Source organism: Phyllobates terribilis, unplaced genomic scaffold (genome assembly GCF_046119375.1).
Source record: "Phyllobates terribilis strain yellow unplaced genomic scaffold, ASM4611937v1 Scaffold_4__5_contigs__length_816908805, whole genome shotgun sequence".
NCBI lineage: Eukaryota > Metazoa > Chordata > Amphibia > Anura > Dendrobatidae > Phyllobates > Phyllobates terribilis.
Window position 1 is genome coordinate 240465983 of NW_027362764.1, and position 72089 is coordinate 240538071.

The following is a 72089-nucleotide window of genomic DNA, read 5'->3' on the forward strand; positions in this document are numbered from 1 at the left end:
CACACTGCTACAAGCCCAAGCCCAAATATTTTTTCAGAGCTAGATGCAGATAAAAATTATTTTGAATTTTCAACCTGGTGGAGGTTAATATAAATGGACTAATAGAACAAGTCCCACACACTGCTTTAAGCACAAGCCCAAATATTTTTTCAGAGTTAGATGCAGATAAAAATTATTTTGAATTTGCAACCTGGTGGAGGTTAGTATAGATGGACTAATAGAACAAGTTCCACACACTGCTAGAAGCCCAAGCCCAAATATTTTTTCAGAGCTAGATGCAGATAAAAATTATTTTGAATTTGCAACCTGGTGGAGGTTGGTATAGATGCACTAATAGAGCAAGTCCCACACACTGCTACAAGCCCAAGCCCAAATATTTTTTCAGAGCTAGATGCAGATAAAAATTATTTAGAATTTGCAACCTGGTGGAGGTTAGTATAGATGCACTAATAGAGCACGTCCCACACACTGCTACAAGCCCAAGCCCAAATATTTTTTCAGAGCTAGATGCAGATAAAAATTATTTTGAATTTGCAACTTGGTGGAGGTTAATATAGATGGACTAATAGAACAAGTCCCACACACTGCTACAAGCCCAAGCCCAAATATTTTTTGAGAGCAAGATGCAGATAAAAATTATTTTGAATTTGCAACCTGGTGGAGGTTAGTATAGATGGACTAATAGAACAAGTCCAACACACTGCTACAAGCCCAATCCCAAATATTTTTTCAGAGAAAGATGCAGATCAAAATTATTTTGAATTTGCAACCTGGTGGAGGTTAGTAAAGATTCACTAATAGAACAAGTCCCACACACTGCTACAAGCCAAAGCCCAAATATTTTTTCAGAGCTAGATGCAGATAAAAATTATTTTGAATTTGAAACCTGGTAGAGGTTAGTATAGATGGACTAGTAGAACAAGTCCCACACACTGCTACAAGCCCAAGCCCAAATATTTTTTCAGAGCTAGATGCAGAGAAAAAATATTTTGAATTTGCAACCTGGTGGAGGTTAGTATAGATGCACTAACAGAACACGTCCCACACACTGCTACAAGCCCAAGCCCAAATATTTTTCAGAGAGAGATGCAGATAAAAATTATTTTGAATTTGCAACCTGGTGGAGGTTAGTATAGATGGACTAATAGAACAAGTCCCACACACTGCTACAAGCCCAAGCCCAAATATTTTTTCAGAGCTAGATGCAGATAAAAATTATTTTGAATTTGCAACCTGGTGGAGGTTAGTATAGATGCACTAATAGAGCAAGTCCCACACACTGCTACAAGCCCAAGCCCAAATATTTTTTCAGAGCTAGATGCAGATAAAAATTATTTTGAATTTGCAACTTGGTGGAGGTTAATATAGATGGACTAATAGAACAAGTCCCACACACTGCTACAAGCCCAAGCCCAAATATTTTTTCAGAGCTAGATGCAGATAAAAATTATTTTGAATTTGCAACCTGGTGGAGGTTAGTATAGATGGACTAATAGAACAAGTCCCACACACTGCTACAAGCCCAATCCCAAATATTTTTTCAGAGCTAGATGCAGATAAAAATTATTTTGAATTTGCAACCTGGTGGAGGTTAGTAAAGATGCACTAATAGAACAAGTCCCACACACTGCTACAAGCCCAAGCCCAAATATTTTTTCAGAGCTAGATGCAGATAAAAATTATTTTGAATTTGCAACTTGGTTGAGGTTAATATAGATGGACTAATAGAACAAGTCCCACACCCTTCTATAAGCCGAAGCCCAAATATTTTTTCAGAGCTAGATGCAGATAAAAATTATTTTGAATTTGCAACCTGGTGGAGGTTAGTATAGATGGACTAATAGAAGAAGTCCCACACACTGCTACAAGCCCAAGCCCAAATATTTTTTCAGAGCTAGATGCAGATAAAAATTATTTTGAATTTGCAACCTGGTGGAGGTTAATATAAATGGACTAATAGAACAAGTTCCACACACTGCTAGAAGCCCAAGCCCAAATATTTTTTCAGAGCTAGATGCAGATAAAAATTATTTTGAATTTGCAACCTGGTGGAGGTTGGTATAGATGCACTAATAGAGCAAGTCCCACACACTGCTACAAGCCCAAGCCCAAATATTTTTTCAGAGCTAGATGCAGATAAAAATTATTTAGAATTTGCAACCTGGTGGAGGTTAGTATAGATGCACTAATAGAGCACGTCCCACACACTGCTACAAGCCCAAGCCCAAATATTTTTTCAGAGCTAGATGCAGATAAAAATTATTTTGAATTTGCAACTTTGTGGAGGTTAATATAGATGGACTAATAGAACAAGTCCCACACGCTGCTACAAGCCCAAGCCCAAATATTTTTTGAGAGCAAGATGCAGATAAAAATTATTTTGAATATGCAACCTGGTGGAGGTTAGTATAGATGGACTAATAGAACAAGTCCAACACACTGCTACAAGCCCAATCCCAAATATTTTTTCAGAGCTAGATGCAGATCAAAATTATTTTGAATTTGCAACCTGGTGGAGGTTAGTAAACATGCACTAATAGAACAAGTCCCACACACTGCTACAAGCCCAAGCCCAAATATTTTTTCAAAGCTAGATGCAGATAAAAATTATTTTGAATTTGCAACCTGGTGGAGGTTAGTATAGATCAAATAATAGAACAAGTTCCACACACTGCTACAAGCCAAAGCCCAAATATTTTTTCAGAGCTAGATGCAGATAAAAATTATTTTGAATTTGAAACCTGGTGGAGGTTAGTATAGATGGACTAGTAGAACAAGTCCCACACACTGCTACAAGCCCAAGCCCAAATATTTTTTCAGAGCTAGATGCAGAGAAAAAATATTTTGAATTTGCAACCTGGTGGAGGTTAGTATAGATGGACTAATAGAACAAGTCTGACACACTGCTACAAGCCCAAGCCCAAATATTTTTTCAGAGCTAGATGCAGATAAAAATTATTTTGAATTTGAAAACTGGTGGAGGTTAGTATAGATGAACTAATAGAACAAGTTCCAAACACTGCTACAAGCCCAAGCCCAAATATTTTTTCAGAGCAAGATGAAGATAAAAATTATTTTGAATTTGAAATATGGTGGAGGTTAGTATAGATAGACTAATAGAACAAGTCCCACACACTGCTACAAGCCCAAGCCCAAATATTTTTTCAGAGCTAGATGCAGATAAAAATTATTTAGAATTTGCAACCTGGTGGAGGTTAGTATAGATGGACTAATAGAACAAGTCCCACACACTGCTACAAGCCCAAGCCCAAATATTTTGTCAGAGCTATATGCAGATAAAAATAATTTTGAATTTGCAACCTGGTGGAGGTTAGTATAGATGGACTAATAGAACAAGTCCCACACACTGCTACAAGCCCAAGCCCAAATATTTTTTTAGAGATAGATGCAGATAAAAATTATTTTGAATTTGCAACCAGGCGGAGGTTAGTATAGATGCACTAACAGAACACGTCCCACACACTGCTACAAGCCCAAGCCCAATTATTTTTCAGAGAGAGATGCAGATAAAAATTATTTTGAATTTGCAACCTGGTGGAGGTTAGTATAGATGGACTAATAGAACAAGTCCCACACACTGCTACAAGCCCAAGCCCAAATATTTTTTCAGAGCTAGATGCAGATACAAATTATTTTGAATTTGCAACCTGGTGGAGGTTAGTATAGATGCACTAATAGAGCAAGTCCCACACACTGCTACAAGCCCAAGCCCAAATATTTTTTCAGAGCTAGATGCAGATAAAAATTATTTTGAATTTGCAACTTGGTGGAGGTTAATATAGATGGACTAATAGAACAAGTCCCACACACTGCTACAAGCCCAAGCCCAAATATTTTTTCAGAGCTAGATGCAGATAAAAATTATTTTGAATTTGCAACCTGGTGGAGGTTAGTATAGATGGACTAATAGAACAAGTCCCACACACTGCTACAAGCCCAATCCCAAATATTTTTTCAGAGCTAGATGCAGATAAAAATTATTTTGAATTTGCAACCTGGTGGAGGTTAGTAAAGATGCACTAACAGAACAAGTCCCACACACTGCTACAAGCCCAAGCCCAAATATTTTTTCAGAGCTAGATGCAGATAAAAATTATTTTGAATTTGCAACTTGGTTGAGGTTAATATAGATGGACTAATAGAACAAGTCCCACACCCTTCTATAAGCCGAAGCCCAAATATTTTTTCAGAGCTAGATGCAGATAAAAATTATTTTAAATTTGCAACCTGGTGGAGGTTAGTATAGATGGACTAATAGAAGAAGTCCCACACACTGCTACAAGCCCAAGCCCAAATATTTTTTCAGAGCTAGATGCAGATAAAAATTATTTTGAATTTGCAACCTGGTGGAGGTTAATATAAATGGACTAATAGAACAAGTCCCACACACTGCTTTAAGCACAAGCCCAAATATTTTTTCAGAGTTAGATGCAGATAAAAATTATTTTGAATTTGCAACCTGGTGGAGGTTAGTATAGATGGACTAATAGAACAAGTTCCACACACTGCTAGAAGCCCAAGCCCAAATATTTTTTCAGAGCTAGATGCAGATAAAAATTATTTTGAATTTGCAACCTGGTGGAGGTTAGTATAGATGCACTAATAGAGCAAGTCCCACACACTGCTACAAGCCCAAGCCCAAATATTTTTTCAGAGCTAGATGCAGATAAAAATTATTTAGAATTTGCAACCTGGTGGAGGTTAGTATAGATGCACTAATAGAGCACGTCCCACACACTGCTACAAGCCCAAGCCCAAATATTTTTTCAGAGCTAGATGCAGATAAAAATTATTTTGAATTTGCAACTTGGTGGAGGTTAATATAGATGGACTAATAGAACAAGTCCCACACACTGCTACAAGCCCAAGCCCAAATATTTTTTGAGAGCAAGATGCAGATAAAAATTATTTTGAATTTGCAACCTGGTGGAGGTTAGTATAGATGGACTAATAGAACAAGTCCAACACACTGCTACAAGCCCAATCCCAAATATTTTTTCAGAGCTAGAAGCAGATCAAAATTATTTTGAATTTGCAACCTGGTGGAGATTAGTAAAGATGCACTAATAGAACAAGTCCCACACACTGCTACAAGCCCAAGCCCAAATATTTTTTCAGAGCTAGATGCAGATAAAAATTATTTTGAATTTGCAACCTGGTGGAGGTTAGTATAGATCAAATAATAGAACAAGTTCCACACACTGCTACAAGCCAAAGCCCAAATATTTTTTCAGAGCTAGATGCAGATAAAAATTATTTTGAATTTGAAACCTGGTGGAGGTTAGTATAGATGAACTAATAGAACAAGTCCCACACACTGCTACAAGCCCAAGCCCAAATATTTTTTCAGAGCTAGATGCAGATAAAAATTAATTTGAATTTGCAACCTGGTGGAGATTAGTATAGATGGACTAATAGAACAATTCCCACACACTGCTACAAGCCCAAGCCCAAATATTTTTTCAGAGCTAGATGCAGATAAAAATTATTTTGAATTTGCAACCTGGTGGAGGTTAGTATAGATGTACTAACAGAACAAGTCCCACACACTGCTAAAAGCCCAAGCCCAAATATTTTTTCAGAGCTAGATGCAAATAAAAATTATTTTGAATTTGAAACCTGGTGGAGGTTAGTATAGATGGACTAATAGAACAAGTCCCACACACTGCTACAAGCCCAAACCCAAATATTTTTTCAGAGCTAGATGCAGTTAAAAATTATTTTGAATTTGCAACCTGGTGGAGGTTAGTATAGATGGACTAATAGAACAAGTCCCACACACTGCTACAAGCCCAAGCACAAATATTTTTTCAGAGCTAGATGCAGATAAAAAGTATTTTGAATTTGCAACCTGGTGGAGCTTAGTATAAATGGACTAATAGAACAAGTCCCACACACTGCTTCAAGCCCAAGCCCAAATATTTTTTCAGAGCTAGATGCAGATAAAAAATATTTTGAATTTGCAACCTGGTGGAGGTTAGTATAGATGGACTAATAGAGCGAGTACCACACACTGCTCCAAGCCCAAGCCCAAATATTTTTTCAGAGCTAGATGCAGATAAAAATTATTTTGAATTTGCAACCTGGTGGAGGTTAATATAGATGGACTAATAGAACAAGTCCCACACACTGCTTTAAGCACAAGCCCAAATATTTTTTCAGAGTTAGATGCAGATAAAAATTATTTTGAATTTGCAACCTGGTGGAGGTTAGTATAGATGGACTAATAGAACAAGTTCCACACTCTGCTAGAAGCCCAAGCCCAAATATTTTTTCAGAGCTAGATGCAGATAAAAATTATTTTGAATTTGCAACCTGGTGGAGGTTAGTATAGATGAACTAATAGAACAAGTACGACACACTGCTACAAGCCCAAGCACAAATATTTTTTCAGAGCTAGATGCAGATAAAAATTATTTTGAATTTGAAACCTGGTGGAGGTTAGTATAGATGGACTAATAGAACAAGTCCCACACACTGCTACAACCCCAAGCCCAAATATTTTTTCAGAGCTAGATGCAGATAAAAATTATTTTGAATTTGCAACCTGGTGGAGGTTAGTATAGATGGACTAATAGAACAAGTCCCACACACTGCTACAAGCCCAAGCCCAAATATTTTTTCAGAGCTAGATGCAGATAAAAATTATTTTGAATTTGCAACCTGGTGGAGGTTAACAGGGATGGACTAATAGAACAAGTCCCACACACTGCTATAAGCCCAAGCCCAAATATTTTTTCAGAGTAAGATGCAGATAAAAATTATTTTGAATTTGCATCCTGGTGGAGGTTAGTATAGATGGACTAATAGAACAATTTCCACACACTGCTACCAGCCCAAGCCCAAATATTTTTTCAGAGCTAGATGCAGATAAAAATTATTTTGAATTTGCAACCTGGTGGAGGTTAGTATAGATCAAATAATAGAACAAGTTCCACACACTGCTACAAGCCAAAGCCCAAATATTTTTTCAGAGCAAGATGCAGATAAAAATTATTTTGAATTTGAAATATGGTGGAAGTTAGTATAGATGGACTAATAGAACAAGTCCCACACACTGCTACAAGCCCAAGCCCAAATATTTTTTCAGAGCTAGATGCAGATAAAAATTATTTTGAATTTGCAACCTGGTGGAGGTTAGTATAGATGCACTTATAGAGCAAGTCCCACACACTGCTACAAGCCCAAGCCCAAACATTTTTTCAGAGCTAGATGCAGATAAAAATTATTCTGAATTTGCAACCTGGTGGAGGTTAGTATAGATGCACTAATAGAGCACGTCCCACACACTGCTACAAGCCCAAGCCCAAATATTTTTTCAGAGCTAGATGCAGATAAAAATTATTTTGAATTTGCAACTTGGTGGAGGTTAATATAGATGGACTAATAGAACAAGTCCCACACACTGCTACAAGCCCAAGCCCAAATATTTTTTGAGAGCAAGATGCAGATAAAAATTATTTTGAATTTGCAACCTGGTGGAGGTTAGTATAGATGGACTAATAGAACAAGTCCAACACACTGCTACAAGCCCAATCCCAAATATTTTTTCAGAGCTAGAAGCAGATCAAAATTATTTTGAATTTGCAACCTGGTGGAGATTAGTAAAGATGCACTAATAGAACAAGTCCCACACACTGCTACAAGCCCAAGCCCAAATATTTTTTCAGAGCTAGATGCAGATAAAAATTATTTTGAATTTGCAACCTGGTGGAGGTTAGTATAGATCAAATAATAGAGCAAGTTCCACACACTGCTACAAGCCAAAGCCCAAATATTTTTTCAGAGCTAGATGCAGATAAAAATTATTTTGAATTTGAAACCTGGTGGAGGTTAGTATAGATGAACTAATAGAACAAGTCCCACACACTGCTACAAGCCCAAGCCCAAATATTTTTTCAGAGCTAGATGCAGATAAAAATTAATTTGAATTTGCAACCTGGTGGAGATTAGTATAGATGGACTAATAGAACAATTCCCACACACTGCTACAAGCCCAAGCCCAAATATTTTTTCAGAGCTAGATGCAGATAAAAATTATTTTGAATTTGCAACCTGGTGGAGGTTAGTATAGATGTACTAACAGAACAAGTCCCACACACTGCTAAAAGCCCAAGCCCAAATATTTTTTCAGAGCTAGATGCAAATAAAAATTATTTTGAATTTGAAACCTGGTGGAGGTTAGTATAGATGGACTAATAGAACAAGTCCCACACACTGCTACAAGCCCAAGCCCAAATATTTTTTCAGAGCTAGATGCAGTTAAAAATTATTTTGAATTTGCAACCTGGTGGAGGTTAGTATAGATGGACTAATAGAACAAGTCCCACACACTGCTACAAGCCCAAGCACAAATATTTTTTCAGAGCTAGATGCAGATAAAAAGTATTTTGAATTTGCAACCTGGTGGAGCTTAGTATAAATGGACTAATAGAACAAGTCCCACACACTGCTTCAAGCCCAAGCCCAAATATTTTTTCAGAGCTAGATGCAGATAAAAAATATTTTGAATTTGCAACCTGGTGGAGGTTAGTATAGATGGACTAATAGAGCGAGTACCACACACTGCTCCAAGCCCAAGCCCAAATATTTTTTCAGAGCTAGATGCAGATAAAAATTATTTTGAATTTGCAACCTGGTGGAGGTTAATATAGATGGACTAATAGAACAAGTCCCACACACTGCTTTAAGCACAAGCCCAAATATTTTTTCAGAGTTAGATGCAGATAAAAATTATTTTGAATTTGCAACCTGGTGGAGGTTAGTATAGATGGACTAATAGAACAAGTTCCACACTCTGCTAGAAGCCCAAGCCCAAATATTTTTTCAGAGCTAGATGCAGATAAAAATTATTTTGAATTTGCAACCTGGTGGAGGTTAGTATAGATGAACTAATAGAACAAGTACGACACACTGCTACAAGCCCAAGCACAAATATTTTTTCAGAGCTAGATGCAGATAAAAATTATTTTGAATTTGAAACCTGGTGGAGGTTAGTATAGATGGACTAATAGAACAAGTCCCACACACTGCTACAACCCCAAGCCCAAATATTTTTTCAGAGCTAGATGCAGATAAAAATTATTTTGAATTTGCAACCTGGTGGAGGTTAGTATAGATGGACTAATAGAACAAGTCCCACACACTGCTACAAGCCCAAGCCCAAATATTTTTTCAGAGCTAGATGCAGATAAAAATTATTTTGAATTTGCAACCTGGTGGAGGTTAACAGGGATGGACTAATAGAACAAGTCCCACACACTGCTATAAGCCCAAGCCCAAATATTTTTTCAGAGTAAGATGCAGATAAAAATTATTTTGAATTTGCATCCTGGTGGAGGTTAGTATAGATGGACTAATAGAACAATTTCCACACACTGCTACCAGCCCAAGCCCAAATATTTTTTCAGAGCTAGATGCAGATAAAAATTATTTTGAATTTGCAACCTGGTGGAGGTTAGTATAGATCAAATAATAGAACAAGTTCCACACACTGCTACAAGCCAAAGCCCAAATATTTTTTCAGAGCAAGATGCAGATAAAAATTATTTTGAATTTGAAATATGGTGGAAGTTAGTATAGATGGACTAATAGAACAAGTCCCACACACTGCTACAAGCCCAAGCCCAAATATTTTTTCAGAGCTAGATGCAGATAAAAATTATTTTGAATTTGCAACCTGGTGGAGGTTAGTATAGATGCACTAATAGAGCAAGTCCCACACACTGCTACAAGCCCAAGCCCAAACATTTTTTCAGAGCTAGATGCAGATAAAAATTATTCTGAATTTGCAACCTGGTGGAGGTTAGTATAGATGCACTAATAGAGCAAGTCCCACACACTGCTACAAGCCCAAGCCCAAATATTTTTTCAGAGCTAGATGCAGATAAAAATTATTTTGAATTTGTAACTTGGTGGAGGTTAATATAAATGGACTAATAGAACAAGTCCCACACACTGCTACAAGCCCAAGCCCAAATATTTTTTCAGAGCTAGATGCAGATAAAAATTATTTTGAATTTGCAACCTGGTGGAGGTTAGTATAGATGAACTAATAGAACAAGTACGACACACTGCTACAAGCCCAAGCCCAAATATTTTTTCAGAGCTAGATGCAGATAAAAATTATTTTGAATTTGAAACCTGGTGGAGGTTAGTATAGATGGACGAATAGAACAAGTCCCACACACTGCTACAACCCCAAGCCCAAATATTTTTTCAGAGCTGGAAGCAAATACAAATTATTTTGAATTTGCAACCTGGTGGAGGTTAGTATAGATGGACTAATAGAACAAGTCCCACACACTGCTCTAAGCCCAAGCCCAAATATTTTTTCAGAGTAAGATGCAGATAAAAATTATTTTGAATTTGCATCCTGGTGCAGGTTAGTATAGATGGACTAATAGAACAATTTCCACACACTGCTACCAGCCCAAGCCCAAATATTTTTTCTGAGCTAGATGCAGATAAAAATCATTTTGAATTTGCAACTTGGTGGAGGTTAGTATATATGTACTAACAGAACAAGTCCCACGCACTGCTACAAGCCCAAACCCAAATATTTTTTCAGAGCTAGATGCAGATAAAAATTATTTTGAATTTGCATCCTGGTGGAGGTTAACAGAGATGGACTAATAGAACAAGTCCCACACACTGCTCTAAGCCCAAGCCCAAATATTTTTTCAGAGTAAGATGCAGATAAAAATTATTTTGAATTTGCAACCTGGTGGAGGTTAGTATAGATGGACAAATAGAACAAGTCCCACACACTGCTACAAGCCCAAGCCCAAATATTTTTTCAGAGTTAGAAGCAGATAAAAATTATTTTGAATTTGCAACCTGGTGGATTTTAGTATAGATGGACTAATAGAACAAGTCCCACACACTGCTACAAGCCCAAGCCCAAATATTTTTTCAGAGCTAGATGCAGAAAAAATTATTTTGAATTTGCAACCTGGTGGAGGTTAACACAGATGGACTAATAGAACAAGTCCCACACACTGCTATAAGCCCAAGCCCAAATATTTTTTCAGAGTAAGATGCAGATAAAAATTATTTTGAATTTGCATCCTGGTTCAGGTTAGTATAGATGGACTAATAGAACAATTTCCACACACTGCTAACAGCCCAAGCCCAAATATTTTTTCAGAGCTAGATGCAGATAAAAATTATTTTGAATTTGCAACCTGGTGGAGGTTAGTATATATGTACTAACAGAACAAGTCCCACACACTGCTACAAGCCCAAGCCCAAATATTTTTTCAGAGCTAGATGCAGATAAAAATTATTTTGAATTTGCAACCTGGTGGAGGTTAGTATAGATGGACTAATAGAACAAGTCCCACAAAATGCTACAAGCCCAAGCCCAAATATTTTTTCAGAGCTGGAAGCATATACAAATTATTTTGAATTTGCAACCTGGTGGAGGTTAGTATAGATGGACTAATAGAACAAGTCCCACACACTGCTACAAGCCCAAATATTTTTTCAGAGTTAGATACAGATAAAAACTATATTGAATTTGCAACCTGGGGAGGTTAGTATAGATGAACTAGTAGAACAATTTCCACACACTGCTACAAGCCCAAGATTAAATATTTTTTCCGAGCTAGATGCAGATAAAAATTACTTTGAATTTGCAACCTGGTGGAGGTTAGTATAGATAAACTAGTAGAACAAGTTCCACACACTGCTACAAGCCAAAGCCCAAATATTTTTTCAGAGCTAGATGCAGATAAAAATTATTTTGAATTTGCAACCTGGTGGATTTTAGTATAGATAGACTAATAGAACAAGTCCCAGACACTGATACAAGCCCAAGCCCAAATATTTTTTCAGAGCTAGATGCACATAAAAATTATTTTGAATTTGCAACCTAGTGGAGGTTAACAGAGATGGACTAATAGAACAAGTCCCACACACTGCTATAAGCCCAAGCACAAATATTTTTTCAGAGTAAGATGCAGATAAAAATTATTTTGAATTTGCATCCTGGTGGAGGTTAGTATAGATGGACTAATAGAACAATTTCCACACACTGCTACCAGCCCAAGCCCAAATATTTTTTCTGAGCTAGATGCAGATAAAAATTATTTTGAATTTGCAACCTGGTGGAGGTTAGTATATATGTACTAACAGAACAAGTCCCACGCACTGCTACAAGCCCAAGCCCAAATATTTTTTCAGAGCTAGATGCAGATAAAAATTATTTTGAATTTGCAACCTGGTGGAGGTTAGTATAGATGGACTAATAGAACAAGTCCCACACACTGCTACAAGCCCAAGCCCAAATATTTTTTCAGAGCTGGAAGCAAACACAAATTATTTTGAATTTGCAACCTGGTGGAGGTTAGTATAGATGGACTAATAGAACAAGTCCCACACACTGCTACAAGCCCAAATATTTTTTCAGAGCTAGATACAGATAAAAACTATATTGAATTTGCAACCTGGAGAGGTTAGTATAGATGGACTAATAGAACATGTCCCACACACTGCTACATCCCCAAGCCCAAATATTTTTTCAGAGCTAGATGCAGATAAAAATTATTTTGAATTTGCAACCTGGTGGAGGTTAGTATAGATGGACTTATAGAACAAGTCCCACACACTGCTACAAGCCCAAGCCCAAATATTTTTTCAGAGCTAGATGCAGATAAAAATTATTTTGAATTTGCAACCTGGTGGAGGTTAATATCGATGGACTAATAGAACAAGTACCACACACTGCTATAAGCCCAAGCCCAAATATTTTTTCAGAGATAGATGGACATAAAAATTATTTTGAATTTGCAACCTGGTGGAGGTTAGTATAGATGGACTAATAGAACAAGTTCCACACATTGCTACAAGCCCAAGCCCAAATATTTTTTCAGAGCTAGATGCAGATAAAAATTATTTTGAATGTGCAACCTGGTGGAGTTTAGTATAGATGAACTAATAGAACAATTCTCACACACTGCTACAAGCCCAAGCCCAAATATTTTTTCAGAGCATGATGCAGATAAAAATTATTTTGAATTTGCAACCTGGTGGAGGTTAGTATAGATGGACTAATAGAACAAGTTCCACACATTGCTACAAGCCCAAGCCCAAATATTTTTTCAGAGCTAGATGCAGATAAAAATTATTTTGAATGTGCAACCTGGTGGAGTTTAGTATAGATGAACTAATAGAACAATTCTCACACACTGCTACAAGCCCAAGCCCAAATATTTTTTCAGAGCTAGATGCAGATAAAAATTATTTTGAATTTGCAACCTGGTAGAGGTTAACAGAGATGGACTAATAGAACAAGTCCCACACACTGCTATAAGCCCAAGCCCAAATATTTTTTCAGAGTAAGATGCAGATAAAAATTATTTTGAATTTGCATCCTGGTGCAGGTTAGTATAGATGGACTAATAGAACAAGTTCCACACACTGCTACAAGCCCAAGCCCAAATATTTTTTCAGAGCTAGATGCAGATAAAAATTATTTTGAATTTGAAACATGGTGGAGGTTAGTATAGATGGACTAATAGAACAAGTCCCACACACTGCCACAAGCCCAAGCCGAAATATTTTTTCAGCGCTAGATGCAGAAAAAAATTATTTTGAATTTGCAACCTGGTGGAGGTTAGTATAGATGCACTAATAGAACAAGTCCCACACACTGCTACAAGCCCAAGCCCAAATATTTTTTCAGAGCTAGATGCAGAAAAAATTATTTTGAATTTGCAACCTGGTGGAGGTTAACAGAGATGGACTAATAGAACAAGTCCCACACACTGCTATAAGCCCAAGCCCAAATATTTTTTCAGAGCTGGAAGCATATACAAATTATTTTGAATTTGCAACCTGGTGGAGGTTAGTATAGATGGACTAATAGAACAAGTCCCACACACTGCTACAAGCCCAAATATTTTTTCAGAGTTAGATACAGATAAAAACTATATTGAATTTGCAACCTGGGGAGGTTAGTATAGATGAACTAGTAGAACAATTTCCACACACTGCTACAAGCCCAAGATTAAATATTTTTTCCGAGCTAGATGCAGATAAAAATTACTTTGAATTTGCAACCTGGTGGAGGTTAGTATAGATGAACTAGTAGAACAAGTTCCACACACTGCTACAAGCCAAAGCCCAAATATTTTTTCAGAGCTAGATGCAGATAAAAATTATTTTGAATTTGCAACCTGGTGGATTTTAGTATAGATAGACTAATACAACAAGTCCCACACACTGATACAAGCCCAAGCCCAAATATTTTTTCAGAGCTAGATGCACATAAAAATTATTTTGAATTTGCAACCTGGTGGAGGTTAACAGAGATGGACTAATAGAACAAGTCCCACACACTGCTATAAGCCCAAGCACAAATATTTTTTCAGAGTAAGATGCAGATAAAAATTATTTTGAATTTTCATCCTGGTGGAGGTTAGTATAGATGGACTAATAGAACAATTTCCACACACTGCTACCAGCCCAAGCCCAAATATTTTTTCTGAGCTAGATGCAGATAAAAATTATTTTGAATTTGCAACCTGGTGGAGGTTAGTATAGATGGACTAATAGAACAAGTCCCACGCACTGCTACAAGCCCAAGCCCAAACATTTTTTCAGAGCTGGAAGCAAATACAAATTATTTTGAATTTGCAACCTGGTGGAGGTTAGTATAGATGGACTAATAGAACAAGTCCCACACACTGCTACAAGCCCAAGCCCAAACATTTTTTCAGAGCTGGAAGCAAATACAAATTATTTTGAATTTGCAACCTGGTGGAGGTTAGTATAGATGGACTAATAGAACAAGTCCCACACACTGCTACAAGCCCAAATATTTTTTCAGAGCTAGATACAGATAAAAACTATATTGAATTTGCAACCTGGGGAGGTTAGTATAGATGGACTAATAGAACATGTCCCACACACTGCTACATCCCCAAGCCCAAATATTTTTTCAGAGCTAGATGCAGATAAAAATTATTTTGAATTTGCAACCTGGTGGAGGTTAGTATAGATGGACTTATAGAACAAGTCCCACACACTGCTACAAGCCCAAGCCCAAATATTTTTTCAGAGCTAGATGCAGATAAAAATTATTTTGAATTTGCAACCTGGTGGAGGTTAATATCGATGGACTAATAGAACAAGTACCACACACTGCTATAAGCCCAAGCCCAAATATTTTTTCAGAGATAGATGGACATAAAAATTATTTTGAATTTGCAACCTGGTGGAGGTTAGTATAGATGGACTAATAGAACAAGTTCCACACATTGCTACAAGCCCAAGCCCAAATATTTTTTCAGAGCTAGATGCAGATAAAAATTATTTTGAATGTGCAACCTGGTGGAGTTTAGTATAGATGAACTAATAGAACAATTCTCACACACTGCTACAAGCCCAAGCCCAAATATTTTTTCAGAGCATGATGCAGATAAAAATTATTTTGAATTTGCAACCTGGTGGAGGTTAGCATAAATGAACTGATAGAACAAGTTCCACACACTGCTACAAGCCCAAGCCCAAATATTTTTTCAGAGCTAGATGCAGATAAAAATTATTTTGAATTTGCAACCTGGTGGAGGTTAACAGAGATGGACTAATAGAACAAGTCCCACACACTGCTATAAGCCCAAGCCCAAATATTTTTTCAGAGTAAGATGCAGATAAAAATTATTTTGAATTTGCATCCTGGTGCAGGTTAGTATAGATGGACTAATAGAACAAGTTCCACACACTGCTACAAGCCCAAGCCCAAATATTTTTTCAGAGCTAGATGCAGATAAAAATTATTTTGAATTTGAAACATGGTGGAGGTTAGTATAGATGGACTAATAGAACAAGTCCCACACACTGCCACAAGCCCAAGCCGAAATATTTTTTCAGCGCTAGATGCAGAAAAAAATTATTTTGAATTTGCAACCTGGTGGAGGTTAGTATAGATGCACTAATAGAACAAGTCCCACACACTGCTACAAGCCCAAGCCCAAATATTTTTTCAGAGCTAGATGCAGAAAAAATTATTTTGAATTTGCAACCTGGTGGAGGTTAACAGAGATGGACTAATAGAACAAGTCCCACACACTGCTATAAGCCCAAGCCCAAATATTTTTTCAGAGTAAGATGCAGATAAAAATTATTTTGAATTTGCAACCTGGTGGAGGTTAGTATAGATGGACTAATAGAACAAGTCCCACACACTGCTACAAGCCCAAGCCCAAATATTTTTTCAGAGCTAGATGCAGAAAAAATTATTTTGAATTTGCAACCTGGTGGAGGTTAACACAGATGGACTAATAGAACAAGTCCCACACACTGCTATAAGCCCAAGCCCAAATATTTTTTCAGAGTAAGATGCAGATAAAAATTATTTTGAATTTGCATCCTGGTGGAGGTTAGTATAGATGGACTAATAGAACAATTTCCACACACTGCTACCAGCCCAAGCCCAAATATTTTTTCAGAGCTAGATGCAGATAAAAATTATTTTGAATTTGCAACCTGGTGGAGGTTAGTATATATGTACTAACAGAACAAGTCCCACACACTGCTACAAGCCCAAGCCCAAATATTTTTTCAGAGCTAGATGCAGATAAAAATTATTTTGAATTTGCAACCTGGTGGAGGTTAGTATAGATGGACTAATAGAACAAGTCCCACAAAATGCTACAAGCCCAAGCCCAAATATTTTTTCAGAGCTGGAAGCATATACAAATTATTTTGAATTTGCAACCTGGTGGAGGTTAGTATAGATGGACTAATAGAACAAGTCCCACACACTGCTACAAGCCCAAATATTTTTTCAGAGTTAGATACAGATAAAAACTATATTGAATTTGCAACCTGGGGAGGTTAGTATAGATGAACTAGTAGAACAATTTCCACACACTGCTACAAGCCCAAGCCTAAATATTTTTTCCGAGCTAGATGCAGATAAAAATTACTTTGAATTTGCAACCTGGTGGAGGTTAGTATAGATGAACTAGTAGAACAAGTTCCACACACTGCTACAAGCCAAAGCCCAAATATTTTTTCAGAGCTAGATGCAGAAAAAAATTATTTTGAATTTGAAACCTGGTGGAGGTTAGTATAGATGGACTAATAGAACAAGTCCCCCACACTGCTACAAGCCCAAGCCCAAATATTTTTTCAGAGCTAGATGCAGATAAAAATTATTTTGAATTTGCAACCTGGTGGAGGTTAGTATAGATGGACTAATAGAACAAGTCCCACACACTGCTACAAGCCCATGCCCAAATATTTTTTCAGAGCTAGATGCAGATAAAAATTATTTTGAATTTGCAACCTGGTGGACGTTAGTATAGATGTACTAATAGAACAAGTCCCACACACTGCTACAAGCCCAAGCCCAAATATTTTTTCAGAGCTAGATGCAGATAAAAAATATTTTGAATTTGAAACCTGGTGGAGGTTAGTATAGATGGACTAATAGAACAAGTCCCACACACTGCTACAAGCCCAAGCCCAAATATTTTTTCAGAGCTAGATGCAGATAAAAATTATTTTGAATTTGCAACCTGGTGGAGGTTAGTATAGATGAACTAATAGAACAAGTTCCACACACTGCTACAAGCCCAAGCCCAAATATTTTTTCTGAGCTAGATGCAGATAAAAATTATTTTGAATTTGCAACCTGGTGGAGGTTAGTATAGATGGACTAATAGAACAAGTCCCACACACTGCTACAAGCCCAAGCCCAAATATTTTTTCAGAGCTAGATGCAGATAAAAATTATTTTGAATTTGCAATTTGGTGGAGGTTAGTATAGATGTACTAAGAGAACAAGTCCCACACACTGCTACAAACCCAAGCCCAAATATTTTTTCAGAGCTAAATGCAGATAAAAATTATTTTGAATTTTAAACATGGTGGAGGTTAGTATAGATGAACTAATAGAACAAGTCCCACACACTGCTACAAGCCCAAGCCCAAATATTTTTTCAGAGCTAGATGCAGATAAAAATTATTTTGAATTTGCAACCTGGTGGAGGTTAATATAGATGGACTAATAGAACAAGTCCCACACACTGCTATAAGCCCAAGCCCAAATATTTTTTCATAGTTAGATGCAGATAAAAATTATTTTGAATTCGCAACCTGGAGGAGGTTAGTATAGATGGACTAATAGAACAAGATTCACACACTGCTACAAGCCCAAGCCCAAATATTTTTTCAGCGCTAGATACACATAAAAATTATATTGAATTTGCAACCTGGTGTAGGTTAGTATAGATGGACTAATAGAACAAGATCCACACACTGCTACAAGCCCAAGCCCAAATATTTTTTCAGAGCTAGATGCAGATAAAAATTATTTTGAATTTGCAACCTGGTGGAGGTTAGTATAGATGGACTAATAGAACAAGTCCCACACACTGCTACAAGCCCAAGCCCAAATATTTTTTCAGAGCTAGATGCAGATAAAAATTATTTTGAATTTGCAACCTGGTGGAGGTTAGTATAGATGCACTAATAGAACAAGTCCCACACACTGCTACAAGCCCAAGCCCAAATATTTTTTCAGAGCTAGATGCAGATAAAAATTAATTTTGAATTTGCAACCTGGTGGAGGTTAGTATAGATGGACTACTAGAACAAGTCCCACACACTGCTTTAAGCACAAGCCCAAATATTTTTTCAGAGTTAGATGCAGATAAAACTTATTTTGAATTTGCATCCTGGTGGAGGTTAGTATAGATGGACTAATAGAACAAGTTCCACACACTGCTAGAAGCCGAAGCCCAAATATTTTTTCAGAGCTAGATGCAGATAAAAATTATTTTGAATTTGCAACCTGGTGGAGGTTAATATAGATGGACTAATAGAACAAGTTCCACATAATGCTACAAGCCAAAGCCCAAATATTTTTTCAGAGCTAGATGCAGATAAAAATTATTTTGAATTTGAAACCTGGTGGAGGTTAGTATAGATGGACTAATAGAACAAGTCCCACACATTGCTACAAGCCCAAGCCCAAATATTTTTTCAGAGCTAGATGCAGATAAAAATTATTTTGAATTTGCAACCTGGTGGAGGTTAGTATAGATGGACTAATAGAACAAGTTCCACACACTGCTACAAGCCAAAGCCCAAATGTTTTTTCAGAGCTAGATGCAGATAAAAATTATTTTGAATTTGAAACCTGGTGTAGGTTAGTATAGATGGACTAATAGAACAAGTCCCACACACTGCTACAAGCCCAAGCCCAAATATTTTTTCAGAGCTAGATGAAGATAAAAATTATTTTGAATTTGCAACCTGGTTCAGGTTAGTATAGATGGGCTAATAGACCAAGTCCCACACACTGCTACAAGCCCAAGCCCAAATATTTTTCAGAGCTAGAAGCATATACAAATTATTTTGAATTTGCAACCTGGTGGAGGTTAGTATAGATGGACTAATAGAACAAGATCCACACACTGCTACAAGCCCAAGCCAAATATTTTTTCAGAGCTAGATGCAGATACAAATTATATGAATTTGCAACCTGGTGGAGGTTAGTATAGATGGACTAATAGAACAAGTCCCACACACTGCTACAACCCCAAGCCCAAATATTTTTTCAGAGCTAGATGCAGATAAAAATTATTTTGAATTTGCAACCTGGTGGAGGTTAGTATAGATGGACTAATAGAACAAGTCCCACACACTGCTACAAGCCCAAGCCCAAATATTTTTTCAGAACTAGATGCAGATAAAAAATATTTTGAATTTGCAACCAGGTGGAGGTTAGTATAGATGTACTAATAGAACAAGTCCCACACACTGCTACAAGCCCAATCCCAAATATTTTTTCAGAGCTAGATGCAGATAAAAATTATTTTGAATTTGAAACCTGGTGGAGGTTAGTATAGATGGACTAATTGAACAAGTCCCACACACTGCTACAAGCCCAAGCCCAAATTTTTTTTCAGAGCTGGAAGCATATAGAAATTATTTTGAATTTGCAACCTGGTGGAGGTTAGTATATATGTACTAACAGAAGAAGTCCCACACACTGCTACAAGCCCAAGCCCAAATATTTTTTCAGAGCTAGATGCAGATAAAAATTATTTTGAATTTGCAACCTGGTGGAGGTTAGTATAGATGGACTAATAGAACAAGCCCCACAAAATGCTACAAGCCCAAGCCCAAATATTTTTTCAGAGCTGGAAGCATATACAAATTATTTTGAATTTGCAACCTGGTGGAGGTTAGTATAGATGAACTAATAGAACAAGTCCCACACACTGCTACAAGCCCAAATATTTTTTCAGAGTTAGATACAGATAAAAACTATATTGAATTTGCAACCTGGGGAGGTTAGTATAGATGAACTAGTAGAACAATTTCCACACACTGCTACAAGCCCAAGCCTAAATATTTTTTCCGAGCTAGATGCAGATAAAAATTACTTTGAATTTGCAACCTGGTGGAGGTTAGTATAGATGAACTAGTAGAACAAGTTCCACACACTGCTACAAGCCAAAGCCCAAATATTTTTTCAGAGCTAGATGCAGATAAAAATTATTTTGAATTTGCAACCTGGTGGATTTTAGTATAGATGGACTAATAGAACAAGTCCCACACACTGCTACAAGCCCAAGCCCAAATATTTTTTCAGAGCTAGATGCACATAAAAATTATTTTGAATTTGCAACCTGGTGGAGGTTAACAGAGATGGACTAATAGAACAAGTCCCACACACTGCTATAAGCCCAAGCACAAATATTTTTTCAGAGTAAGATGCAGATAAAAATTATTTTGAATTTGCATCCTGGTGGAGGTTAGTATAGATGGACTAATAGAACAATTTCCACACACTGCTACAAGCCCAAGCCCAAATATTTTTTCTGAGCTAGATGCAGATAAAAATTATTTTGAATTTGCAACCTGGTGGAGGTTAGTATATATGTACGAACAGAACAAGTCCCACGCACTGCTACAAGCCCAAGCCCAAATATTTTTTCAGAGCTAGATGCAGATAAAAATTATTTTGAATTTGCAACCTGGTGGAGGTTAGTATAGATGGACTAATAGAACAAGTCCCACACACTGCTACAAGCCCAAGCCCAAATATTTTTTCAGAGCTGGAAGCAAATACAAATTATTTTGAATTTGCAACCTGGTGGAGGTTAGTATAGATGGACTAATAGAACAAGTCCCACACACTGCTACAAGCCCAAATATTTTTTCAGAGCTAGATACAGATAAAAACTCTATTGAATTTGCAACCTGGGGAGGTTAGTATAGATGGACTAATAGAACATGTCCCACACACTGCTACATCCCCAAGCCCAAATATTTTTTCAGAGCTAGATGCAGACAAAAATTATTTTGAATTTGCAACCTGGTGGAGGTTAGTATAGATGGACTTATAGAACAAGTCCCACACACTGCTACAAGCCTAAGCCCAAATATTTTTTCAGAGCTAGATGCAGATAAAAATTATTTTGAATTTGCAACCTGGTGGAGGTTAATATCGATGGACTAATAGAACAAGTACCACACACTGCTATAAGCCCAAGCCCAAATATTTTTTCAGAGATAGATGGACATAAAAATTATTTTGAATTTGCAACCTGGTGGAGGTTAGTATAGATGGACTAATAGAACAAGTTCCACACATTGCTACAAGCCCAAGCCCAAATATTTTTTCAGAGCTAGATGCAGATAAAAATTATTTTGAACGTGGAACCTGGTGGAGTTTAGTATAGATGAACTAATAGAACAATTCTCACACACTGCTACAAGCCCAAGCCCAAATATTTTTTCAGAGCGTGATGCAGATAAAAATTATTTTGAATTTGCAACCTGGTGGAGGTTAGTATAAATGAACTGATAGAACAAGTTCCACACACTGCTACAAGCCCAAGCCCAAATATTTTTTCAGAGCTAGATGCAGATAAAAATTATTTTGAATTTGCAACCTGGTGGAGGTTAACAGAGATGGACTAATAGAACAAGTCCCACACACTGCTATAAGCCCAAGCCCAAATATTTTTTCAGAGTAAGATGCAGATAAAAATTATTTTGAATTTGCATCCTGGTGCAGGTTAGTATGGATGGACTAATAGAACAATTTCCACACACTGCTACCAGCCCAAGCCCAAATATTTTTTCAGAGCTAGATGCAGATAAAAATTATTTTGAATGTGGAACCTGGTGGAGTTTAGTATAGATGAACTAATAGAACAATTCTCACACACTGCTACAAGCCCAAGCCCAAATATTTTTTCAGAGCGTGATGCAGATAAAAATTATTTTGAATTTGCAACTTGGTGGAGGTTAGTATATATGTACTAACAGAACAAGTCCCACGCACTGCTACAAGCCCAAACCCAAATATTTTTTCAGAGCTAGATGCAGATAAAAATTATTTTGAATTTGCAACCTGGTGTAGGTTAGTATAGATGGACTAATAGAACAAGTCCCACACACTGCTACAAGCCCAAGCCCAAATATTTTTTCAGAGCTGGAAGCATATACAAATTATTTTGAATTTGCAACCTGGTGGAGGTTAGTATAGATGGACTAATAGAACAAGTCCCACACACTGCTACAAGCCCAAATATTTTTTCAGAGCTAGATACAGATAAAAACTATATTAAATTTGCAACCTGGGGAGGTTAGTATAGATGGACTAATAGAACATGTCCCACACACTGCTACATCCCCAAGCCCAAATATTTTTTCAGAGCTAGATGCAGATAAAAATTATTTTGAATTTGCAACCTGGTGGAGGTTAGTATAGATGGACTTATAGAACAAGTCCCATACACTGCTACAAGCCCAAGCCCAAATATTTTTTCAGAGCTAGATGCAGATAAAAATTATTTTGAATTTGCAACCTGGTGGAGGTTAATATAGATGGACTAATAGAACAAGTACCACACACTGCTATAAGCCCAAGCCCAAGTATTTTTTCAGAGATAGATGGACATAAAAATTATTTTGAATTTGCAACCTGGTGGAGGTTAGTATAGATGGACTAATAGAACAAGTTCCACACATTGCTACAAGCCCAAGCCCAAATATTTTTTCAGAGCTAGATGCAGATAAAAATTATTTTGAATGTGCAACCTGGTGGAGTTTAGTATAGATGAACTAATAGAACAATTCTCACACACTGCTGCAAGCCCAAGCCCAAATATTTTTTCAGAGCATGATGCAGATAAAAATTATTTTGAATTTGCAACCTGGTGGAGGTTAGTATAAATGAACTGATATAACAAGTTCCACACACTGCTACAAGCCCAAGCCCAAATATTTTTTCAGAGCTAGATGCAGATAAAAATTATTTTGAATTTGAAACATGGTGGAGGTTAGTATAGATGGACTAATAGAACAAGTCCCACACACTGCCACAAGCCCAAGCCGAAATATTTTTTCAGCGCTAGATGCAGAAAAAAATTATTTTGAATTTGCAACCTGGTGGAGGTTAGTATAGATGCACTAATAGAACAAGTCCCACACACTGCTACAAGCCCAAGCCCAAATATTTTTTCAGAGCTAGATGCAGAAAAAATTATTTTGAATTTGCAACCTGGTGGAGGTTAACAGAGATGGACTAATAGAACAAGTCCCACACACTGATATAAGCCCAAGCCCAAATATTTTTTCAGAGTAAGATGCAGATAAAAATTATTTTGAATTTGCAACCTGGTGGAGGTTAGTATAGATGGACTAATAGAACAAGACCCACACACTGCTACAAGCCCAAGCCTAAATATTTTTTCAGAGCTAGAAGCAGATAAAAATTATTTTGAATTTTAAACCTGGTGGATTTTAGTATAGATGGACTAATAGAACAAGTCCCACACACTGATATAAGCCCAAGCCCAAATATTTTTTCAGAGTAAGATGCAGATAAAAATTATTTTGAATTTGCAACCTGGTGGAGGTTAGTATAGATGGACTAATAGAACAAGACCCACACACTGCTACAAGCCCAAGCCCAAATATTTTTTCAGAGTAAGATGCAGATAAAAATTATTTTGAATTTGCAACCTGGTGGAGGTTAGTATAGATGGACTAATAGAACAAGTCCCACAAAATGCTACAAGCCCAAGCCCAAATATTTTTTCAGAGCTGGAAGCATATACAAATTATTTTGAATTTGCAACCTGGTGGAGGTTAGTATAGATGGACTAATAGAACAAGTCCCACACACTGCTACAAGCCCAAATATTTTTTCAGAGTTAGATACAGATAAAAACTATATTGAATTTGCAACCTGGGGAGGTTAGTATAGATGAACTAGTAGAACAATTTCCACACACTGCTACAAGCCCAAGCCTAAATATTTTTTCCGAGCTAGATGCAGATAAAAATTACTTTGAATTTGCAACCTGGTGGAGGTTAGTATAGATGGACTAATAGAACAAGTCCCACACACTGCTACAAGCCCATGCCCAAATATTTTTTCAGAGCTAGATGCAGATAAAAATTATTTTGAATTTGAAACCTGGTGGACGTTAGTATAGATGTACTAATAGAACAAGTCCCACACACTGCTACAAGCCCAAGCCCAAATATTTTTTCAGAGCTAGATGCAGATAAAAAATATTTTGAATTTGAAACCTGGTGGAGGTTAGTATAGATGGACTAATAGAACAAGTCCCACACACTGCTACAAGCCCAAGCCCAAATATTTTTTCAGAGCTAGATGCAGATAAAAATTATTTTGAATTTGCAACCTGGTGGAGGTTAGTATAGATGAACTAATAGAACAAGTTCCACACACTGCTACAAGCCCAAGCCCAAATATTTTTTCTGAGCTAGATGCAGATAAAAATTATTTTGAATTTGAAACCTGGTGGAGGTTAGTATAGATGGACTAATAGAACAAGTCCCACACACTGCTACAAGCCCAAGCCCAAATATTTTTTCAGAGCTAGATGCAGATAAAAATTATTTTGAATTTGCAACCTGGTGGAGGTTAGTATAGATGGACTAATAGAACAAGTTCCACACACTGCTACAAGCCAAAGCCCAAATGTTTTTTCAGAGCTAGATGCAGATAAAAATTATTTTGAATTTGCAACCTGGTTCAGGTTAGTATAGATGGGCTAATAGAACAAGTCCCACACACTGCTACAAGCCCAAGCCCAAATATTTTTCAGAGCTAGAAGCATATACAAATTATTTTGAATTTGCAACCTGGTGGAGGTTAGTATAGAAGGACTAATAGAACAAGATCCACACACTGCTACAAGCCCAAGCCAAATATTTTTTCAGAGCTAGATGCAGATACAAATTATATGAATTTGCAACCTGGTGGAGGTTAGTATAGATGGACTAATAGAACAAGTCCCACACACTGCTACAACCCCAAGCCCAAATATTTTTTCAGAGCTAGATGCAGATAAAAATTATTTTGAATTTGCAACCTGGTGGAGGTTAGTATAGATGGATTAATAGAACAAGTCCCACACACTGCTACAAGCCCAAGCCCAAATATTTTTTCAGAACTAGATGCAGATAAAAAATATTTTGAATTTGCAACCAGGTGGAGGTTAGTATAGATGTACTAATAGAACAAGTCCCACACACTGCTACAAGCCCAAGCCCAAATATTTTTTCAGAGCTAGATGCAGATAAAAATTATTTTGAATTTGCAACCTGGTGGAGGTTAGTATAGATGGACTAATAGAACAAGTCCCACAAAATGCTACAAGCCCAAGCCCAAATATTTTTTCAGAGCTGGAAGCATATACAAATTATTTTGAATTTGCAACCTGGTGGAGGTTAGTATAGATGGACTAATAGAACAAGTCCCACACACTGCTACAAGCCCAAATATTTTTTCAGAGTTAGATACAGATAAAAACTATATTGAATTTGCAACCTGGGGAGGTTAGTATAGATGGACTAATAGAACATGTCCCACACACTGCTACATCCCCAAGCCCAAATATTTTTTCAGAGGTAGATGCCGACAAAAATTATTTTGAATTTGCAACCTGGTGGAGGTTAGTATAGATGGACTTATAGAACAAGTCCCACACACTGCTACAAGCCTAAGCCAAAATATTTTTTCAGAGCTAGATGCAGATAAAAATTATTTTGAATTTGCAACCTGGTGGAGGTTAATATCGATGGACTAATAGAACAAGTACCACACACTGATATAAGCCCAAGCCCAAATATTTTTTCAGAGATAGATGGACATAAAAATTATTTTGAATTTGCAACCTGGTGGAGGTTAGTATAGATGGACTAATAGAACAAGTTCCACACATTGCTACAAGCCCAAGCCCAAGTATTTTTTCAGAGCTAGATGCAGATAAAAATTATTTTGAATGTGCAACCTGGTGGAGTTTAGTATAGATGAACTAATAGAACAATTCTCACACACTGCTACAAGCCCAAGCCCAAATATTTTTTCAGAGCATGATGCAGATAAAAATTATTTTGAATTTGCAACCTGGTGGAGGTTAGTATAAATGAACTGATAGAACAAGTTCCACACACTGCTACAAGCCCAAGCCCAAATATTTTTTCAGAGCTAGATGCAGATAAAAATTATTTTGAATTTGCAACCTGGTGGAGGTTAACAGAGATGGACTAATAGAACAAGTCCCACACACTGCTATAAGCCCAAGCCCAAATATTTTTTCAGAGTAAGATGCAGATAAAAATTATTTTGAATTTGCATCCTGGTGCAGGTTAGTATGGATGGACTAATAGAACAATTTCCACACACTGCTACCAGCCCAAGCCCAAATATTTTTTCTGAGCTAGATGCAGATAAAAATTATTTTGAATTTGCAACTTGGTGGAGGTTAGTATATATGTACTAACAGAACAAGTCCCACGCACTGCTACAAGCCCAAACCCAAATATTTTTTCAGAGCAAGATGCAGATAAAAATTATTTTGAATTTGCAACCTGGTGGAGGTTAGTATAGATGGACTTATAGAACAAGTCCCACACACTGCTACAAGCCCAAGCCCAAATATTTTTTCAGAGCTAGATGCAGATAAAAATTATTTTGAATTTGCAACCTGGTGGAGGTTAATATAGATGGACTAATAGAACAAATACCACACACTGCTATAAGCCCAAGCCCAAGTATTTTTTCAGAGATAGATGGACATAAAAATTATTTTGAATTTGCAACCTGGTGGAGGTTAGTATAGATGGACTAATAGAACAAGTTCCACACATTGCTACAAGCCCAAGCCCAAATATTTTTTCAGAGCTAGATGCAGATAAAAATTATTTTGAATGTGCAACCTGGTGGAGTTTAGTATAGATGAACTAATAGAACAATTCTCACACACTGCTGCAAGCCCAAGCCCAAATATTTTTTCAGAGCATGATGCAGATAAAAATTATTTTGAATTTGCAACCTGGTGGAGGTTAGTATAAATGAACTGATAGAACAAGTTCCACACACTGCTACAAGCCCAAGCCCAAATATTTTTTCAGAGCTAGATGCAGATAAAAATTATTTTGAATTTGAAACATGGTGGAGGTTAGTATAGATGGACTAATAGAACAAGTCCCACACACTGCCACAAGCCCAAGCCGAAATATTTTTTCAGCGCTAGATGCAGAAAAAAATTATTTTGAATTTGCAACCTGGTGGAGGTTAGTATAGATGCACTAATAGAACAAGTCCCACACACTGCTACAAGCCCAAGCCCAAATATTTTTTCAGAGCTAGATGCAGAAAAAATTATTTTGAATTTGCAACCTGGTGGAGGTTAACAGAGATGGACTAATAGAACAAGTCCCACACACTGATATAAGCCCAAGCCCAAATATTTTTTCAGAGTAAGATGCAGATAAAAATTATTTTGAATTTGCAACCTGGTGGAGGTTAGTATAGATGGACTAATAGAACAAGACCCACACACTGCTACAAGCCCAAGCCTAAATATTTTTTCAGAGCTAGAAGCAGATAAAAATTATTTTGAATTTTAAACCTGGTGGATTTTAGTATAGATGGACTAATAGAACAAGTCCCACACACTGATATAAGCCCAAGCCCAAATATTTTTTCAGAGTAAGATGCAGATAAAAATTATTTTGAATTTGCAACCTGGTGGAGGTTAGTATAGATGGACTAATAGAACAAGACCCACACACTGCTACAAGCCCAAGCCCAAATATTTTTTCAGAGTAAGATGCAGATAAAAATTATTTTGAATTTGCAACCTGGTGGAGGTTAGTATAGATGGACTAATAGAACAAGTCCCACAAAATGCTACAAGCCCAAGCCCAAATATTTTTTCAGAGCTGGAAGCATATACAAATTATTTTGAATTTGCAACCTGGTGGAGGTTAGTATAGATGGACTAATAGAACAAGTCCCACACACTGCTACAAGCCCAAATATTTTTTCAGAGTTAGATACAGATAAAAACTATATTGAATTTGCAACCTGGGGAGGTTAGTATAGATGAACTAGTAGAACAATTTCCACACACTGCTACAAGCCCAAGCCTAAATATTTTTTCCGAGCTAGATGCAGATAAAAATTACTTTGAATTTGCAACCTGGTGGAGGTTAGTATAGATGGACTAATAGAACAAGTCCCACACACTGCTACAAGCCCATGCCCAAATATTTTTTCAGAGCTAGATGCAGATAAAAATTATTTTGAATTTGAAACCTGGTGGACGTTAGTATAGATGTACTAATAGAACAAGTCCCACACACTGCTACAAGCCCAAGCCCAAATATTTTTTCAGAGCTAGATGCAGATAAAAAATATTTTGAATTTGAAACCTGGTGGAGGTTAGTATAGATGGACTAATAGAACAAGTCCCACACACTGCTACAAGCCCAAGCCCAAATATTTTTTCAGAGCTAGATGCAGATAAAAATTATTTTGAATTTGCAACCTGGTGGAGGTTAGTATAGATGAACTAATAGAACAAGTTCCACACACTGCTACAAGCCCAAGCCCAAATATTTTTTCTGAGCTAGATGCAGATAAAAATTATTTTGAATTTGAAACCTGGTGGAGGTTAGTATAGATGGACTAATAGAACAAGTCCCACACACTGCTACAAGCCCAAGCCCAAATATTTTTTCAGAGCTAGATGCAGATAAAAATTATTTTGAATTTGCAACCTGGTGGAGGTTAGTATAGATGGACTAATAGAACAAGTTCCACACACTGCTACAAGCCAAAGCCCAAATGTTTTTTCAGAGCTAGATGCAGATAAAAATTATTTTGAATTTGCAACCTGGTTCAGGTTAGTATAGATGGGCTAATAGAACAAGTCCCACACACTGCTACAAGCCCAAGCCCAAATATTTTTCAGAGCTAGAAGCATATACAAATTATTTTGAATTTGCAACCTGGTGGAGGTTAGTATAGATGGACTAATAGAACAAGATCCACACACTGCTACAAGCCCAAGCCAAATATTTTTTCAGAGCTAGATGCAGATACAAATTATATGAATTTGCAACCTGGTGGAGGTTAGTATAGATGGACTAATAGAACAAGTCCCACACACTGCTACAACCCCAAGCCCAAATATTTTTTCAGAGCTAGATGCAGATAAAAATTATTTTGAATTTGCAACCTGGTGGAGGTTAGTATAGATGGATTAATAGAACAAGTCCCACACACTGCTACAAGCCCAAGCCCAAATATTTTTTCAGAACTAGATGCAGATAAAAAATATTTTGAATTTGCAACCAGGTGGAGGTTAGTATAGATGTACTAATAGAACAAGTCCCACACACTGCTACAAGCCCAAGCCCAAATATTTTTTCAGAGCTAGATGCAGATAAAAATTATTTTGAATTTGCAACCTGGTGGAGGTTAGTATAGATGGACTAATAGAACAAGTCCCACAAAATGCTACAAGCCCAAGCCCAAATATTTTTTCAGAGCTGGAAGCATATACAAATTATTTTGAATTTGCAACCTGGTGGAGGTTAGTATAGATGGACTAATAGAACAAGTCCCACACACTGCTACAAGCCCAAATATTTTTTCAGAGTTAGATACAGATAAAAACTATATTGAATTTGCAACCTGGGGAGGTTAGTATAGATGGACTAATAGAACATGTCCCACACACTGCTACATCCCCAAGCCCAAATATTTTTTCAGAGGTACATGCCGACAAAAATTATTTTGAATTTGCAACCTGGTGGAGGTTAGTATAGATGGACTTATAGAACAAGTCCCACACACTGCTACAAGCCTAAGCCAAAATATTTTTTCAGAGCTAGATGCAGATAAAAATTATTTTGAATTTGCAACCTGGTGGAGGTTAATATCGATGGACTAATAGAACAAGTACCACACACTGATATAAGCCCAAGCCCAAATATTTTTTCAGAGATAGATGGACATAAAAATTATTTTGAATTTGCAACCTGGTGGAGGTTAGTATAGATGGACTAATAGAACAAGTTCCACACATTGCTACAAGCCCAAGCCCAAGTATTTTTTCAGAGCTAGATGCAGATAAAAATTATTTTGAATGTGCAACCTGGTGGAGTTTAGTATAGATGAACTAATAGAACAATTCTCACACACTGCTACAAGCCCAAGCCCAAATATTTTTTCAGAGCATGATGCAGATAAAAATTATTTTGAATTTGCAACCTGGTGGAGGTTAGTATAAATGAACTGATAGAACAAGTTCCACACACTGCTACAAGCCCAAGCCCAAATATTTTTTCAGAGCTAGATGCAGATAAAAATTATTTTGAATTTGCAACCTGGTGGAGGTTAACAGAGATGGACTAATAGAACAAGTCCCACACACTGCTATAAGCCCAAGCCCAAATATTTTTTCAGAGTAAGATGCAGATAAAAATTATTTTGAATTTGCATCCTGGTGCAGGTTAGTATGGATGGACTAATAGAACAATTTCCACACACTGCTACCAGCCCAAGCCCAAATATTTTTTCTGAGCTAGATGCAGATAAAAATTATTTTGAATTTGCAACTTGGTGGAGGTTAGTATATATGTACTAACAGAACAAGTCCCACGCACTGCTACAAGCCCAAACCCAAATATTTTTTCAGAGCAAGATGCAGATAAAAATTATTTTGAATTTGCAACCTGGTGGAGGTTAGTATAGATGGACTTATAGAACAAGTCCCACACACTGCTACAAGCCCAAGCCCAAATATTTTTTCAGAGCTAGATGCAGATAAAAATTATTTTGAATTTGCAACCTGGTGGAGGTTAATATAGATGGACTAATAGAACAAATACCACACACTGCTATAAGCCCAAGCCCAAGTATTTTTTCAGAGATAGATGGACATAAAAATTATTTTGAATTTGCAACCTGGTGGAGGTTAGTATAGATGGACTAATAGAACAAGTTCCACACATTGCTACAAGCCCAAGCCCAAATATTTTTTCAGAGCTAGATGCAGATAAAAATTATTTTGAATGTGCAACCTGGTGGAGTTTAGTATAGATGAACTAATAGAACAATTCTCACACACTGCTGCAAGCCCAAGCCCAAATATTTTTTCAGAGCATGATGCAGATAAAAATTATTTTGAATTTGCAACCTGGTGGAGGTTAGTATAAATGAACTGATAGAACAAGTTCCACACACTGCTACAAGCCCAAGCCCAAATATTTTTTCAGAGCTAGATGCAGATAAAAATTATTTTGAATTTGAAACATGGTGGAGGTTAGTATAGATGGACTAATAGAACAAGTCCCACACACTGCCACAAGCCCAAGCCGAAATATTTTTTCAGCGCTAGATGCAGAAAAAAATTATTTTGAATTTGCAACCTGGTGGAGGTTAGTATAGATGCACTAATAGAACAAGTCCCACACACTGCTACAAGCCCAAGCCCAAATATTTTTTCAGAGCTAGATGCAGAAAAAATTATTTTCAATTTGCAACCTGGTGGAGGTTAACAGAGATGGACTAATAGAACAAGTCCCACACACTGATATAAGCCCAAGCCCAAATATTTTTTCAGAGTAAGATGCAGATAAAAATTATTTTCAATTTGCAACCTGGTGGAGGTTAGTATAGATGGACTAATAGAACAAGTCCCACACACTGCTACAAGCTCAAGCCCAAATATTTTTTCAGAGCTAGAAGCAGATAAAAATTATTTTGAATTTGCAACCTGGTGGATTTTAGTATAGATGGACTAATAGAACAAGTCCCACACACTGCTACAAGCCCAAGCCCAAATATTTTTTCAGAGCTAGATGCAGAAAAAATTATTTTGAATTTGCAACCTGGTGGAGGTTAACACAGATGGACTAATAGAACAAGTCCCACACATTGCTATAAGCCCAAGCCCAAATATTTTTTCAGAGTAAGATGCAGATAAAAATTATTTTGAATTTGCATCCTGGTGGAGGTTAGTATAGATGGACTAATAGAACAATTTCCACACACTGCTACCAGCCCAAGCCCAAATATTTTTTCAGAGCTAGATGCAGATAAAAATTATTTTGAATGTGCAACCTGGTGGAGTTTAGTATAGATGAACTAATAGAACAATTCTCACACACTGCTACAAGCCCAAGCCCAAATATTTTTTCAGAGCATGATGCAGATAAAAATTATTTTGAATTTGCAACCTGGTGGAGGTTAGTATAAATGAACTGATAGAACAAGTTCCACACACTGCTACAAGCCCAAGCCCAAATATTTTTTCAGAGCTAGATGCAGATAAAAATTATTTTGAATTTGCAACCTGGTGGAGGTTAACAGAGATGGACTAATAGAACAAGTCCCACACACTGCTATAAGCCCAAGCCCAAATATTTTTTCAGAGTAAGATGCAGATAAAAATTATTTTGAATTTGCATCCTGGTGCAGGTTAGTATGGATGGACTAATAGAACAATTTCCACACACTGCTACCAGCCCAAGCCCAAATATTTTTTCTGAGCTAGATGCAGATAAAAATTATTTTGAATTTGCAACTTGGTGGAGGTTAGTATATATGTACTAACAGAACAAGTCCCACGCACTGCTACAAGCCCAAACCCAAATATTTTTTCAGAGCAAGATGCAGATAAAAATTATTTTGAATTTGCAACCTGGTGGAGGTTAGTATAGATGGACTTATAGAACAAGTCCCACACACTGCTACAAGCCCAAGCCCAAATATTTTTTCAGAGCTAGATGCAGATAAAAATTATTTTGAATTTGCAACCTGGTGGAGGTTAATATAGATGGACTAATAGAACAAATACCACACACTGCTATAAGCCCAAGCCCAAGTATTTTTTCAGAGATAGATGGACATAAAAATTATTTTGAATTTGCAACCTGGTGGAGGTTAGTATAGATGGACTAATAGAACAAGTTCCACACATTGCTACAAGCCCAAGCCCAAATATTTTTTCAGAGCTAGATGCAGATAAAAATTATTTTGAATGTGCAACCTGGTGGAGTTTAGTATAGATGAACTAATAGAACAATTCTCACACACTGCTGCAAGCCCAAGCCCAAATATTTTTTCAGAGCATGATGCAGATAAAAATTATTTTGAATTTGCAACCTGGTGGAGGTTAGTATAAATGAACTGATAGAACAAGTTCCACACACTGCTACAAGCCCAAGCCCAAATATTTTTTCAGAGCTAGATGCAGATAAAAATTATTTTGAATTTGAAACATGGTGGAGGTTAGTATAGATGGACTAATAGAACAAGTCCCACACACTGCCACAAGCCCAAGCCGAAATATTTTTTCAGCGCTAGATGCAGAAAAAAATTATTTTGAATTTGCAACCTGGTGGAGGTTAGTATAGATGCACTAATAGAACAAGTCCCACACACTGCTACAAGCCCAAGCCCAAATATTTTTTCAGAGCTAGATGCAGAAAAAATTATTTTCAATTTGCAACCTGGTGGAGGTTAACAGAGATGGACTAATAGAACAAGTCCCACACACTGATATAAGCCCAAGCCCAAATATTTTTTCAGAGTAAGATGCAGATAAAAATTATTTTCAATTTGCAACCTGGTGGAGGTTAGTATAGATGGACTAATAGAACAAGTCCCACACACTGCTACAAGCTCAAGCCCAAATATTTTTTCAGAGCTAGAAGCAGATAAAAATTATTTTGAATTTGCAACCTGGTGGATTTTAGTATAGATGGACTAATAGAACAAGTCCCACACACTGCTACAAGCCCAAGCCCAAATATTTTTTCAGAGCTAGATGCAGAAAAAATTATTTTGAATTTGCAACCTGGTGGAGGTTAACACAGATGGACTAATAGAACAAGTCCCACACATTGCTATAAGCCCAAGCCCAAATATTTTTTCAGAGTAAGATGCAGATAAAAATTATTTTGAATTTGCATCCTGGTGGAGGTTAGTATAGATGGACTAATAGAACAATTTCCACACACTGCTACCAGCCCAAGCCCAAATATTTTTTCAGAGCTAGATGCAGATAAAAATTATTTTGAATTTGCAGCCTGGTGGAGGTTAGTATATATGTACTAACAGAACAAGTCCCACACACTGCTACAAGCCCAAGCCCAAATATTTTTTCAGAGCTAGATGCAGATAAAAATTATTTTGAATTTGCAACCTGGTGGAGGTTAGTATAGATGGACTAATAGAACAAGTCCCACAAAATGCTACAAGCCCAAGCCCAAATATTTTTTCAGAGCTGGAAGCATATACAAACTATTTTGTATTTGCAACCTGGTGGAGGTTAGTATAGATGGACTAATAGATCAAGTCCCACACACTGCTACAAGCCCAAATATTTTTTCAGAGTTAGATACAGATAAAAACTATATTGAATTTGCAACCTGGGGAGGTTAGTATAGATGAACTAGTAGAACAATTTCCACACACTGCTACAAGCCCAAGCCTAAATATTTTTTCCGAGCTAGATGCAGATAAAAATTACTTTGAATTTGCAACCTGGTGGAGGTTAGTATAGATGAACTAGTAGAACAAGTTCCACACACTGCTACAAGCCCAAGCCCAAATATTTTTTCAGAGCTAGATGCAGATAAAAATTATTTTGAATTTGCAACCTGGTGGAGGTTAGTATAGATGGACTAATAGAACAAGTCCCACACACTGCTACAAGCCCATGCCCAAATATTTTTTCAGAGCTAGATGCAGATAAAAATTATTTTGAATTTGCAACCTGGTGGACGTTAGTATAGATGTACTAATAGAACAAGTCCCACACACTGCTACAAGCCCAAGCCCAAATATTTTTTCAGAGCTAGATGCAGATAAAAAATATTTTGAATTTGAAACCTGGTGGAGGTTAGTATAGATGGACTAATAGAACAAGTCCCACACACTGCTACAAGCCCAAGCCCAAATATTTTTTCAGAGCTAGATGCAGATAAAAATTATTTTGAATTTGCAACCTGGTGGAGGTTAGTATAGATGAACTAATAGAACAAGTTCCACACACTGCTACAAGCCCAAGCCCAAATATTTTTTCTGAGCTAGATGCAGATAAAAATTATTTTGAATTTGAAACCTGGTGGAGGTTAGTATAGATGGACTAATAGAACAAGCCCCACACACTGCTACAACCCCAAGCCCAAATATTTTTTCAGAGCTAGATGCAGATAAAAATTATTTTGAATTTGCAACCTGGTGGAGGTTAGTATAGATGGACTAATAGAACAAGTCCCACATACTGCTACAAGCCCAAGCCCAAATATTTTTTCAGAGCTAGATGCAGATAAAAATTATTTTGAATTTGCAATTTGGTGGAGGTTAGTATAGATGTACTAAGAGAACAAGTCTCACACACTGCTACAAGCCCAAGCCCAAATATTTTTTCAGAGCTAAATGCAGATAAAAATTATTTTGAATTTTAAACATGGTGGAGGTTAGTATAGATGAACTAATAGAACAAGTCCCACACACTGCTACAAGCCCAAGCCCAAATATTTTTTCAGAGCTAGATGCAGATAAAAATTATTTTGAATTTGCAACCTGGTGGAGGTTAATATAGATGGACTAATAGAACAAGTCCCACACACTGCTATAAGCCCAAGCCCAAATATTTTTTCATAGTTAGATGCAGATAAAAATTATTTTGAATTCGCCACCTGGAGGAGGTTAGTATAGATGGACTAATAGAACAAGATCCACACACTGCTACAAGCCCAAGCCCAAATATTTTTTCAGCGCTAGATACACATAAAAATTATATTGAATTTGCAACCTGGTGGAGGTTAGTATAGATGGACTAATAGAACAAGATCCACACACTGCTACAAGCCCAAGCCCAAATATTTTTTCAGAGCTAGATGCAGCTAAAAATTATTTTGAATTTGCAACCTGGTGGAGGTTAGTATAGATGGACTAATAGAACAAGTCCCACACACTGCTACAAGCCCAAGCCCAAATATTTTTTCAGAGCTAGATGCAGATAAAAATTATTTTGAATTTGCAACCTGGTGGAGGTTAGTATAGATGCACTAATAGAACAATTCCCACACACTGCTACAAGCCCAAGCCCAAATATTTTTTCAGAGCTAGATGCAGATAAAAATTATTTTGAATTTGCAACCTGGTGGAGGTTAGTATAGATGGACTACTAGAACAAGTCCCACACACTGCTTTAAGCACAAGCCCAAATATTTTTTCAGAGTTAGATGCAGATAAAAATTATTTTGAATTTGCATCCTGGTGGAGGTTAGTATAGATGGACTAATAGAACAAGTTCCACACACTGCTAGAAGCCGAAGCCCAAATATTTTTTCAGAGCTAGATGCAGATAAAAATTATTTTGAATTTGCAACCTGGTGGAGGTTAGTATAGATGAACTAATAGAACAAGTACCACACACTGCTACAAGTCCAAGCCCAAATATTTTTTCAGACCTAGATGCAGATAAAAATTATTTTGAATTTGAAACCTGGTGGAGGTTAGTGTAGATGGACTAATAGAACAAGTCCCACACACTGCTACAACCCCAAGCCCAAATATTTTTTCAGAGCTAGATGCAGATAAAAATTATTTTGAATTTGCAACCTGGTTAAGGTTAGTATAGATGGACTAATAGAACAAGTCCCACACACTGATACAAGCCCAAACCCAAATATTTTTTCAGAGCTAGATGCAGATAAAAATTATTTTGAATTTGCAACCTGGTGGAGGTTAACATAGATGGACTAATAGATCAAGTCCCACACACTGCTATAAGCCCAAGTCCAAATATTTTTTCAGAGTTAGATGCAGATAAAAATTATTTTGAATTTGCAAACTGGTGGGGGTTAGTATAGATGGACTAATAGAACAATTTCTGCACACTGCTACAAGCCCAAGCCCAAATATTTTTTCAGAGCTAGATGCAGATAAAAATTATTTTGAATTTGCAACCTGGTGGAGGTTAATATAGATGGACTAATAGAACAAGTTCCACACAATGCTACAAGCCAAAGCCCAAATATTTTTTCAGAGCTAGATGCAGATAAAAATTATTTTGAATTTGAAACCTGGTGGAGGTTAGTATAGATGGACTAATAGAACAAGTCCCACACACTGCTACAAGCCCAAGCCCAAATATTTTTTCAGAGCTAGATGCAGATAAAAATTATTTTGAATTTGCAACCTGGTGGAGGTTAGTATAGATGGACTAATAGAACAAGTTCCACACACTGCTACAAGCCAAAGCCCAAAAGTTTTTTCAGAGCTAGATGCAGATAAAAATTATTTTGAATTTGAAACCTGGTGGAAGTTAGTATAGATGGACTAAAAGAACAAGTCCCACACATTGCTACATGCCCAAGCCCAAATATTTTTTCAGAGCTAGATGAAGATAAAAATTATTTTGAATTTGCAACCTGGTTCAGGTTAGTATAGATGGGCTAATAGAACAAGTCCCACACACTGCTACAAGCCCAAGCCCAAATATTTTTCATAGCTAGAAGCATATACAAATTATTTTGAATTTGCAACCTGGTGGAGGTTAGTATAGATGGACTAATAGAACAAGATCCACACACTGCTACAAGCCCAAGCCAAATATTTTTTCAGAGCTAGATGCAGATACAAATTATATGAATTTGCAACCTGCTGGAGGTTAGTATAGATGGGCTAATAGAACTAGTCCCACACACTGCTACAAGCCCAATCCCAAATATTTTTTCTGAGCTAGATGCAGATAAAAATTATTTTGAATTTGCAACCTGGTGGAGGTTAACAGAGATGGACTAATAGAACAAGTCCCACACACTGCTATAAGCCGAAGCCCAAATATTTTTTCAGAGTAAGATGCAGATAAAAATTATTTTGAATTTGCATCCTGGTGCAGGTTAGTATAGATGGACTAATAGAACAATTTCCACACACTGCTACCAGCCCAAGCCCAAATATTTTTTCTGAGCTAGATGCAGATAAAAATTATTTTGAATTTGCAACTTGGTGGAGGTTAGTATATATGTACTAACAGAACAAGTCCCACGCATTGCTACAAGCCCAAGCCCAAATATTTTTTCAGAGCATGATGCTGATAAAAATTATTTTGAATTTGCAACCTGGTGGAGGTTAGTATAAATGAACTGATAGAACAAGTTCCACACACTGCTACAAGCCCAAGCCCAAATATTTTTTCAGAGCTAGATGCAGATAAAAATTATTTTGAATTTGCAACATGGTGGAGGTTAGTATAGATGGACTAATAGAACAAGTCCCACACACTGCCACAAGCACAAGCCGAAATATTTTTTCAGCGCTAGATGCAGACAAAAATTTTTTTGAATTTGCAACCTGGTGGAGGTTAGTATAATGCACTAATAGAACAAGTCCCACACACTGCTACAAGCCCAAGCCCAAATATTTTTTCAGAGCTAGATGCAGAAAAAATTATTTTGAATTTGCAACCTGGTGGAGGTTAACAGAGATGGACTAATAGAACAAGTCCCACACACTGCTATAAGCCCAAGCCCAAATATTTTTTCAGAGTAAGATGCAGATAAAAATTATTTTGAATTTGCAACCTGGTGGAGGTTAGTATAGATAGACTAATAGAACAAGTCCCACACACTGCTACAAGCCCAAGCCCAAATATTTTTTCAGAGCTAGAAGCGGATAAAAATTATTTTGAATTTGCAACCTGGTGGATTTTAGTATAGATGGACTAATAGAACAAGTCCCACACACTGCTACAAGCCCAAGCCCAAATATTTTTTCAGAGCTAGATGCAGAAAAAATTATTTTGAATTTGCAACCTGGTGGAGGTTAACACAGATGGACTAATAGAACAAGTCCCACACACTGCTACAAGCCCAAGCCCAAATATTTTTTCAGAGTAAGATGCAGATAAAAATTATTTTGAATTTGCATCCTGGTGGAGGTTAGTATAGATGGACTAATAGAACAATTTCCACACACTGCTACCAGCCCAAGCCCAAATATTTTTTCAGAGCTAGATGCAGATAAAAATTATTTTGAATTTGCAACCTGGTGGAGGTTAGTATATATGTACTAACAGAACAAGTCCCACACACTGCTACAAGCCCAAGCCCAAATATTTTTTCAGAGCTAGATGCAGATAAAAATTATTTTGAATTTGCAACCTGGTGGAGGTTAGTATAGATGGACTAATAGAACAAGTCCCACACAATGCTACAAGCCCAAGCCCAAATATTTTTTCAGAGCTGGAAGCATATACAAATTATTTTGAATTTGCAACCTGGTGGAGGTTAGTATAGATGGACTAATAGAACAAGTCCCACACACTGCTACAAGCCCAAATATTTTTTCAGAGTTAGATACAGATAAAAACTATATTGAATTTGCAACCTGGGGAGGTTAGTATAGATGAACTAGTAGAACAATTTCCACACACTGCTACAAGCCCAAGCCTAAATATTTTTTCCGAGCTAGATGCAGATAAAAATTATTTTGAATTTGCAACCTGGTGGAGGTTAGTATAGATGAACTAGTAGAACAAATTCCACACACTGCTACAAGCCAAAGTCCAAATATTTTTTCAGAGCTAGATGCAGAAAAAAATTATTTTGAATTTGAAACCTGGTGGAGGTTAGTATAGATGGACTAATAGAACAAGTCCCCCACACTGCTACAAGCCCAAGCCCAAATATTTTTTCAGAGCTAGATGCAGAGAAAAATTATTTTGAATTTGCAACCTGGTGGAGGTTAGTATAGATGGACTAATAGAACAAGTCCCACACACTGCTACAAGCCCATGCCCAAATATTTTTTCAGAGCTAGATGCAGATAAAAATTATTTTGAATTTGCATCCTGGTGGAGGTTAGTATAGATGGACTAATAGAACAATTTCCACACACTGCTACCAGCCCAAGCCCAAATATTTTTTCAGAGCTAGATGCAGATAAAAATTATTTTGAATTTGCAACCTGGTGGAGGTTAGTATATATGTACTAACAGAACAAGTCCCACACACTGCTACAAGCCCAAGCCCAAATATTTTTTCAGAGCTAGATGCAGATAAAAATTATTTTGAATTTGCAACCTGGTGGAGGTTAGTATAGATGGACTAATAGAACAAGTCCCACACAATGCTACAAGCCCAAGCCCAAATATTTTTTCAGAGCTGGAAGCATATACAAATTATTTTGAATTTGCAACCTGGTGGAGGTTAGTATAGATGGACTAATAGAACAAGTCCCACACACTGCTACAAGCCCAAATATTTTTTCAGAGTTAGATACAGATAAAAACTATATTGAATTTGCAACCTGGGGAGGTTAGTATAGATGAACTAGTAGAACAATTTCCACACACTGCTACAAGCCCAAGCCTAAATATTTTTTCCGAGCTAGATGCAGATAAAAATTATTTTGAATTTGCAACCTGGTGGAGGTTAGTATAGATGAGCTAGTAGAACAAGTTCCACACACTGCTACAAGCCAAAGTCCAAATATTTTTTCAGAGCTAGATGCAGATAAAAATTATTTTGAATTTGCAACCTGGTGGAGGTTAGTATAGATGAACTAATAGAACAAGTACCACACACTGCTACAAGTCCAAGCCCAAATATTTTTTCAGACCTAGATGCAGATAAAAATTATTTTGAATTTGAAACCTGGTGGAGGTTAGTGTAGATGGACTAATAGAACAAGTCCCACACACTGCTACAACCCCAAGCCCAAATATTTTTTCAGAGCTAGATGCAGATAAAAATTATTTTGAATTTGCAACCTGGTTAAGGTTAGTATAGATGGACTAATAGAACAAGTCCCACACACTGATACAAGCCCAAGCCCAAATATTTTTTCAGAGCTAGATGCAGATAAAAATTATTTTGAATTTGCAACCTGGTGGAGGTTAACATAGATGGACTAATAGATCAAGTCCCACACACTGCTATAAGCCCAAGTCCAAATATTTTTTCAGAGTTAGATGCAGATAAAAATTATTTTGAATTTGCAAACTGGTGGGGGTTAGTATAGATGGACTAATAGAACAATTTCTGCACACTGCTACAAGCCCAAGCCCAAATATTTTTTCAGAGCTAGATGCAGATAAAAATTATTTTGAATTTGCAACCTGGTGGAGGTTAATATAGATGGACTAATAGAACAAGTTCCACACAATGCTACAAGCCAAAGCCCAAATATTTTTTCAGAGCTAGATGCAGATAAAAATTATTTTGAATTTGAAACCTGGTGGAGGTTAGTATAGATGGACGAATAGAACAAGTCCCACACACTGCTACAAGCCCAAGCCCAAATATTTTTTCAGAGCTAGATGCAGATAAAAATTATTTTGAATTTGCAACCTGGTGGAGGTTAGTATAGATGGACTAATAGAACAAGTTCCACACACTGCTACAAGCCAAAGCCCAAAAGTTTTTTCAGAGCTAGATGCAGATAAAAATTATTTTGAATTTGAAACCTGGTGGAAGTTAGTATAGATGGACTAATAGAACAAGTCCCACACATTGCTACATGCCCAAGCCCAAATATTTTTTCAGAGCTAGATGAAGATAAAAATTATTTTGAATTTGCAACCTGGTTCAGGTTAGTATAGATGGGCTAATAGAACAAGTCCCACACACTGCTACAAGCCCAAGCCCAAATATTTTTCATAGCTAGAAGCATATACAAATTATTTTGAATTTGCAACCTGGTGGAGGTTAGTATAGATGGACTAATAGAACAAGATCCACACACTGCTACAAGCCCAAGCCAAATATTTTTTCAGAGCTAGATGCAGATACAAATTATATGAATTTGCAACCTGCTGGAGGTTAGTATAGATGGGCTAATAGAACTAGTCCCACACACTGCTACAAGCCCAATCCCAAATATTTTTTCAGAGCTAGATGCAGATAAAAATTATTTTGAATTTGCAACCTGGTGGAGGTTAACAGAGATGGACTAATAGAACAAGTCCCACACACTGCTATAAGCCGAAGCCCAAATATTTTTTCAGAGTAAGATGCAGATAAAAATTATTTTGAATTTGCATCCTGGTGCAGGTTAGTATAGATGGACTAATAGAACAATTTCCACACACTGCTACCAGCCCAAGCCCAAATATTTTTTCTGAGCTAGATGCAGATAAAAATTATTTTGAATTTGCAACTTGGTGGAGGTTAGTATATATGTACTAACAGAACAAGTCCCACGCATTGCTACAAGCCCAAGCCCAAATATTTTTTCAGAGCATGATGCTGATAAAAATTATTTTGAATTTGCAACCTGGTGGAGGTTAGTATAAATGAACTGATAGAACAAGTTCCACACACTGCTACAAGCCCAAGCCCAAATATTTTTTCAGAGCTAGATGCAGATAAAAATTATTTTGAATTTGCAACATGGTGGAGGTTAGTATAGATGGACTAATAGAACAAGTCCCACACACTGCCACAAGCCCAAGCCGAAATATTTTTTCAGCGCTAGATGCAGACAAAAATTTTTTTGAATTTGCAACCTGGTGGAGGTTAGTATAATGCACTAATAGAACAAGTCCCACACACTGCTACAAGCCCAAGCCCAAATATTTTTTCAGAGCTAGATGCAGAAAAAATTATTTTGAATTTGCAACCTGGTGGAGGTTAACAGAGATGGACTAATAGAACAAGTCCCACACACTGCTATAAGCCCAAGCCCAAATATTTTTTCAGAGTAAGATGCAGATAAAAATTATTTTGAATTTGCAACCTGGTGGAGGTTAGTATAGATAGACTAATAGAACAAGTCCCACACACTGCTACAAGCCCAAGCCCAAATATTTTTTCAGAGCTAGAAGCGGATAAAAATTATTTTGAATTTGCAACCTGGTGGATTTTAGTATAGATGGACTAATAGAACAAGTCCCACACACTGCTACAAGCCCAAGCCCAAATATTTTTTCAGAGCTAGATGCAGAAAAAATTATTTTGAATTTGCAACCTGGTGGAGGTTAACACAGATGGACTAATAGAACAAGTCCCACACACTGCTACAAGCCCAAGCCCAAATATTTTTTCAGAGTAAGATGCAGATAAAAATTATTTTGAATTTGCATCCTGGTGGAGGTTAGTATAGATGGACTAATAGAACAATTTCCACACACTGCTACCAGCCCAAGCCCAAATATTTTTTCAGAGCTAGATGCAGATAAAAATTATTTTGAATTTGCAACCTGGTGGAGGTTAGTATAGATGGACTAATAGAACAAGTCCCACACAATGCTACAAGCCCAAGCCCAAATATTTTTTCAGAGCTGGAAGCATATACAAATTATTTTGAATTTGCAACCTGGTGGAGGTTAGTATAGATGGACTAATAGAACAAGTCCCACACACTGCTACAAGCCCAAACATTTTTTCAGAGTTAGATACAGATAAAAACTATATTGAATTTGCAACCTGGGGAGGTTAGTATAGATGAACTAGTAGAACAATTTCCACACACTGCTACAAGCCCAAGCCTAAATATTTTTTCCGAGCTAGATGCAGATAAAAATTATTTTGAATTTGCAACCTAGTGGAGGTTAGTATAGATGAACTAGTAGAACAAATTCCACACACTGCTACAAGCCAAAGTCCAAATATTTTTTCAGAGCTAGATGCAGAAAAAAATTATTTTGAATTTGAAACCTGGTGGAGGTTAGTATAGATGGACTAATAGAACAAGTCCCCCACACTGCTACAAGCCCAAGCCCAAATATTTTTTCAGAGCTAGATGCAGAGAAAAATTATTTTGAATTTGCAACCTGGTGGAGGTTAGTATAGATGGACTAATAGAACAAGTCCCACACACTGCTACAAGCCCATGCCCAAATATTTTTTCAGAGCTAGATGCAGATAAAAATTATTTTGAATTTGCATCCTGGTGGAGGTTAGTATAGATGGACTAATAGAACAATTTCCACACACTGCTACCAGCCCAAGCCCAAATATTTTTTCAGAGCTAGATGCAGATAAAAATTATTTTGAATTTGCAACCTGGTGGAGGTTAGTATATATGTACTAACAGAACAAGTCCCACACACTGCTACAAGCCCAAGCCCAAATATTTTTTCAGAGCTAGATGCAGATAAAAATTATTTTGAATTTGCAACCTGGTGGAGGTTAGTATAGATGGACTAATAGAACAAGTCCCACACAATGCTACAAGCCCAAGCCCAAATATTTTTTCAGAGCTGGAAGCATATACAAATTATTTTGAATTTGCAACCTGGTGGAGGTTAGTATAGATGGACTAATAGAACAAGTCCCACACACTGCTACAAGCCCAAATATTTTTTCAGAGTTAGATACAGATAAAAACTATATTGAATTTGCAACCTGGGGAGGTTAGTATAGATGAACTAGTAGAACAATTTCCACACACTGCTACAAGCCCAAGCCTAAATATTTTTTCCGAGCTAGATGCAGATAAAAATTATTTTGAATTTGCAACCTGGTGGAGGTTAGTATAGATGAACTAGTAGAACAAGTTCCACACACTGCTACAAGCCAAAGTCCAAATATTTTTTCAGAGCTAGATGCAGAAAAAAATTATTTTGAATTTGAAACCTGGTGGAGGTTAGTATAGATGGACTAATAGAACAAGTCCCCCACACTGCTACAAGCCCAAGCCCAAATATTTTTTCAGAGCTAGATGCAGAGAAAAATTATTTTGAATTTGCAACCTGGTGGAGGTTAGTATAGATGGACTAATAGAACAAGTCCCACACACTGCTACAAGCCCATGCCCAAATATTTTTTCAGAGCTAGATGCAGATAAAAGTTATTTTGAATTTGCAACCTGGTGGACGTTAGTATAGATGTACTAATAGAACAAGTCCCACACACTGCTACAAGCCCAAGCCCAAATATTTTTTCAGAGCTAGATGCAGATAAAAAATATTTTGAATTTGAAACCTGGTGGAGGTTGGTATAGATGGACTAATAGAACAAGTCCCACACACTGCTACAAGCCCAAGCCCAAATATTTTTTCAGAGCTAGATGCAGATAAAAATTATTTTGAATTTGCAACCTGGTGGAGGTTAGTATAGATGAACTAATAGAACAAGTTCCACACACTGCTACAAGCCCAAGCCCAAATATTTTTTCTGAGCTAGATGCAGATAAAAATTATTTTGAATTTGAAACCTGGTGGAGGTTAGTATAGATGGACTAATAGAACAAGTCCCACACACTGCTACATGCCGAAGCCCAAATATTTTTTCAGAGCTAGATGCAGATAAAAATTATTTTGAATTTGCAACCTGGTGGAGGTTAGTATAGATGGACTAATAGAACAAGTCCCACACACTGCTACAAGCCCAAGCCCAAATATTTTTTCAGAGCTAGATGCAGATAAAAATTATTTTGAATTTGCAATTTGGTGGAGGTTAGTATAGATGTACTAAGAGAACAAGTCCCACACACTGCTACAAGCCCAAGCCCAAATATTTTTTCAGAGCTAAATGCAGATAAAAATTATTTTGAATTTTAAACATGGTGGAGGTTAGTATAGATGAACTAATAGAATAAGTCCCACACACTGCTACAAGCCCAAGCCCAAATATTTTTTCAGAGCTAGATGCAGATAAAAATTATTTTGAATTTGCAACCTGGTGGAGGTTAATATAGATGGACTAATAGAACAAGTCCCACACACTGCTACAAGCCCAAGCCCAAATATTTTTTCATAGTTAGATGCAGATAAAAATTATTTTGAATTTGCAACCTGGAGGAGGTTAGTATAGATGGACTAATAGAACAAGATCCACACACTGCTACAAGCCCAAGCCCAAATATTTTTTCAGCGCTAGATACACATAAAAATTATATTGAATTTGCAACCTGGTGGTGGTTAGTATAGATGGACTAATAGAACAAGATCCACACACTGCTACAAGCCCAAGCCCAAATATTTTGACAGAGCTAGATGCAGATAAAAATTATTTTGAATTTGCAACCTGGTGGAGGTTAGTATAGATGGACTAATAGAACAAGTCCCACACACTGCTACAAGCCCAAGCCTAAATATTTTTTCCGAGCTAGATGCAGATAAAAATTATTTTGAATTTGCAACCTGGTGGAGGTTAGTATAGATGAACTAGTAGAACAAGTTCCACACACTGCTACAAGCCAAAGTCCAAATATTTTTTCAGAGCTAGATGCAGAAAAAAATTATTTTGAATTTGAAACCTGGTGGAGGTTAGTATAGATGGACTAATAGAACATGTCCCCCACACTGCTACAAGCCCAAGCCCAAATATTTTTTCAGAGCTAGATGCAGATAAAAATTATTTTGAATTTGCAACCTGGTGGAGGTTAGTATAGATGGACTAATAGAACAAGTCCCACACACTGCTACAAGCCCATGCCCAAATATTTTTTCAGAGCTAGATGCAGATAAAAGTTATTTTGAATTTGCAACCTGGTGGACGTTAGTATAGATGTACTAATAGAACAAGTCCCACACACTGCTACAAGCCCAAGCCCAAATATTTTTTCAGAGCTAGATGCAGATAAAAATTATTTTGAATTTGCAACCTGGTGGAGGTTAGTATAGATGCATTAATAGAGCAAGTCCCACACACTGCTACAAGCCCAAGCCCAAATATTTTTTCAGAGCTAGATGCAGATAAAAATTATTTTGAATTTGCAACCTGGTGGAGGTTAGTATAGATGGACTACTAGAACAAGTCCCACACACTGCTTTAAGCACAAGCCCAAATATTTTTTCAGAGTTAGATGCAGATAAAAATTATTTTGAATTTGCATCCTGGTGGAGGTTAGTATAAATGGACTAATAGAACAAGTTCCACACAATGTTACAAGCCAAAGCCCAAATATTTTTTCAGAGCTAGATGCAGATAAAAATTATTTTGAATTTGAAACCTGGTGGAGGTTAGTATAGATGGACTAATAGAACAAGTCCCACACACTGCTACAAGCCCAAGCCCAAATATTTTTTCAGAGCTAGATGCAGATAAAAATTATTTTGAATTTGCAACCTGGTGGAGGTTAGTATAGATGGACTAATAGAACAAGTCCCACACACTGCTACAAGCCCATGCCCAAATATTTTTTCAGAGCTAGATGCAGATAAAAATTATTTTGAATTTGCATCCTGGTGGAGGTTAGTATAGATGGACTAATAGAACAATTTCCACACACTGCTACCAGCCCAAGCCCAAATATTTTTTCAGAGCTAGATGCAGATAAAAATTATTTTGAATTTGCAACCTGGTGGAGGTTAGTATATATGTACTAACAGAACAAGTTCCACACACTGCTACAAGCCCAAGCCCAAATATTTTTTCAGAGCTAGATGCAGATAAAAATTATTTTGAATTTGCAACCTGGTGGAGGTTAGTATAGATGGACTAATAGAACAAGTCCCACACAATGCTACAAGCCCAAGCCCAAATATTTTTTCAGAGCTGGAAGCATATACAAATTATTTTGAATTTGCAACCTGGTGGAGGTTAGTATAGATGGACTAATAGAACAAGTCCCACACACTGCTACAAGCCCAAATATTTTTTCAGAGTTAGATACAGATAAAAACTATATTGAATTTGCAACCTGGGGAGGTTAGTATAGATGAACTAGTAGAACAATTTCCACACACTGCTACAAGCCCAAGCCTAAAAATTTTTTCCGAGCTAGATGCAGATAAAAATTATTTTGAATTTGCAACCTCGTGGAGGTTAGTATAGATGAACTAGTAGAACAAGTTCCACACACTGCTACAAGCCAAAGTCCAAATATTTTTTCAGAGCTAGATGCAGAAAAAAATTATTTTGAATTTGAAACCTGGTGGAGGTTAGTATAGATGGACTAATAGAACAAGTCCCCCACACTGCTACAAGCCCAAGCCCAAATATTTTTTCAGAGCTAGATGCAGAGAAAAATTATTTTGAATTTGCAACCTGGTGGAAGTTAGTATAGATGGACTAATAGAACAAGTCCCACACACTGCTACAAGCCCATGCCCAAATATTTTTTCAGAGCTAGATGCAGATAAAAGTTATTTTGAATTTGCAACCTGGTGGACGTTAGTATAGATGTACTAATAGAACAAGTCCCACACACTGCTACAAGCCCAAGCCCAAATATTTTTTCAGAGCTAGATGCAGATAAAAAATATTTTGAATTTGAAACCTGGTGGAGGTTAGTATAGATGGACTAATAGAACAAGTCCCACACACTGCTACAAGCCCAAGCCCAAATATTTTTTCAGAGCTAGATGCAGATAAAAATTATTTTGAATTTGCAACCTGGTGGAGGTTAGTATAGATGAACTAATAGAACAAGTTCCACACACTGCTACAAGCCCAAGCCCAAATATTTTTTCTGAGCTAGATGCAGAATAAAATTATTTTGAATTTGAAACCTGGTGGAGGTTAGTATAGATGGACTAATAGAACAAGTCCCACACACTGCTACATGCCGAAGCCCAAATATTTTTTCAGAGCTAGATGCAGATAAAAATTATTTTGAATTTGCAACCTGGTGGAGGTTAGTATAGATGGACTAATAGAACAAGTCCCACACACTGCTACAAGCCCAAGCCCAAATATTTTTTCAGAGCTAGATGCAGATAAAAATTATTTTGAATTTGCAATTTGGTGGAGGTTAGTATAGATGTACTAAGAGAACAAGTCCCACACACTGCTACAAGCCCAAGCCCAAATATTTTTTCAGAGCTAAATGCAGATAAAAATTATTTTGAATTTTAAACATGGTGGAGGTAAGTATAGATGAACTAATAGAATAAGTCCCACACACTGCTACAAGCCCAAGCCCAAATATTTTTTCAGAGCTAGATGCAGATAAAAATTATTTTGAATTTGCAACCTGGTGGAGGTTAATATAGATGGACTAATAGAACAAGTCCCACACACTGCTATAAGCCCAAGCCCAAATATTTTTTCATAGTTAGATGCAGATAAAAATTATTTTGAATTTGCAACCTGGAGGAGGTTAGTATAGATGGACTAATAGAACAAGATCCACACACTGCTACAAGCCCAAGCCCAAATATTTTTTCAGCGCTAGATACACATAAAAATTATATTGAATTTGCAACCTGGTGGTGGTTAGTATAGATGGACTAATAGAACAAGATCCACACACTGCTACAAGCCCAAGCCCAAATATTTTGACAGAGCTAGATGCAGATAAAAATTATTTTGAATTTGCAACCTGGTGGAGGTTAGTATAGATGGACTAATAGAACAAGATCCACACACTGCTACAAGCCCAAGCCAAATATTTTTTCAGAGCTAGATGCAGATACAAATTATATGAATTTGCAACCTGCTGGAGGTTAGTATAGATGGGCTAATAGAACTAGTCCCACACACTGCTACAAGCCCAATCCCAAATATTTTTTCTGAGCTAGATGCAGATAAAAATTATTTTGAATTTGCAACCTGGTGGAGGTTAACAGAGATGGACTAATAGAACAAGTCCCACACACTGCTATAAGCCGAAGCCCAAATATTTTTTCAGAGTAAGATGCAGATAAAAATTATTTTGAATTTGCATCCTGGTGCAGGTTAGTATAGATGGACTAATAGAACAATTTCCACACACTGCTACCAGCCCAAGCCCAAATATTTTTTCTGAGCTAGATGCAGATAAAAATTATTTTGAATTTGCAACTTGGTGGAGGTTAGTATATATGTACTAACAGAACAAGTCCCACGCATTGCTACAAGCCCAAGCCCAAATATTTTTTCAGAGCATGATGCTGATAAAAATTATTTTGAATTTGCAACCTGGTGGAGGTTAGTATAAATGAACTGATAGAACAAGTTCCACACACTGCTACAAGCCCAAGCCCAAATATTTTTTCAGAGCTAGATGCAGATAAAAATTATTTTGAATTTGCAACATGGTGGAGGTTAGTATAGATGGACTAATAGAACAAGTCCCACACACTGCCACAAGCACAAGCCGAAATATTTTTTCAGCGCTAGATGCAGACAAAAATTTTTTTGAATTTGCAACCTGGTGGAGGTTAGTATAATGCACTAATAGAACAAGTCCCACACACTGCTACAAGCCCAAGCCCAAATATTTTTTCAGAGCTAGATGCAGAAAAAATTATTTTGAATTTGCAACCTGGTGGAGGTTAACAGAGATGGACTAATAGAACAAGTCCCACACACTGCTATAAGCCCAAGCCCAAATATTTTTTCAGAGTAAGATGCAGATAAAAATTATTTTGAATTTGCAACCTGGTGGAGGTTAGTATAGATAGACTAATAGAACAAGTCCCACACACTGCTACAAGCCCAAGCCCAAATATTTTTTCAGAGCTAGAAGCGGATAAAAATTATTTTGAATTTGCAACCTGGTGGATTTTAGTATAGATGGACTAATAGAACAAGTCCCACACACTGCTACAAGCCCAAGCCCAAATATTTTTTCAGAGCTAGATGCAGAAAAAATTATTTTGAATTTGCAACCTGGTGGAGGTTAACACAGATGGACTAATAGAACAAGTCCCACACACTGCTACAAGCCCAAGCCCAAATATTTTTTCAGAGTAAGATGCAGATAAAAATTATTTTGAATTTGCATCCTGGTGGAGGTTAGTATAGATGGACTAATAGAACAATTTCCACACACTGCTACCAGCCCAAGCCCAAATATTTTTTCAGAGCTAGATGCAGATAAAAATTATTTTGAATTTGCAACCTGGTGGAGGTTAGTATATATGTACTAACAGAACAAGTCCCACACACTGCTACAAGCCCAAGCCCAAATATTTTTTCAGAGCTAGATGCAGATAAAAATTATTTTGAATTTGCAACCTGGTGGAGGTTAGTATAGATGGACTAATAGAACAAGTCCCACACAATGCTACAAGCCCAAGCCCAAATATTTTTTCAGAGCTGGAAGCATATACAAATTATTTTGAATTTGCAACCTGGTGGAGGTTAGTATAGATGGACTAATAGAACAAGTCACACACACTGCTACAAGCCCAAATATTTTTTCAGAGTTAGATACAGATAAAAACTATATTGAATTTGCAACCTGGGGAGGTTAGTATAGATGAACTAGTAGAACAATTTCCACACACTGCTACAAGCCCAAGCCTAAATATTTTTTCCGAGCTAGATGCAGATAAAAATTATTTTGAATTTGCAACCTGGTGGAGGTTAGTATAGATGAACTAGTAGAACAAATTCCACACACTGCTACAAGCCAAAGTCCAAATATTTTTTCAGAGCTAGATGCAGATAAAAATTATTTTGAATTTGAAACCTGGTGGAGGTTAGTATAGATGGACTAATAGAACAAGTCCCCCACACTGCTACAAGCCCAAGCCCAAATATTTTTTCAGAGCTAGATGCAGAGAAAAATTATTTTGAATTTGCAACCTGGTGGAGGTTAGTATAGATGGACTAATAGAACAAGTCCCACACACTGCTACAAGCCCATGCCCAAATATTTTTTCAGAGCTAGATGCAGATAAAAATTATTTTGAATTTGCATCCTGGTGGAGGTTAGTATAGATGGACTAATAGAACAATTTCCACACACTGCTACCAGCCCAAGCCCAAATATTTTTTCAGAGCTAGATGCAGATAAAAATTATTTTGAATTTGCAACCTGGTGGAGGTTAGTATATATGTACTAACAGAACAAGTCCCACACACTGCTACAAGCCCAAGCCCAAATATTTTTTCAGAGCTAGATGCAGATAAAAATTATTTTGAATTTGCAACCTGGTGGAGGTTAGTATAGATGGACTAATAGAACAAGTCCCACACAATGCTACAAGCCCAAGCCCAAATATTTTTTCAGAGCTGGAAGCATATACAAATTATTTTGAATTTGCAACCTGGTGGAGGTTAGTATAGATGGACTAATAGAACAAGTCCCACACACTGCTACAAGCCCAAATATTTTTTCAGAGTTAGATACAGATAAAAACTATATTGAATTTGCAACCTGGGGAGGTTAGTATAGATGAACTAGTAGAACAATTTCCACACACTGCTACAAGCCCAAGCCTAAATATTTTTTCCGAGCTAGATGCAGATAAAAATTATTTTGAATTTGCAACCTGGTGGAGGTTAGTATAGATGAACTAGTAGAACAAGTTCCACACACTGCTACAAGCCAAAGTCCAAATATTTTTTCAGAGCTAGATGCAGATAAAAATTATTTTGAATTTGCAACCTGGTGGAGGTTAGTATAGATGAACTAATAGAACAAGTACCACACACTGCTACAAGTCCAAGCCCAAATATTTTTTCAGACCTAGATGCAGATAAAAATTATTTTGAATTTGAAACCTGGTGGAGGTTAGTGTAGATGGACTAATAGAACAAGTCCCACACACTGCTACAACCCCAAGCCCAAATATTTTTTCAGAGCTAGATGCAGATAAAAATTATTTTGAATTTGCAACCTGGTTAAGGTTAGTATAGATGGACTAATAGAACAAGTCCCACACACTGATACAAGCCCAAGCCCAAATATTTTTTCAGAGCTAGATGCAGATAAAAATTATTTTGAATTTGCAACCTGGTGGAGGTTAACATAGATGGACTAATAGATCAAGTCCCACACACTGCTATAAGCCCAAGTCCAAATATTTTTTCAGAGTTAGATGCAGATAAAAATTATTTTGAATTTGCAAACTGGTGGGGGTTAGTATAGATGGACTAATAGAACAATTTCTGCACACTGCTACAAGCCCAAGCCCAAATATTTTTTCAGAGCTAGATGCAGATAAAAATTATTTTGAATTTGCAACCTGGTGGAGGTTAATATAGATGGACTAATAGAACAAGTTCCACACAATGCTACAAGCCAAAGCCCAAATATTTTTTCAGAGCTAGATGCAGATAAAAATTATTTTGAATTTGAAACCTGGTGGAGGTTAGTATAGATGGACGAATAGAACAAGTCCCACACACTGCTACAAGCCCAAGCCCAAATATTTTTTCAGAGCTAGATGCAGATAAAAATTATTTTGAATTTGCAACCTGGTGGAGGTTAGTATAGATGGACTAATAGAACAAGTTCCACACACTGCTACAAGCCAAAGCCCAAAAGTTTTTTCAGAGCTAGATGCAGATAAAAATTATTTTGAATTTGAAACCTGGTGGAAGTTAGTATAGATGGACTAATAGAACAAGTCCCACACATTGCTACATGCCCAAGCCCAAATATTTTTTCAGAGCTAGATGAAGATAAAAATTATTTTGAATTTGCAACCTGGTTCAGGTTAGTATAGATGGGCTAATAGAACAAGTCCCACACACTGCTACAAGCCCAAGCCCAAATATTTTTCATAGCTAGAAGCATATACAAATTATTTTGAATTTGCAACCTGGTGGAGGTTAGTATAGATGGACTAATAGAACAAGATCCACACACTGCTACAAGCCCAAGCCAAATATTTTTTCAGAGCTAGATGCAGATACAAATTATATGAATTTGCAACCTGCTGGAGGTTAGTATAGATGGGCTAATAGAACTAGTCCCACACACTGCTACAAGCCCAATCCCAAATATTTTTTCAGAGCTAGATGCAGATAAAAATTATTTTGAATTTGCAACCTGGTGGAGGTTAACAGAGATGGACTAATAGAACAAGTCCCACACACTGCTATAAGCCGAAGCCCAAATATTTTTTCAGAGTAAGATGCAGATAAAAATTATTTTGAATTTGCATCCTGGTGCAGGTTAGTATAGATGGACTAATAGAACAATTTCCACACACTGCTACCAGCCCAAGCCCAAATATTTTTTCTGAGCTAGATGCAGATAAAAATTATTTTGAATTTGCAACTTGGTGGAGGTTAGTATATATGTACTAACAGAACAAGTCCCACGCATTGCTACAAGCCCAAGCCCAAATATTTTTTCAGAGCATGATGCTGATAAAAATTATTTTGAATTTGCAACCTGGTGGAGGTTAGTATAAATGAACTGATAGAACAAGTTCCACACACTGCTACAAGCCCAAGCCCAAATATTTTTTCAGAGCTAGATGCAGATAAAAATTATTTTGAATTTGCAACATGGTGGAGGTTAGTATAGATGGACTAATAGAACAAGTCCCACACACTGCCACAAGCCCAAGCCGAAATATTTTTTCAGCGCTAGATGCAGACAAAAATTTTTTTGAATTTGCAACCTGGTGGAGGTTAGTATAATGCACTAATAGAACAAGTCCCACACACTGCTACAAGCCCAAGCCCAAATATTTTTTCAGAGCTAGATGCAGAAAAAATTATTTTGAATTTGCAACCTGGTGGAGGTTAACAGAGATGGACTAATAGAACAAGTCCCACACACTGCTATAAGCCCAAGCCCAAATATTTTTTCAGAGTAAGATGCAGATAAAAATTATTTTGAATTTGCAACCTGGTGGAGGTTAGTATAGATAGACTAATAGAACAAGTCCCACACACTGCTACAAGCCCAAGCCCAAATATTTTTTCAGAGCTAGAAGCGGATAAAAATTATTTTGAATTTGCAACCTGGTGGATTTTAGTATAGATGGACTAATAGAACAAGTCCCACACACTGCTACAAGCCCAAGCCCAAATATTTTTTCAGAGCTAGATGCAGAAAAAATTATTTTGAATTTGCAACCTGGTGGAGGTTAACACAGATGGACTAATAGAACAAGTCCCACACACTGCTACAAGCCCAAGCCCAAATATTTTTTCAGAGTAAGATGCAGATAAAAATTATTTTGAATTTGCATCCTGGTGGAGGTTAGTATAGATGGACTAATAGAACAATTTCCACACACTGCTACCAGCCCAAGCCCAAATATTTTTTCAGAGCTAGATGCAGATAAAAATTATTTTGAATTTGCAACCTGGTGGAGGTTAGTATAGATGGACTAATAGAACAAGTCCCACACAATGCTACAAGCCCAAGCCCAAATATTTTTTCAGAGCTGGAAGCATATACAAATTATTTTGAATTTGCAACCTGGTGGAGGTTAGTATAGATGGACTAATAGAACAAGTCCCACACACTGCTACAAGCCCAAACATTTTTTCAGAGTTAGATACAGATAAAAACTATATTGAATTTGCAACCTGGGGAGGTTAGTATAGATGAACTAGTAGAACAATTTCCACACACTGCTACAAGCCCAAGCCTAAATATTTTTTCCGAGCTAGATGCAGATAAAAATTATTTTGAATTTGCAACCTAGTGGAGGTTAGTATAGATGAACTAGTAGAACAAATTCCACACACTGCTACAAGCCAAAGTCCAAATATTTTTTCAGAGCTAGATGCAGAAAAAAATTATTTTGAATTTGAAACCTGGTGGAGGTTAGTATAGATGGACTAATAGAACAAGTCCCCCACACTGCTACAAGCCCAAGCCCAAATATTTTTTCAGAGCTAGATGCAGAGAAAAATTATTTTGAATTTGCAACCTGGTGGAGGTTAGTATAGATGGACTAATAGAACAAGTCCCACACACTGCTACAAGCCCATGCCCAAATATTTTTTCAGAGCTAGATGCAGATAAAAATTATTTTGAATTTGCATCCTGGTGGAGGTTAGTATAGATGGACTAATAGAACAATTTCCACACACTGCTACCAGCCCAAGCCCAAATATTTTTTCAGAGCTAGATGCAGATAAAAATTATTTTGAATTTGCAACCTGGTGGAGGTTAGTATATATGTACTAACAGAACAAGTCCCACACACTGCTACAAGCCCAAGCCCAAATATTTTTTCAGAGCTAGATGCAGATAAAAATTATTTTGAATTTGCAACCTGGTGGAGGTTAGTATAGATAGACTAATAGAACAAGTCCCACACAATGCTACAAGCCCAAGCCCAAATATTTTTTCAGAGCTGGAAGCATATACAAATTATTTTGAATTTGCAACCTGGTGGAGGTTAGTATAGATGGACTAATAGAACAAGTCCCACACACTGCTACAAGCCCAAATATTTTTTCAGAGTTAGATACAGATAAAAACTATATTGAATTTGCAACCTGGGGAGGTTAGTATAGATGAACTAGTAGAACAATTTCCACACACTGCTACAAGCCCAAGCCTAAATATTTTTTCCGAGCTAGATGCAGATAAAAATTATTTTGAATTTGCAACCTGGTGGAGGTTAGTATAGATGAACTAGTAGAACAAGTTCCACACACTGCTACAAGCCAAAGTCCAAATATTTTTTCAGAGCTAGATGCAGAAAAAAATTATTTTGAATTTGAAACCTGGTGGAGGTTAGTATAGATGGACTAATAGAACAAGTCCCCCACACTGCTACAAGCCCAAGCCCAAATATTTTTTCAGAGCTAGATGCAGAGAAAAATTATTTTGAATTTGCAACCTGGTGGAGGTTAGTATAGATGGACTAATAGAACAAGTCCCACACACTGCTACAAGCCCATGCCCAAATATTTTTTCAGAGCTAGATGCAGATAAAAGTTATTTTGAATTTGAAACCTGGTGGACGTTAGTATAGATGTACTAATAGAACAAGTCCCACACACTGCTACAAGCCCAAGCCCAAATATTTTTTCAGAGCTAGATGCAGATAAAAAATATTTTGAATTTGAAACCTGGTGGAGGTTGGTATAGATGGACTAATAGAACAAGTCCCACACACTGCTACAAGCCCAAGCCCAAATATTTTTTCAGAGCTAGATGCAGATAAAAATTATTTTGAATTTGCAACCTGGTGGAGGTTAGTATAGATGAACTAATAGAACAAGTTCCACACACTGCTACAAGCCCAAGCCCAAATATTTTTTCTGAGCTAGAAGCAGATAAAAATTATTTTGAATTTGAAACCTGGTGGAGGTTAGTATAGATGGACTAATAGAACAAGTCCCACACACTGCTACATGCCGAAGCCCAAATATTTTTTCAGAGCTAGATGCAGATAAAAATTATTTTGAATTTGCAACCTGGTGGAGGTTAGTATAGATGGACTAATAGAACAAGTCCCACACACTGCTACAAGCCCAAGCCCAAATATTTTTTCAGAGCTAGATGCAGATAAAAATTATTTTGAATTTGCAATTTGGTGGAGGTTAGTATAGATGTACTAAGAGAACAAGTCCCACACACTGCTACAAGCCCAAGCCCAAATATTTTTTCAGAGCTAAATGCAGATAAAAATTATTTTGAATTTTAAACATGGTGGAGGTTAGTATAGATGAACTAATAGAATAAGTCCCACACACTGCTACAAGCCCAAGCCCAAATATTTTTTCAGAGCTAGATGCAGATAAAAATTATTTTGAATTTGCAACCTGGTGGAGGTTAATATAGATGGACTAATAGAACAAGTCCCACACACTGCTACAAGCCCAAGCCCAAATATTTTTTCATAGTTAGATGCAGATAAAAATTATTTTGAATTTGCAACCTGGAGGAGGTTAGTATAGATGGACTAATAGAACAAGATCCACACACTGCTACAAGCCCAAGCCCAAATATTTTTTCAGCGCTAGATACACATAAAAATTATATTGAATTTGCAACCTGGTGGTGGTTAGTATAGATGGACTAATAGAACAAGATCCACACACTGCTACAAGCCCAAGCCCAAATATTTTGACAGAGCTAGATGCAGATAAAAATTATTTTGAATTTGCAACCTGGTGGAGGTTAGTATAGATGGACTAATAGAACAAGTCCCACACACTGCTACAAGCCCAAGCCTAAATATTTTTTCCGAGCTAGATGCAGATAAAAATTATTTTGAATTTGCAACCTGGTGGAGGTTAGTATAGATGAACTAGTAGAACAAGTTCCACACACTGCTACAAGCCAAAGTCCAAATATTTTTTCAGAGCTAGATGCAGAAAAAAATTATTTTGAATTTGAAACCTGGTGGAGGTTAGTATAGATGGACTAATAGAACATGTCCCCCACACTGCTACAAGCCCAAGCCCAAATATTTTTTCAGAGCTAGATGCAGATAAAAATTATTTTGAATTTGCAACCTGGTGGAGGTTAGTATAGATGGACTAATAGAACAAGTCCCACACACTGCTACAAGCCCATGCCCAAATATTTTTTCAGAGCTAGATGCAGATAAAAGTTATTTTGAATTTGCAACCTGGTGGACGTTAGTATAGATGTACTAATAGAACAAGTCCCACACACTGCTACAAGCCCAAGCCTAAATATTTTTTCAGAGCTAGATGCAGATAAAAATTATTTTGAATTTGCAACCTGGTGGAGGTTAGTATAGATGCATTAATAGAGCAAGTCCCACACACTGCTACAAGCCCAAGCCCAAATATTTTTTCAGAGCTAGATGCAGATAAAAATTATTTTGAATTTGCAACCTGGTGGAGGTTAGTATAGATGGACTACTAGAACAAGTCCCACACACTGCTTTAAGCACAAGCCCAAATATTTTTTCAGAGTTAGATGCAGATAAAAATTATTTTGAATTTGCATCCTGGTGGAGGTTAGTATAAATGGACTAATAGAACAAGTTCCACACAATGTTACAAGCCAAAGCCCAAATATTTTTTCAGAGCTAGATGCAGATAAAAATTATTTTGAATTTGAAACCTGGTGGAGGTTAGTATAGATGGACTAATAGAACAAGTCCCACACACTGCTACAAGCCCAAGCCCAAATATTTTTTCAGAGCTAGATGCAGATAAAAATTATTTTGAATTTGCAACCTGGTGGAGGTTAGTATAGATGGACTAATAGAACAAGTCCCACACACTGCTACAAGCCCATGCCCAAATATTTTTTCAGAGCTAGATGCAGATAAAAATTATTTTGAATTTGCATCCTGGTGGAGGTTAGTATAGATGGACTAATAGAACAATTTCCACACACTGCTACCAGCCCAAGCCCAAATATTTTTTCAGAGCTAGATGCAGATAAAAATTATTTTGAATTTGCAACCTGGTGGAGGTTAGTATATATGTACTAACAGAACAAGTTCCACACACTGCTACAAGCCCAAGCCCAAATATTTTTTCAGAGCTAGATGCAGATAAAAATTATTTTGAATTTGCAACCTGGTGGAGGTTAGTATAGATGGACTAATAGAACAAGTCCCACACAATGCTCCAAGCCCAAGCCCAAATATTTTTTCAGAGCTGGAAGCATATACAAATTATTTTGAATTTGCAACCTGGTGGAGGTTAGTATAGATGGACTAATAGAACAAGTCCCACACACTGCTACAAGCCCAAATATTTTTTCAGAGTTAGATACAGATAAAAACTATATTGAATTTGCAACCTGGGGAGGTTAGTATAGATGAACTAGTAGAACAATTTCCACACACTGCTACAAGCCCAAGCCTAAAAATTTTTTCCGAGCTAGATGCAGATAAAAATTATTTTGAATTTGCAACCTCGTGGAGGTTAGTATAGATGAACTAGTAGAACAAGTTCCACACACTGCTACAAGCCAAAGTCCAAATATTTTTTCAGAGCTAGATGCAGAAAAAAATTATTTTGAATTTGAAACCTGGTGGAGGTTAGTATAGATGGACTAATAGAACAAGTCCCCCACACTGCTACAAGCCCAAGCCCAAATATTTTTTCAGAGCTAGATGCAGAGAAAAATTATTTTGAATTTGCAACCTGGTGGAAGTTAGTATAGATGGACTAATAGAACAAGTCCCACACACTGCTACAAGCCCATGCCCAAATATTTTTTCAGAGCTAGATGCAGATAAAAGTTATTTTGAATTTGCAACCTGGTGGACGTTAGTATAGATGTACTAATAGAACAAGTCCCACACACTGCTACAAGCCCAAGCCCAAATATTTTTTCAGAGCTAGATGCAGATAAAAAATATTTTGAATTTGAAACCTGGTGGAGGTTAGTATAGATGGACTAATAGAACAAGTCCCACACACTGCTACAAGCCCAAGCCCAAATATTTTTTCAGAGCTAGATGCAGATAAAAATTATTTTTAATTTGCAACCTGGTGGAGGTTAGTATAGATGAACTAATAGAACAAGTTCCACACACTGCTACAAGCCCAAGCCCAAATATTTTTTCTGAGCTAGATGCAGAATAAAATTATTTTGAATTTGAAACCTGGTGGAGGTTAGTATAGATGGACTAATAGAACAAGTCCCACACACTGCTACATGCCGAAGCCCAAATATTTTTTCAGAGCTAGATGCAGATAAAAATTATTTTGAATTTGCAACCTGGTGGAGGTTAGTATAGATGGACTAATAGAACAAGTCCCACACACTGCTACAAGCCCAAGCCCAAATATTTTTTCAGAGCTAGATGCAGATAAAAATTATTTTGAATTTGCAATTTGGTGGAGGTTAGTATAGATGTACTAAGAGAACAAGTCCCACACACTGCTACAAGCCCAAGCCCAAATATTTTTTCAGAGCTAAATGCAGATAAAAATTATTTTGAATTTTAAACATGGTGGAGGTTAGTATAGATGAACTAATAGAATAAGTCCCACACACTGCTACAAGCCCAAGCCCAAATATTTTTTCAGAGCTAGATGCAGATAAAAATTATTTTGAATTTGCAACCTGGTGGAGGTTAATATAGATGGACTAATAGAACAAGTCCCACACACTGCTATAAGCCCAAGCCCAAATATTTTTTCATAGTTAGATGCAGATAAAAATTATTTTGAATTTGCAACCTGGAGGAGGTTAGTATAGATGGACTAATAGAACAAGATCCACACACTGCTACAAGCCCAAGCCCAAATATTTTTTCAGCGCTAGATACACATAAAAATTATATTGAATTTGCAACCTGGTGGTGGTTAGTATAGATGGACTAATAGAACAAGATCCACACACTGCTACAAGCCCAAGCCCAAATATTTTGACAGAGCTAGATGCAGATAAAAATTATTTTGAATTTGCAACCTGGTGGAGGTTAGTATAGATGGACTAATAGAACAAGTCCCACACACTGCTACAAGCCCAAGCCCAAATATTTTTTCAGAGCTAGATGCAGATAAAAATTATTTTGAATTTGCAATTTGGTGGAGGTTAGTATAGATGTACTAAGAGAACAAGTCCCACACACTGCTACAAGCCCAAGCCCAAATATTTTTTCAGAGCTAAATGCAGATAAAAATTATTTTGAATTTTAAACATGGTGGAGGTTAGTATAGATGAACTAATAGAATAAGTCCCACACACTGCTACAAGCCCAAGCCCAAATATTTTTTCAGAGCTAGATGCAGATAAAAATTATTTTGAATTTGCAACCTGGTGGAGGTTAATATAGATGGACTAATAGAACAAGTCCCACACACTGCTATAAGCCCAAGCCCAAATATTTTTTCATAGTTAGATGCAGATAAAAATTATTTTGAATTTGCAACCTGGAGGAGGTTAGTATAGATGGACTAATAGAACAAGATCCACACACTGCTACAAGCCCAAGCCCAAATATTTTTTCAGCGCTAGATACACATAAAAATTATATTGAATTTGCAACCTGGTGGTGGTTAGTATAGATGGACTAATAGAACAAGATCCACACACTGCTACAAGCCCAAGCCCAAATATTTTGACAGAGCTAGATGCAGATAAAAATTATTTTGAATTTGCAACCTGGTGGAGGTTAGTATAGATGGACTAATAGAACAAGTCCCACACACTGCTACAAGCCCAAGCCTAAATATTTTTTCCGAGCTAGATGCAGATAAAAATTATTTTGAATTTGCAACCTGGTGGAGGTTAGTATAGATGAACTAGTAGAACAAGTTCCACACACTGCTACAAGCCAAAGTCCAAATATTTTTTCAGAGCTAGATGCAGAAAAAAATTATTTTGAATTTGAAACCTGGTGGAGGTTAGTATAGATGGACTAATAGAACATGTCCCCCACACTGCTACAAGCCCAAGCCCAAATATTTTTTCAGAGCTAGATGCAGATAAAAATTATTTTGAATTTGCAACCTGGTGGAGGTTAGTATAGATGGACTAATAGAACAAGTCCCACACACTGCTACAAGCCTATGCCCAAATATTTTTTCAGAGCTAGATGCAGATAAAAGTTATTTTGAATTTGCAACCTGGTGGACGTTAGTATAGATGTACTAATAGAACAAGTCCCACACACTGCTACAAGCCCAAGCCCAAATATTTTTTCAGAGCTAGATGCAGATAAAAATTATTTTGAATTTGCAACCTGGTGGAGGTTAGTATAGATGCACTAATAGAGCAAGTCCCACACACTGCTACAAGCCCAAGCCCAAATATTTTTTCAGAGCTAGATGCAGATAAAAATTATTTTGAATTTGCAACCTGGTGGAGGTTAGTATAGATGGACTACTAGAACAAGTCCCACACACTGATTTAAGCACAAGCCCAAATATTTTTTCAGAGTTAGATGCAGATAAAAATTATTTTGAATTTGCATCCTGGTGGAGGTTAGTATAAATGGACTAATAGAACAAGTTCCACACAATGCTACAAGCCAAAGCCCAAATATTTTTTCAGAGCTGGAAGCATATACAAATTATTTTGAATTTGCAACCTGGTGGAGGTTAGTATAGATGGACTAATAGAACAAGTCCCACACACTGCTACAAGCCCAAATATTTTTTCAGAGTTAGATACAGATAAAAACTATATTGAATTTGCAACCTGGGGAGGTTAGTATAGATGAACTAGTAGAACAATTTCCACACACTGCTACAAGCCCAAGCCTAAATATTTTTTCCGAGCTAGATGCAGATAAAAATTATTTTGAATTTTCAACCTGGTGGAGGTTAGTATAGATGAACTAGTAGAACAAGTTCCACACACTGCTACAAGCCAAAGTCCAAATATTTTTTCAGAGCTAGATGCAGAAAAAAATTATTTTGAATTTGAAACCTGGTGGGGGTTAGTATAGATGGACTAATAGAACAAGTCCCCCACACTGCTACAAGCCCAAGCCCAAATATTTTTTCAGAGCTAGATGCAGAGAAAAATTATTTTGAATTTGCAACCTGGTGGAGGTTAGTATAGATGGACTAATAGAACAAGTCCCACACACTGCTACAAGCCCATGCCCAAATATTTTTTCAGAGCTAGATGCAGATAAAAGTTATTTTGAATTTGCAACCTGGTGGACGTTAGTATAGATGTACTAATAGAACAAGTCCCACACACTGCTACAAGCCCAAGCCCAAATATTTTTTCAGAGCTAGATGCAGATAAAAAATATTTTGAATTTGAAACCTGGTGGAGGTTAGTATAGATGGACTAATAGAACAAGTCCCACACACTGCTACAAGCCCAAGCCCAAATATTTTTTCAGAGCTAGATGCAGATAAAAATTATTTTGAATTTGCAACCTGGTGGAGGTTAGTATAGATGAACTAATAGAACAAGTTCCACACACTGCTACAAGCCCAAGCCCAAATATTTTTTCTGAGCTAGATGCAGATAAAAATTATTTTGAATTTGAAACCTGGTGGAGGTTAGTATAGATGGACTAATAGAACAAGTCCCACACACTGCTACATGCCGAAGCCCAAATATTTTTTCAGAGCTAGATGCAGATAAAAATTATTTTGAATTTGCAACCTGGTGGAGGTTAGTATAGATGGACTAATAGAACAAGTCCCACACACTGCTACAAGCCCAAGCCCAAATATTTTTTCAGAGCTAGATGCAGATAAAAATTATTTTGAATTTGCAATTTGGTGGAGGTTAGTATAGATGTACTAAGAGAACAAGTCCCACACACTGCTACAAGCCCAAGCCCAAATATTTTTTCAGAGCTAAATGCAGATAAAAATTATTTTGAATTTTAAACATGGTGGAGGTTAGTATAGATGAACTAATAGAATAAGTCCCACACACTGCTACAAGCTCAAGCCCAAATATTTTTTCAGAGCTAGATGCAGATAAAAATTATTTTGAATTTGCAACCTGGTGGAGGTTAATATAGATGGACTAATAGAACAAGTCCCACACACTGCTATAAGCCCAAGCCCAAATATTTTTTCATAGTTAGATGCAGATAAAAATTATTTTGAATTTGCAACCTGGAGGAGGTTAGTATAGATTGACTAATAGAACAAGATCCACACACTGCTACAAGCCCAAGCCCAAATATTTTTTCAGCGCTAGATACACATAAAAATTATATTGAATTTGCAACCTGGTGGTGGTTAGTATAGATGGACTAATAGAACAAGATCCACACACTGCTACAAGCCCAAGCCCAAATATTTTGACAGAGCTAGATGCAGATAAAAATTATTTTGAATTTGCAACCTGGTGGAGGTTAGTATAGATGGACTAATAGAACAAGTCCCACACACTGCTACAAGCCCAAGCCTAAATATTTTTTCCGAGCTAGATGCAGATAAAAATTATTTTGAATTTGCAACCTGGTGGAGGTTAGTATAGATGAACTAGTAGAACAAGTTCCACACACTGCTACAAGCCAAAGTCCAAATATTTTTTCAGAGCTAGATGCAGAAAAAAATTATTTTGAATTTGAAACCTGGTGGAGGTTAGTATAGATGGACTAATAGAACATGTCCCCCACACTGCTACAAGCCCAAGCCCAAATATTTTTTCAGAGCTAGATGCAGATAAAAATTATTTTGAATTTGCAACCTGGTGGAGGTTAGTATAGATGGACTAATAGAACAAGTCCCACACACTGCTACAAGCCCATGCCCAAATATTTTTTCAGAGCTAGATGCAGATAAAAGTTATTTTGAATTTGCAACCTGGTGGACGTTAGTATAGATGTACTAATAGAACAAGTCCCACACACTGCTACAAGCCCAAGCCCAAATATTTTTTCAGAGCTAGATGCAGATAAAAATTATTTTGAATTTGCAACCTGGTGGAGGTTAGTATAGATGCACTAATAGAGCAAGTTCCACACACTGCTACAAGCCCAAGCCCAAATATTTTTTCAGAGCTAGATGCAGATAAAAATTATTTTGAATTTGCAACCTGGTGGAGGTTAGTATAGATGGACTACTAGAACAAGTCCCACACACTGCTTTAAGCACAAGCCCAAATATTTTTTCAGAGTTAGATGCAGATAAAAATTATTTTGAATTTGCATCCTGGTGGAGGTTAGTATAAATGGACTAATAGAACAAGTTCCACACAATGCTACAAGCCAAAGCCCAAATATTTTTTCAGAGCTAGATGCAGATAAAAATTATTTTGAATTTGAAACCTGGTGGAGGTTAGTATAGATGGACTAATAGAACAAGTCCCACACACTGCTACAAGCCCAAGCCCAAATATTTTTTCAGAGCTAGATGCAGATAAAAATTATTTTGAATTTGCAACCTGGTGGAGGTTAGTATAGATGGACTAATAGAACAAGTTCCACACACTGCTACAAGCCAAAGCCCAAATGTTTTTTCAGAGCTAGATGCAGATAAAAATTATTTTGAATTTGAAACCTGGTGGAGGTTAGTATAGATGGACTAATAGAACAAGTCCCACACACTGCTACAAGCACAAGCCCAAATATTTTTTCAGAGCTAGATGAAGATAAAAATTATTTTGAATTTGCAACCTGGTTCAGGTTAGTATAGATGGGCTAATAGAACAAGTCCCACACACTGCTACAAGCCCAAGCCCAAATATTTTTCAGAGCTAGAAGCATATACAAATTATTTTGAATTTGCAACCTGGTGGAGGTTAGTATAGATGGACTAATAGAACAAGATCCACACACTGCTACAAGCCAAAGCCAAATATTTTTTCAGAGCTAGATGCAGATACAAATTATATGAATTTGAAACCTGGTGGAGGTTAGTATAGATGGACTAATAGAACAAGTCCCACACACTGCTACAACCCCAAGCCCAAATATTTTTTCAGAGCTAGATGCAGATAAAAATTATTTTGAATTTGCAACCTGGTGGAGGTTAGTATAGATGGACTAATAGAACAAGTCCCACACTCTGCTACAAGCCCAAGCCCAAATATTTTTTCAGAACTAGATGCAGATAAAAAATATTTTGAATTTGCAACCAGGTGGAGGTTAGTATAGATGTACTAATAGAACAAGTCCCACACACTGCTACAAGCCCAATCCCAAATATTTTTTCAGAGCTAGATGCAGATAAAAATTATTTTGAATTTGAAACCTGGTGGAGGTTAGTATAGATGGACTAATTGAACAAGTCCCACACACTGCTACAAGCCCAAATATTTTTTCAGAGCTAGATACAGATAAAAATTATATTGAATTTGCAACCTGGTGGAGGTTAGAATAGATGGACTAATAGAACATGTCCCACACACTGCTACATCCCCAAGCCCAAATATTTTTTCAGAGCTAGATGCAGATAAAAATTATTTTGAATTTGCAACCTGGTGGAGGTTAATGTAGATGGACTAATAGAACAAGTCCCAGACACTGCTATAGCCCAAGCCCAAATATTTTTTCAGAGTAGGATGCAGATAAAAATTATTTTGAATTTGCAACCTGGTGGAGGTTAGTATAGATGGACTAATAGAACAAGTTCCACACACTGCTACAAGCCCAAGCCCAAATATTTTTTCAGAGCTAGATGCAGATAAAAATTATTTTGAATTTGCAACCTGGTGGAGGTTAGTATAGATGAACTAATAGAACAAGTTCCACACACTGCTACAAGCCCAAGCCCAAATATTTTTTCAGAGCTAGATGCAGATAAAAATTATTTTGAATTTGAAACCTGGTGGAGGTTAGAATAGATGGACTAATAGAACAAGTCCCACACACTGCTACAACCCCAAGCCCAAATATTTTTTCAGAGCTAGATGCAGATAAAAATTATTTTGAATTTGCAACCTGGTGGAGGTTAGTATAGATGGACTAATAGAACAAGTCCCACACACTGCTACATCCCCAAGCCCAAATATTTTTTCAGAGCTAGATGCAGATAAAAATTATTTTGAATTTGCAACCTGCTGGAGGTTAGTATAGATGGACTAATAGAACTAGTCCCACACACTGCTACAAGCCCAAGCCCAAATATTTTTTCAGAGCTAGATGCAGATAAAAATTATTTTCAATTTGCAACCTGGTGGAGGTTAACAGAGATGGACTAATAGAACAAGTCCCACACCCTGCTATAAGCCAAAGCCCAAATATTTTTTCAGAGTAAGATGCAGATAAAAATTATTTTGAATTTGCATCCTGGTGCAGGTTAGTATAGATGGACTAATAGAACAATTTCCACACACTGCTACCAGCCCAAGCCCAAATATTTTTTCTGAGCTAGATGCAGATAAAAATTATTTTGAATTTGCAACTTGGTGGAGGTTAGTATATATGTACTAACAGAACAAGTCCCACGCATTGCTACAAGCCCAAGCCCAAATATTTTTTCAGAGCATGATGCAGATAAAAATTATTTTGAATTTGCAACCTGGTGGAGGTTAGTATAAATGAACTGATAGAACAAGTTCCACACACTGCTACAAGCCCAAGCCCAAATATTTTTTCAGAGCTAGATGCAGATAAAAATTATTTTGAATTTGAAACATGGTGGAGGTTAGTATAGATGAACTAATAGAACAAGTCCCACACACTGCCACAAGCCCAAGCCGAAATATTTTTTCAGCGCTAGATGCAGACAAAAATTTTTTTGAATTTGCAACCTGGTGGAGGTTAGTATAATGCACTAATAGAACAAGTCCCACACACTGCTACAAGCCCAAGCCCAAATATTTTTTCAGAGCTAGATGCAGAAAAAATTATTTTGAATTTGCAACCTGGTGGAGGTTAACAGAGATGGACTAATAGAACAAGTCCCACACACTGCTATAAGTCCAAGCCCAAATATTTTTTCAGAGTAAGATGCAGATAAAAATTATTTTGAATTTGCAACCTGGTGGAGGTTAGTATAGATGGACTAATAGAACAAGTCCCACACACTGCTACAAGCCCAAGCCCAAATATTTTTTCAGAGCTAGATGCAGATAAAAATTATTTTGAATTTGCAACCTGGTGGAGGTTAGTATAGATGGACTAATAGAACAAGTCCCACACAATGCTACAAGCCCAAGCCCAAATATTTTTTCAGAGCTGGAAGCATATACAAATTATTTTGAATTTGCAACCTGGTGGAGGTTAGTATAGATGGACTAATAGAACAAGTCCCACACACTGCTACAAGCCCAAATATTTTTTCAGAGTTAGATACAGATAAAAACTATATTGAATTTGCAACCTGGGAGGTTTGTATAGATGAACTAGTAGAACAATTTCCACACACTGCTACAAGCCCAAGCCTAAATATTTTTTCCGAGCTAGATGCAGATAAAAATTATTTTGAATTTGCAACCTGGTGGAGGTTAGTATAGATGAACTAGTAGAACAAGTTCCACACACTGCTACAAGCCAAAGTCCAAATATTTTTTCAGAGCTAGATGCAGAAAAAAATTATTTTGAATTTGAAACCTGGTGGAGGTTAGTATAGATGGACTAATAGAACAAGTCCCCCACACTGCTACAAGCCCAAGCCCAAATATTTTTTCAGAGCTAGATGCAGATAAAAATTATTTTGAATTTGCAACCTGGTGGAGGTTAGTATAGATGGACTAATAGAACAAGTCCCACACACTTCTACAAGCCCATGCCCAAATATTTTTTCAGAGCTACATGCAGATAAAAGTTATTTTGAATTTGCAACCTGGTGGACGTTAGTATAGATGTACTAATAGAACAAGTCCCACACACTGCTACAAGCCCAAGCCCAAATATTTTTTCAGAGCTAGATGCAGATAAAAAATATTTTGAATTTGAAACCTGGTGGAGGTTAGTATAGATGGACTAATAGAACAAGTCCCACACACTGCTACAAGCCCAAGCCCAAATATTTTTTCAGAGCTAGATGCAGATAAAAATTATTTTGAATTTGCAACCTGGTGGAGGTTAGTATAGATGAACTAATAGAACAAGTTCCACACACTGCTACAAGCCCAAGCCCAAATATTTTTTCTGAGCTAGATGCAGATAAAAATTATTTTGAATTTGAAACCTGGTGGAGGTTAGTATAGATGGACTAATAGAACAAGTCCCACACACTGCTACATGCCGAAGCCCAAATATTTTTTCAGAGCTAGATGCAGATAAAAATTATTTTGAATTTGCAACCTGGTGGAGGTTAGTATAGATGGACTAATAGAACAAGTCCCACACACTGCTACAAGCCGAAGCCCAAATATTTTTTCAGAGCTAGATGCAGATAAAAATTAATTTGAATTTGCAATTTGGTGGAGGTTAGTATAGATGTACTAAGAGAACAAGTCCCACACACTGCTACAAGCCCAAGCCCAAATATTTTTTCAGAGCTAAATGCAGATAAAAATTATTTTGAATTTTAAACATGGTGGAGGTTAGTATAGATGAACTAATAGAATAAGTCCCACACACTGCTACAAGCCCAAGCCCAAATATTTTTTCAGAGCTAGATGCAGATAAAAATTATTTTGAATTTGCAACCTGGTGGAGGTTAATATAGATGGACTAATAGAACAAGTCCCACACACTGCTATAAGCCCAAGCCCAAATATTTTTTCATAGTTAGATGCAGATAAAAATTATTTTGAATTTGCAACCTGGAGGAGGTTAGTATAGATGGACTAATAGAACAAGATCCACACACTGCTACAAGCCCAAGCCCAAATATTTTTTCAGCGCTAGATACACATAAAAAATATATTGAATTTGCAACCTGGTGGTGGTTAGTATAGATGGACTAATAGAACAAGATCCACACACTGCTACAAGCCCAAGCCCAAATATTTTGACAGAGCTAGATGCAGATAAAAATTATTTTGAATTTGCAACCTGGTGGAGGTTAGTATAGATGGACTAATAGAACAAGTCCCACACACTGCTACAAGCCCAAGCCCAAATGTATTTTCAGAGCTAGATGCAGATAAAAATTATTTTGAATTTGCAACCAGGTGGAGGTTAGTATAGATGCACTAATAGAACACGTCCCACACACTGCTACATGCCCAAGCCCAAATATTTTTTCAGAGCTAGATGCAGATAAAAATTATTTTGAATTTGCAACCTGGTGGAGGTTAGTATAGATGGACTAATAGAACAAGTCCCACACACTGCTACAAGCCCAAGCCCAAATATTTTTTCAGAGCTAGATGCAGATAAAAATTATTTTGAATTTGCAACCTGGTGGAGGTTAGTATAGATGGACTACTAGAACAAGTCCCACACACTGCTTTAAGCACAAGCCCAAATATTTTTTCAGAGTTAGATGCAGATAAAAATTATTTTGAATTTGCATCCTGGTGGAGGTTATTATAAATGGACTAATAGAACAAGTTCCACACAATGCTACAAGCCAAAGCCCAAATATTTTTTCAGAGCTAGATGCAGATAAAAATTATTTTGAATTTGAAACCTGGTGGAGGTTAGTATAGATGGACTAATAGAACAAGTCCCACACACTGCTACAATCCCAAGCCCAAATATTTTTTCAGAGCTAGATGCAGATAAAAATTATTTTGAATTTGCAACCTGGTGGAGGTTAGTATAGATGGACTAATATTACAAGTTCCACACACTGCTACAAGCCAAAGCCCAAATGTTTTTTCAGAGCTAGATGCAGATAAAAATTATTTTGAATTTGAAACCTGGTGGAGGTTAGTATAGATGGACTAATAGAACAAGTCCCACACACTGCTACAAGCCCAAGCCCAAATATTTTTTCAGAGCTAGATGAAGATAAAAATTATTTTGAATTTGCAACCTGGTTCAGGTTAGTATAGATGGGCTAATAGAACAAGTCCCACACACTGCTACAAGCCCAAGCCCAAATATTTTTCAGAGCTAGAAGCATATACAAATTATTTTGAATTTGCAAACTGGTGGAGGTTAGTATAGATGGACTAATAGAACAAGATCCACACACTGCTACAAGCCAAAGCCAAATATTTTTTCAGAGCTAGATGCAGATACAAATTATATGAATTTGCAACCTGGTGGAGGTTAGTATAGATGGACTAATAGAACAAGTCCCACACACTGCTACAACCCCAAGCCCAAATATTTTTTCAGAGCTAGATGCAGATAAAAATTATTTTGAATTTGCAACCTGATGGAGGTTAGTATAGATGGACTAATAGAACAAGTCCCACACACTGCTACAAGCCCAAGCCCAAATATTTTTTCAGAACTAGATGCAGATAAAAAATATTTTGAATTTGCAACCAGGTGGAGGTTAGTATAGATGTACTAATAGAACAAGTCCCACACACTGCTACAAGCCCAATCCCAAATATTTTTTCAGAGCTAGATGCAGATAAAAATTATTTTGAATTTGAAACCTGGTGGAGGTTAGTATAGATGGACTAATTGAACAAGTCCCACACACTGCTACAAGCCCAAGCCCAAATTTTTTTTCAGAGCTGGAAGCATATAGAAATTATTTTGAATTTGCAACCTGGTGGAGGTTAGTATAGATGGACTAATAGAACAAGTCCCACACACTGCTACAAGCCCAAATATTTTTTCAGAGCTAGATACAGATAAAAATTATATTGAATTTGCAACCTGGTGGAGGTTAGAATAGATGGACTAATAGAACAAGTCCCACACACTGCTACATCCCAAAGCCCCAATATTTTTTCAGAGCTAGATGCAGATAAAAATTATTTTGAATTTGCAACCTGGTGGAGGTTAATATAGATGGACTAATAGAACAAGTCCCAGACACTGCTATAGCCCAAGGCCAAATATTTTTTCAGAGTAGGATGCAGATAAAAATTATTT